Source organism: Heptranchias perlo, chromosome 39 (assembly GCF_035084215.1).
Source record: "Heptranchias perlo isolate sHepPer1 chromosome 39, sHepPer1.hap1, whole genome shotgun sequence".
Taxonomy (NCBI): Eukaryota; Metazoa; Chordata; class Chondrichthyes; order Hexanchiformes; family Hexanchidae; genus Heptranchias; species Heptranchias perlo.
This window is the reverse complement of record NC_090363.1, coordinates 10,169,499-10,240,490: the sequence shown is the minus strand read 5'-3', so window position 1 is coordinate 10,240,490 and position 70,992 is coordinate 10,169,499. Positions and strand designations below refer to the sequence as shown.

The 70,992-nt window shown below is 46.9% G+C and overlaps 2 protein-coding genes and 1 pseudogene across 4 annotated transcripts; 1 reads left to right on the top strand and 2 right to left on the bottom strand.

Annotated features, from left to right (window-relative positions):
* Positions 1-7,602: 7,602 nt before the first annotated feature.
* LOC137305226 (E3 ubiquitin-protein ligase TRIM39-like) lies at positions 7,603-21,638 on the top strand. The gene is made up of 6 exons (XM_067974070.1): positions 7,603-8,084; positions 11,096-11,191; positions 13,628-13,858; positions 15,263-15,285; positions 17,535-17,650; positions 19,676-21,638. Exons 1-6 carry the CDS (start codon positions 7,662-7,664, stop codon positions 20,200-20,202), a joined length of 1,416 nt encoding a protein of 471 aa, XP_067830171.1. The 5' UTR covers positions 7,603-7,661; the 3' UTR covers positions 20,203-21,638.
* A 4,781-nt stretch (positions 21,639-26,419) lies between these two features.
* Positions 26,420-39,817, bottom strand: LOC137305224 (zinc-binding protein A33-like). Of its 3 annotated transcripts, XR_010958686.1 has the most exons (8): positions 39,174-39,816; positions 38,988-39,083; positions 38,663-38,896; positions 36,742-36,764; positions 36,529-36,644; positions 35,127-35,314; positions 34,260-34,594; positions 26,420-29,889 (listed from the first exon to the last, which is right to left on the bottom strand). XR_010958686.1 is itself a non-coding variant. In XM_067974069.1 (7 exons), the coding sequence occupies exons 1-7, from the start codon at positions 39,573-39,575 to the stop codon at positions 34,376-34,378; spliced, it is 1,278 nt and encodes a 425-aa protein (XP_067830170.1). In that variant the 5' UTR covers positions 39,576-39,816; the 3' UTR covers positions 32,886-34,375. The 3 variants fall into 3 exon arrangements, 2 of the variants coding, with proteins under 2 accessions (XP_067830170.1, XP_067830169.1); XM_067974069.1 differs by lacking the exon at positions 26,420-29,889 and having other exon boundaries at positions 32,886-34,594; XM_067974068.1 differs by lacking the exon at positions 26,420-29,889 and having other exon boundaries at positions 34,502-35,314; positions 39,174-39,817.
* A 9,814-nt stretch (positions 39,818-49,631) lies between these two features.
* LOC137305225 (zinc-binding protein A33-like) lies at positions 49,632-56,890 on the bottom strand (annotated as a pseudogene).
* Positions 56,891-70,992: the final 14,102 nt, after the last annotated feature.

The window sequence follows — 70,992 nt, the reverse complement described above, 5'->3', positions numbered from 1 at the left end:
AAGGTTCCAGCACTGATCTTTGCAGGACCAAAGGTTCCAGCACTGATCTTTGCAGGACCAAAGGTTCCAGCACTGATCTTTGCAGCACCAAAGGTTCCAGCACTGATCTTTGCAGCACCAAAGGTTCCAGGACTGATCTTTGCAGGACCAAAGGATCCAGCACTGATCTTTGCAGCACCAAAGGTTCCAGGACTGATCTTTGCAGGACCAAAGGTTCCAGCACTGATCTTTGCAGGACCAAAGGTTCCAGCACTGATCTTTGCAGGACCAAAGGTTCCAGCACTGATCTTTGCAGGACCAAAGGTTCCAGCACTGATCTTTGCAGCACCAAAGGTTCCAGGACTGATCTTTGCAGTACCAAAGGTTCCAGCACTGATCTTTGCAGCACCAAAGGTTCCAGCACTGATCTTTGCAGCACCAAAGGTTCCAGCACTGATCTTTGCAGGACCAAAGGATCCAGCACTGATCTTTGCAGGACCAAAGGATCCAGCACTGATCTTTGCAGGACCAAAGGATCCAGCACTGATCTTTGCAGGACCAAAGGATCCAGCACTGATCTTTGCAGGACCAAAGGTTCCAGCACTGATCTTTGCAGCACCAAAGGTTCCAGCACTGATCTTTGCAGCACCAAAGGTTCCAGGACTGATCTTTGCAGGACCAAAGGTTCCAGCACTGATCTTTGCAGCACCAAAGGTTCCAGGACTGATCTTTGCAGGACCAAAGGATCCAGCACTGATCTTTGCAGGACCAAAGGATCCAGCACTGATCTTTGCAGCACCAAAGGTTCCAGGACTGATCTTTGCAGGACCAAAGGTTCCAGCACTGATCTTTGCAGGACCAAAGGTTCCAGCACTGATCTTTGCAGCACCAAAGGTTCCAGCACTGATCTTTGCAGCACCAAAGGTTCCAGCACTGATCTTTGCAGGACGAAAGGTTCCAGCACTGATCTTTGCAGCACCAAAGGTTCCAGCACTGATCTTTGCAGCACCAAAGGTTCCAGCACTGATCTTTGCAGCACCAAAGGTTCCAGGACTGATCTTTGCAGGACCAAAGGATCCAGCACTGATCTTTGCAGGACCAAAGGATCCAGCACTGATCTTTGCAGCACCAAAGGTTCCAGGACTGATCTTTGCAGGACCAAAGGTTCCAGCACTGATCTTTGCAGGACCAAAGGTTCCAGCACTGATCTTTGCAGTACCAAAGGTTCCAGCACTGATCTTTGCAGCACCAAAGGTTCCAGGACTGATCCTTGCAGGACCAAAGGATCCAGCACTGTTCTTTGCAGCACCAAAGGATCCAGCACTGATCTTTGCAGCACCAAAGGTTCCAGCACTGATCTTTGCAGGACCAAAGGTTCCAGCACTGATCTTTGCAGTACCAAAGGTTCCAGCACTGATCTTTGCAGGACCAAAGGATCCAGCACTGATCTTTGCAGCACCAAAGGATCCAGCACTGATCTTTGCAGGACCAAAGGTTCCAGCACTGATCTTTGCAGGACCAAAGGATCCAGCACTGATCTTTGCAGGACCAAAGGTTCCAGCACTGATCTTTGCAGCGCCAAAGGTTCCAGGACTGATCTTTGCAGGACCAAAGGATCCAGCACTGATCTTTGCAGGACCAAAGGTTCCAGCACTGATCTTTGCAGGACCAAAGGTTCCAGCACTGATCTTTGCAGGACCAAAGGTTCCAGCACTGATCTTTGCAGCGCCAAAGGTTCCAGGACTGATCTTTGCAGCACCAAAGGATCCAGCACTGATCTTTGCAGGACCAAAGGTTCCAGCACTGATCTTTGCAGGACCAAAGGTTCCAGGACTGATCTTTGCAGCGCCAAAGGTTCCAGCACTGATCTTTGCAGCACCAAAGGTTCCAGCACTGATCTTTGCAGGACCAAAGGTTCCAGCACTGATCTTTGCAGCACCAAAGGTTCCAGCACTGATCTTTGCAGCACCAAAGGTTCCAGCACTGATCTTTGCAGCACCAAAGGTTCCAGGACTGATCTTTGCAGGACCAAAGGTTCCAGCACTGATCTTTGCAGCACCAAAGGTTCCAGGACTGATCTTTGCAGGACCAAAGGATCCAGCACTGATCTTTGCAGGACCAAAGGATCCAGCACTGATCTTTGCAGCACCAAAGGTTCCAGGACTGATCTTTGCAGGACCAAAGGTTCCAGCACTGATCTTTGCAGGACCAAAGGTTCCAGCACTGATCTTTGCAGGACCAAAGGTTCCAGCACTGATCTTTGCAGCACCAAAGGTTCCAGCACTGATCTTTGCAGCACCAAAGGTTCCAGGACTGATCTTTGCAGGACCAAAGGATCCAGCACTGATCTTTGCAGCACCAAAGGTTCCAGGACTGATCTTTGCAGGACCAAAGGTTCCAGCACTGATCTTTGCAGGACCAAAGGTTCCAGCACTGATCTTTGCAGGACCAAAGGTTCCAGCACTGATCTTTGCAGGACCAAAGGTTCCAGCACTGATCTTTGCAGCACCAAAGGTTCCAGGACTGATCTTTGCAGTACCAAAGGTTCCAGCACTGATCTTTGCAGCACCAAAGGTTCCAGCACTGATCTTTGCAGCACCAAAGGTTCCAGCACTGATCTTTGCAGGACCAAAGGATCCAGCACTGATCTTTGCAGGACCAAAGGATCCAGCACTGATCTTTGCAGGACCAAAGGATCCAGCACTGATCTTTGCAGGACCAAAGGATCCAGCACTGATCTTTGCAGGACCAAAGGTTCCAGCACTGATCTTTGCAGCACCAAAGGTTCCAGCACTGATCTTTGCAGCACCAAAGGTTCCAGGACTGATCTTTGCAGGACCAAAGGTTCCAGCACTGATCTTTGCAGCACCAAAGGTTCCAGGACTGATCTTTGCAGGACCAAAGGATCCAGCACTGATCTTTGCAGGACCAAAGGATCCAGCACTGATCTTTGCAGCACCAAAGGTTCCAGGACTGATCTTTGCAGGACCAAAGGTTCCAGCACTGATCTTTGCAGGACCAAAGGTTCCAGCACTGATCTTTGCAGGACCAAAGGTTCCAGCACTGATCTTTGCAGCACCAAAGGTTCCAGCACTGATCTTTGCAGCACCAAAGGTTCCAGGACTGATCTTTGCAGGACCAAAGGATCCAGCACTGATCTTTGCAGCACCAAAGGTTCCAGGACTGATCTTTGCAGGACCAAAGGTTCCAGCACTGATCTTTGCAGGACCAAAGGTTCCAGCACTGATCTTTGCAGGACCAAAGGTTCCAGCACTGATCTTTGCAGGACCAAAGGTTCCAGCACTGATCTTTGCAGCACCAAAGGTTCCAGGACTGATCTTTGCAGCACCAAAGGTTCCAGCACTGATCTTTGCAGCACCAAAGGATCCAGCACTGATCTTTGCAGCACCAAAGGTTCCAGCACTGATCTTTGCAGTACCAAAGGTTCCAGCACTGATCTTTGCAGCACCAAAGGTTCCAGCACTGATCTTTGCAGCACCAAAGGATCCAGCACTGATCTTTGCAGCACCAAAGGATCCAGCACTGATCTTTGCAGTACCAAAGGTTCCAGCACTGATCTTTGCAGGACCAAAGGTTCCAGCACTGATCTTTGCAGCACCAAAGGATCCAGCACTGATCTTTGCAGGACCAAAGGTTCCAGCACTGATCTTTCCGTCATTCTCACAGAACTCCACCCACTACTTCCTTTGATGGAACCAGCGGCCAATTCATTCCGATAACTGTCCACCTACTTGGCGGTTACTGCCTTATTCACCAGTCTTCTAAGCGGCATTGTAGGCAGGAAACCTGGCTGAAAACGACACCTCCTCACAGAATTAGAACGAGTCTCTCAACCACCATCATCTCCACATGAAACCATGTTGACTTGCCCTGATTGGTTAGTCTGCTGCTCGGTGTTCCACCACACTCCTCTGAAGAATAAATAGCCTTTACCATTTTACTGGCGACGAACATTAGGTTTCCCAATGTTGGGACAATCTCAGTTCCAATACAATCCTTTTTTTTGCAGAAATGACCTTTGCGTTCTTTTCTCGCCAAAGATCCCTGCTAAAAGATGACCAATTTCTTTGGCCATTTCCTTAACTAACCTTCTGTGCAGGCCACCCAGGCACCAGTAATGACTCTGGTCCCTAAACTTACCGCCTATTTCCCGAGAAAATCGGTCAATCTCAGAAGAGTATTTCCCTACTGCACCAACGTGACTGATCGATTTACTTTGCTGGCCACAATGTTGATTTAGTGCAATGCATTTTCGGTTCTAACCGTTTTTTGTCCTGTTTTTCTTTTTTAAGAGTGGGGTGGTTAAGGTGTGTCTTATTTAAAACAAATCCAAAACCAAATAATAAGAGTCAAATAATAATTTTATTGCAACAATCCAGGATGCACTCCAGCCCCTGCGGTGCCCACTGGTCGCGGAAAGCCTCAAGCGCACCGGCAGACGCCTTCTCCAGGGCCACCTGGGTGCGGAGAATGCCACGGAAGAGAGGCAGACAGTCGGAGCCACCGCCCCCACGGGCCGCTTCTCGCCTGGACCTGTCGGTGGCCACCTTGGACAGGCCCAGGAGCAGACCCGCGAGGACGTCCTCCGACCTGCCTGCCCCTCCCCTCACCAGGTGGCCAAAGGTCAGGAGCGTGGTTTTGCCCTGTGGTGTATTATATTGCCAGGTGTGAGCTGCGATTACCCGAGGGAGTTGTGTAATACAGTTATAGTTTGTTTTATCATTTTATATATCGTTATAGTTTATTATATTTTGAACTTTTTACATGCACTGATACTTAAACTGTTGACATGCATCGTCATACCCACAATAATAAGGCTGGCAAGTAAACAGTCAGGATCTACTGTTAATCAGACTGTTGAAGATAGTTTGTAGCATGGATGCATATTAGAGAGAGTCTATTAGCTTTAGCTTAGGCGGGAGTGCTTGATGAAGTGTACCTCAACGATGTTTGTTTCTGAGCAATTAGAAAATGTGCAAACGAGTAATACCTGTCTTTCGGATGAGACGTTAAACCGAGGCCCCATCTGCCCTCTCAGGTGCAGGTAAAAGGTCTCACCGTTCTATTTCGAAGAGGAGCAGGGGAGTCCTGGCCAACATTTATCCCTAAACCAACATCACTAAAAAGGGTTTCTGCCTCTACCACCCTTTCAGGCAGTGAGTTCCAGACCCCACCCTCTGGGTGAAAAAATTTTTCCTCAGCTCCCCTCTAATCCTTCTACCAATTACTTTAAATCTATGTCTCCGGGTTATTGACCTTTAATGGCCTACTCCGGATGGCGGCTCTGCACACAAAGTGTTAAAATTGGGAAACATCCCAGCATTTCTTGGTTACCACAGCAACGGCCGGTAAAGTTACATGACCAGACCATCATCCATCAAAAGCAAAATACTGCGGATGCTGGAAACCTGAAATAAAAACAGAAAATGCTGGAAACACTCAGCAAGTCAGGCAGCGTCTGTGGAGAAAGAAACAGAGTTAACGTTTCAGGTCAATGATCTTTCCTCAGAACTGGAAGATGTCAAAGAGTAAATGGGGGATTTTAACCCCAAAGAACGGGTGGGTTGGGGGCGGGCGGGAGTTGAAAACAGTTGTTTTTTGGGTCGCGACCGCAACCCGGCTTTGTATCCGGGTTTAACGTTGGCGAGTAAAAGTCCAGGCTTCCCACTGGGAATGCAAAGTCCAAAAACTTTGCGGTTGCGACCCCAAAAAACAACTATTTTCTACTCCCAATGCACCCATTCTTGGGGTTTAAAATCACCCCCAAAGTTTTTAAGCCAGTACAGAGTCAGGGAAAGGGAGGGGGGTGTGGAGGGGAGGGGAGGAAAGAACAAAAGGGAAGATCTGTGATAGGGTAGAGGGCACCAGTGATTAAATGACAAAAGGGATGATGGTGCAAGGCAAGGAGGGATGTAATGGGACAGGTTAAGAAACATGTTAGGGGTCACAGTCTCAGGATACAGGGTAGGGCATTTAGGACTGAGATGAGGAGAAATTTCTTCACTCAGAGGGTGGGAATTCTCCACCATAGAAGGCTGTGGAGGCCAAGTCACTGAATATATTTAAGAAGGAGCTAGATAGATTTCTAGATGCAAAAGGCATCAAGGGGGATGGGGAGAGAGCGGGAATATGGTATTTTTTTTATTCGTTCATGGGATGTGGGCGTCGCTGGCAAGGCCGGCATTTATTGCCCATTCCTAATTGCCCTTGAGAAGATGGTGGTGAGCCGCCTTCTTGAACCGCTGCAGTCCGTGTGGTGAAGGTTCTCCCACAGTGCTGTTAGGTAGGGAGTTCCAGGATTTTGACCCAGCGACGATGAAGGAACGGCGATATATTTCCAAGTCGGGATGGTGCGTGACTTGGAGGGGAACATGCAGGTGGTGTTGTTCCCATGCGCCTGCAGCTCTTGTCCTTCTAGGTGGTAGAGGTCGCGGGTTTGGGAGGTGTTGTCGAAGAAGCCTTGGCGAGTTGCTGCAGTGCATCCTGTGGATGGTACACACTGCAGCCACAGTGCGCCGGTGGTGAAGGGAGTGAATGTTTAGGGTGGTGGATGGGGTGCCAATCAAGCGGGCTGCTTTGTCCTGGATGGTGTCGAGCTTCTTTAGTGTTGTTGGAGCTGCACTCATCCAGGCGAGTGGAGAGTATTTCATCACACTCCTGACTTGTGCCTTGTAGATGGTGGAAAGGCTTTAGGAAGTCAGGAAGTGAGCCACTCACTGCAGAATACCCAGCCTCTGACCTGCTCTTGTAGCCACAGTATTTATATGGCTGGTCCAGTTAAGTTTCTGGTCGATGGTGACCCCTAGGATGTTGATGGTGGGGGATTCGGCGATGGTAATGCCGTTGAATGTCAAGGGGAGGTGGTTAGACTCTCTCTTGTTGGAGATGGTCATTGCCTGGCACTTGTCTGGCGTGAATGTTACTTGCCATTTATGAGCCCTAGCCTGGATGTTGTCTTGAGATAGAGGACCAGCCATGATCCTATTGAATGGCGGAGCAGTGTCAAAAGGGCCGAATGGCCTACTCCTGCCCCTATTTTCTATGTTTCTAAAAGATCGGTCTGGACTAGCTGTAAATGGCAAGAGCAGAACCATTACCAGCACCTGCTGCCGGTAAAAATGGGAGCAGTGGTGATGATCCTCATCAATAGCCTGTGCTCCTGATCTTTGGCCGCCCGGTGAGGCGGTGAGGGGGGGCGCGGGCAGGACGGCAGACGTCTTCGCGGGCCTGTCCAAGGTGGCTATCCACAGGTCCAGGTTAGACGTGGCCCGTGGGGGGGGGGGGCGGTCGCTCCGACCGTCTGCCTCTCTTCCGCGGAATTCTCCGCGCCCGGGTGGCCGTGGAGAGGGAGCACGCGGTGTCTGCCGGTGCGCTCGAGGCTTTCCGCGACCGGTGGCCATCCTGGATGAGAATGATAAAATCTTAATTTGACACTGGTGTTGGTTTTCTTTGGGTTTTTGCACATAAACACATCCTAAGAAAAAAATAGCCAGTGGTACAAAAAATTGCATTTGTACCATTAGCCACCAGAAGGCGTTAACTTGTCCAACAAGCAAAAATCTCGAGTACTGCCCCCTCGTTCAGTAAACCCCACCCCATTGAGACTTCCTGGTTTAACGAAAGTAAAAGCAAGAGCCGGAATCCCAAAAGCTGCCGTGGAAATGGCTTCGTTAGACGTGTTGGAAAGTATGAAGCAGGAAGCGATCTGTCCAATCTGTTTGGAGTTTTACAAAGACCCGGTCACCATTGACTGTGGGCACAACTTCTGCCGAGCCTGTATCCTGCACTTCTGGGAACCAGTGAGAGGGAAGGTCTCTTGCCCGCAGTGTAGGAGCGAGTTCCTGCAGAAGAATGTTAGGCCGAATCGCTTTGTGTCCAACATCGTGGAGAATGTCATGAAACTGGGACTGGAGCAGACACCCAGGCAGACACCCAGGGTGGGTTTGCACTGCGAAGAGCACGACGAGAAGGTGAAGCTGTTTTGCAAGGACGAGCAGAAGCTGATCTGTGTGGTGTGTTCAATGTCCCGTAATCACAAGGACCATGTAGTCAGTCCGATAAAGGAAGCCGCTGAGCTCTACCAGGTACTGCCCTTGCTGGCATGTTTATCTCCTGCCTCTGAACTCGCTTAAAAAACTTTAACTCTTTTTTGACATCTTCCAGTCCTGAGGACAGCTCTTGGACCTGAAACCTTAATCCTTGTTTCTCTCTCCACAGAGGCTGCCTCACTTGCTGAGATTCTCCTGCATTTTCTGTTTTTATTTCAGATTTCCAGTATTTTGCTTTTGGTTCGCTATCGAATCTTAGGAACGTAGGAACAGGAGTAGGCCATTCAGCCCCTCGTGCCTGCTCCGCCATTTGATAAGATCATGGCTGATCTGTGATCTAACTCCACATACCTGCCTTTGGCCCATATCCCTTTAGTTGCCAAAAAGCTATCTATCTCAGATTTAAATTTAGCAATTGAGCTAGTATCAATTGCCGTTTGCGGAAGAGAGTTCCAAACTTCTACCACCCTTTGTGTGTAGAAATGTTTTCTAATCTCACTCCTGAAAGGTCTGGCTCTAATTTTTAGACTGTGCCCCCTACCCCTACTACATTTACCTGACGAAGGAGGAAGCCTCCGAAAGCTTGTGAATTTAAAATAAAATTGCTGGACTATAACTTGGTGTTGTAAAATTGTTTACAATACTCCTAGAATCCCCAACCAGCAGAAATAGTTTCTCTCTATCCACCCTATCCGTTCCCCTTAATATCTTATAAACTTCGATCAGATCACCCGTTAACCTTCGAAACTCCAAAGAACACAACCCCAATTTGTGTAATCTCTCCTCCTAACTTAACCCTTGAAGTCCGGGTATCATTCTAGTAAACCTACGCTGCACTCCCTCCAAGGCCAATATGTCCTTCCGAAGGTGCGGTGCCCAGAACTGCTCACAGTACTCCAGGTGCGGTCTAACCAGGGTTTTGTATAGCTTGCGTTGCCAAAGATAACGTAAAGAATTTGCATTTTATAGTGTCTAAAACAACCTCAACAAGAATTTGCATTTGCGTAGCGCCTTTAACTTAGTGTTTGACAGGAGCGATTATCAGACAAAATTTGACACTGAGCCACGTAAGGAGATATTAGGACAGGTAGGTTGTAGGGAGCATCTTAAAGGAGGAGAGAGAGGTTTAGGGAGGGAATTCCACAGTTTAGGGCCTAGGCAGCTGAAGGCACGGCCGCCAATGGTGGGGCGATTACAATCAGGGATGCTCGAGAGGCCAGAATTGGAGAAGCGCGGAGATCTCGGAGGGCGTTACAGAGATACCTCAGGATGTCCAAAAGAAATGATATCCGTACCATGCCCAGTGTAAGTCAAAAAGAGGAAGCTATCTGCTTTGTAGCAGATGTTAGCATGTTTAGCTAACTTGATTGAGTTTTTTGATGAGGTAACAGAGAGGGTTGATGAGGGCAATGCGATTGATGTGGTGTACATGGACTTTGGAAAGGCGTTTGATAAAGTGCCACACAATAGGCTTGTCAGCAAAATTGAAGCCCATGGAATAAAAGGGGCAGTGGCAGCAAGGATACATAGCATTGGCTAAGAGACAGGAAACTGAAAGTAGTGGTGAACGGTTGTTTTTCGGACTGGAGGGAGGTGCACAGTGGTGTTCCCCAGGGGTCAGTGCTGGGACCACTGCTTTTCTTGATATATATTAATGACTTGGACTTGGGTGTACAGGGCACAATTTCCAAATTTGCAGATGACACAAAACTTGGAAGTGTTGTGAACAGTGAGGAGGATAGTGATAGACTTCAAGAGGACATAGACAGGCTGGTGGAATAGGCAGACGCATGGCAGATGAAATTTATGCAGAGAAGTGTGAAGTGATACATTTTGGCAGGAAAAATGAGGAGAGGCAATATAAACTAAAGGGTACAATTCTAAAGGGGGTGCAGGAACAGTGAGACCTGGGGGTATGTGTGCACAAATCTTTGAAGGTGGCAGGACAAGTTGAGAAAGTGGTTAAAAAAGCATACGGGATCCTGGGTTTTATAAATAGAGGCATAGAGTACAAAAGCAAGGAAATTATGTTGAACCTTTATAAAACACTGGTTCGGCCACAACTGGAGTATTGTGTCCAATTCTGGGCACCGCACTTTCGGAAAGATGTGAAGGCCTTAGAGAGGGTGCAGAAAAGATTTACTTGAATGGTTCCAGAGATGAGGGACTTCAGTTACGTGGATAGCCTGGAGAAGCCGGGGCTGTTCTCCCTGGAACAGAGAAGGTTGAGAGGAGATTTGATAGAGGTGCTCAAAATCATGAGGGGTCTAGATGAAGTAAATAAAGAGAAACTGTTCCCATTGGCGGAAGGGTCGAGAACCAGAGGACACAGATTTAAGGTGATTGGCAAAAGAACCAAAGGTGACATGAGGAAAAACCTTTTTTTTCTGCAGCGAGTAGTTATGATCTGGAATGCACTGCCTGAAAGGGTGGTGGAAGCAGATTCAATCATGGCTTTCAAAAAGGAATTGGATAAATACTTGAAGGGAAAAAGTTTGCAGGGCTATGGGGAAAGAGCATCTGGGACTAGCTGGATTGCTGTTACAAAGAGCCGGCATAGGCTCAATGGGCCGAATGCCCTCCTTCCGTGCTGTAACCATTCTATAATCTAATATTTCATCACAACAGCGCTATTAGTATACATCATATTATCATACAGTGTGATTGCACTGGTCTCTCTTTATGGATATTTGCAGCACAGAAGGCTATTCGGCCTATGGTCTTTGTGCGCTGAACAATCCAAAACTAATCCCGAGGCCGTAATCTCTTCCCACAGATTTCTGAAGCAAAGGAAGATACAGGTCTATCAGTTTTCCTTGAAAAGATGCAATGGTCTATACCTCAACATTCCACTGTGGCAAAGTGTGCCAAGCTCTCTCAACTGTCTGTGTAATGGGATTTCTCCTACCTTCTCTCTTCACCCACTTTCCAATCATTTTATTTTCATGACCCCATGCCCGTGAATTTCCCAAACACGGGAAACAGACTATCCCTATTCAGTCTCTCAAAGCCCTTTGGTGATTTCCTGTAAAACGTCTCTGTTCCAGGAAATTCTGCAAAAATCGCTGGATTCTCTTCAGAAACAAATGGAGGAGATTTGCAAATGTCAGAGTGAAGAAGAAGCAGATGTAAGCAAGCTGAAGGTAAGCTTTGTCCAAATCACGCACTCAGACGATATCAAGCTGGGAGACACAACACGGGAAACGTGACAGTAAAATGTAGCACTACCATGAATGCCTCGGAATGTGGTAGTGGGGGCGATGTTATTGTCAGAATCACTTGCCTTTCAGCCTATTTTGGTTTTAAACAAACATTCAGCTAGTTTAGAATTAGTAATAATTTCCTGATACAGGCAGTGGAGAATTACATAGAATGTACAGCACAGAAACAGGCCATTCGGCCCAACTGATCAATGCCGGTGTTTATGACTCACACGAGCCTCCTCCCTCCCTACTTCGTCTAACCCAGGTATGAACTGGGTACTTGTAATGAGTTAGGGGTGGGTGACAGCAGCTTCCCCATCTCATTTAATCTCGACCTGGCAGCACTTGGAGAGCTATTTGAGGAATCTTTCGTGCTTATCGAACGATGTTTAGGTATTTTCCCCTCTGAATCCTGGAGGAATTAACGAGGATTTGTGCATTTTTTTTCTTGAGGTAGAGAAGGTGGAGAGATTTGTTTTAGGGTTGTTAGTTGGCCTGAAATAAATCTGTGTTAATTTATTTAAAATGCAACTCCGGTCAACTATTTAGTTTATGCAGTCCTATGTCCCCATTCACAATGGACGCTGCCTGTATAAAGTTGTCATGCTGTGAGTGTAATCCTCCCCCTCCCCCTCACCACCGTGGAGGCACTGGAGCATCACCATTGGCAGGAGGCTGTAATCACGGAGAGACCTGCTTACAAAAGCAGTTTTCATTATAAACAAAAGCAGAATATTGCGGACGCTGGAAATCTCAAATGAAAACAGAAAATTGTGGAAACTTTCAGCATCTGTGGAGAGAGAAACAGAGTTAACGTTTGAGGTCAATGATCTTTCAGCTTGGACAATTGACGCTGTCGCCTGAGATAGATAGATTTTTGTTGGGTAAGGGTGTCAAGGGACATGGCGTTTAAGTACAGATCAGCCATAATCTAATTGAGTGACGAAACATCTCGAGGGGCTCAGTAGTCTACTCCTGTTGCTATGGATGGATCCTGGCTATGATTGTGCCCTTGCTGGCTATATGCAATCTCCGGGGAGAGTCATGATCAGGAGTGGGGATTCTGGCTGACCTTTCACCTTCCAGTCCCAATTAAGCCAATTGCCGTTCCCCTTCTTCTACCTTGGTTGGGATCGGCCCACTAAGCAACAAGGAGGAGCGGTACCTATGGTCTACCTGATCTGCATGGTTCAACTACTCCCCGGATGTACCCAACAGCTAGCAGTGGCGTTCCCCCAGTACCGATTTTAACTAAAATAAACGCAAAATACTGCGGTTGCTCGGAATCGGGGAAAGAAACCGAAAATGCTGGAAACACTCAGGTCAGGCAGCGTCTGTGGAGAGAGACGCTGCCAACTCGAAGAAAGATCATCAACCTAATTTCTATCTCCACAGATGCTGCCTGACCTGCTACGTGTTTCCAGCACTTTCTGTTTTGATTACTGATTTAATTAACTTCAGTTGGCCATTGCAATCGGGAATGTGTACAGTTTACCTGAAATTATATTTATAAAGTCTCTTGCGAGAAGCGACCAGGGCTGATAGAATAGATGGAATTTCGTAGTATATATTTTTTTCTGAGGCGGAGAAACTGTCAAGATTGTTTTGAGATTTACTAATTAACTAATAATGAGATAATTTCCTATCTGATCCAGTGCAATAATTAGGAGAAGGGGAAAGGTGATTTGCAGGTGCATTTTTAAAACAGTCTTTCAGTCTTCCCAGTTATTTTAAATTGTACCATATAGCTCATCAAAAACATCATTGCACCATACCTGCTTCTGTTCTGTGTTTGCATAAGTTCAGCTATTCCAATGCTCTCCTGGCCGGCCTCCCACTGACCTCCCTCCATAAACTTGAGCTCATCTAAAACTCTGCTACCCATATCCTAACTTGTACCAAGTCCCGTTCACCCATCACCCCCTGTGCTCGCTGACCAAAAATTGGCTCCCGGTCCGGAAACAGCTCGATTATAAAATTCTCATCCTTGTGTTCAAATCCCTCCATGGCCTCTCCCCTCCCCATCGCTGTAACCTTCTCCAGCCCTACAACCCTCTGAGATCTCTGCGTTCCTCCAATTCTGGCCTCTTGTGCATCCCCGATTTTCTTCATTCCACCATTGGCGGCCGTGCCTTCAGCTGCCTAGGCCCTAAGCTCTGGAATTCCCTCCCTAAACCCCTCTACCTCTCTCTCGCCTCCTTTTAAGACGCTCCTTAAAAACCTATCTCTTTGACCAAGCTTTTGGTCACTTGTCCTAATATCTCCTTATGTGGCTCGGTGTCAAATTTTGTTTTCTAATGCTCCTGTGAAGTGCTTTGGGATGTTTTATTACATTAAAGGTGCTAAATAAATGCAAGATATTGTTTATTTCAACAGGAACAAGCCGACAGTCTGCAGAAGAACATTGCGTCCAAATTCAATCAATTGCACCAGTTTCTGTATCAGGAGGAGCAGGACCTGAAAACTAAACTGGAGCAAAAGGAAAAGACCATATTACAGCAAATGGAAGAAAATCTGAAGAAAATCGCTGAACAACGTGTCTCCATGGAACAAATAATAACAGACCTGCAGAGAAGACTGACTCTAGGGGAGATGGAATTGCTGCAGGTATTTAATTATTGCTACATGGTAAATGAGCCACTGTTTACAAACCAAACAGGTTCTAAAATCTGTGGCTCACCAAGCTGATGTATTATTGAATCATAGAAAGAATCATAGCAGATAGGTAGAATTATAGATAAAATTTTAGAATCATAGGAAGAATTGTAGCATCATGGAATCACAAAGTACCATAGAATCATAGAATCGTTGCATCATAGAATGATCAAAAGAATTATAGAATCATAGTATCATAGATAGAATCAGCAGAAGAATCATAGAATGAAAGAATCTTAGAATCAAAGATAGAATCAACATAGAATGATCATAGTATCATTATAGAATCGTAGAGCCATAGAATAATAGGAGGCTATTCGGCCCATCGTGCTTGTGCCGGCTCTTTGCGAGAACTATTCAGTTAGTCGCATTCCTGTGCTCTTTTTCCCATGGCCCTGCGCATTTTTCCTTTTCAAGTATTTATCCAACTCCCTTTTGAAAGTTACTGTTGAATCTGCTTCCACCTCCCTTGCAGGCAGTGCATTCCTACAACAACAACTTGCATTTATATAGCGCCTTTAACGTAGTAAAACGTCCCCAAGGCGCTTCATAGGAGCGATTATCAAAACAAAATTTGCCACCGAGCCACATAAGGAGATATTAGGACAGGTGACCAAAAGCTTAGTCAAAGAGGTAGGTTTTAAGGAGCATCTTAAAGGTGGAGAGAGAGGCGGAGAGGTTTAGGGAGGGAATTCCAGAGCTTAGGGCCGAGGCAGCTGAAGGCACGGCCGCCAATGGTGGAACGATGAAAATCGGGGATGCGCAAGAGGCAAGAATTCCAGATCATAACAGATCATGGCTGTGTTTTAAAAAAAAAAATCCCCATCTCCCCTATGATTCTTCCACCAATTATCTTAAACCTGTATCCTCCGCTTACTGACCCATCTATCAGGAGAAACAGAGCAAATTAGGAGAAACTATCAAAACCCCTCATAAGGAGACGTAATTATTATTTTATATCTGGCCAATAAGAAGGGAAAGGTCGATATAACAGTAAATGAATTAGTCCAGCACAGTGTTTAGTTCTAAAAAGTGTCGCATAAAAAAACCAAAGATCATATATGAGAATTGCGTGTTCGTTGAATTTATTAGATAGTATCCGGCTGTGCAGATGGGACTTGCATGAAAATTTGACATGACGCATACGGTGTAGGGACGGATTCTGTGCTCTATGAAACAAAGCCCTAGATACCATAATTTGAACTGACGCCAATAAAATTTTGATTTTTAATCAAGTCGAAAGATAAATCTCAGTGTAAGGACTCAGTAAGATAGAACTGATTGCTGAAGAAAGTTTTTCATTGTTTAAATATGTCTCCAGCTCCCTGTAATAAAATTCTCCTTTCTTTCTTCCAGGACATTAAATTCATTCTTGTCAGGTATGTGGTCTTTAAACATTTCTGATGACAGTTATATTTCCTGATGCACCCTGCTCAGTCTGTAGTCACACTTATATTAATATAGAACCATAGAAAAGATACAGCACGTAAGGGGGCCATTCGGCCCATCGTGTCCGTGCCGGCTCGAAGAACAACCAGGTGCCCATTCCAATCCCACCTTCCAGCACCCGGTCCGTAGCCTTGCAGCTTAGAGCACTTTAAGTGCAGGTCCAGGTACTTTTTAAAAGAGTTTAGGGTCCCTGCCTCTACCACCAATTCGGGCAGCGAATTCCATACACCCACCACCTTCTGGGTAAAAAAGTTTTTCCTCATGTCTCCTCTAATCCTTCCGCCAATCAGCTTAAATCTATGTCCTCAAGTTCTTGAACTTTCCGCTAGGGGAAACAGGTACTTCCTGTCGACTCTATCTGGGCCCCTCATAATTTTGTACACCTCAATCAAGTCACCCCTCAGCCTCCTCTGCTCCAAGGAAAACAACCCCAGCCTATCCAATCTCTCCTCGTAGCTGCAATTTTCAAGCCCTGGCAACATTCTTGTAAATCTTCTCCGCACTCTCTCTCCAGAGCAATTACGTCCTTCCTGTAAAGTGGTGACCAGAACTGCGCACAATAGTCCAGCTGCGGCCTTACCAGCGTTTTATACAGTTCCGTCATTACATCCCTGCTTTTGTATTCTATACCTCGGCTAATAATGGAGAGCATTCCGTATGCCTTCTTCACAACCTTATCTACCTGTACTGCCAACTTCAGGGACCTGTGCACATGCACTCCAAGATCTCTCACTTTCTCTACCCCTCTCAATATATTCCCGTTTACTGTGTACTCCCTTTTACTGTTTGCTCTCCCTAAGTGCATTACCTCACAATTCTCCGGGTTGAACTCCATTTGCCACTTTTCCGCCCGCTCCACCAACCCATTGATATTTTGTCGGAGTCTACAGCTATCCTCTTCACTGTCAACTACATGGCCAATATGCTTGCAGATGTACAATGCAATGGTTAGCCTGCTGTACTCGGTTCTGGCAGTCACAGGCAGGAGCATGAGCAAGTGCTGGAGACGGTGCACATGAGAACAACAAGGTCGATTCTTAGTGTAAAAGGGATGAGCTGTTAGAAATAATAGGAAATCTCAAGGTCGACTGATTAGAAAGAGGCCAGTTAAAGGGGGAGGTGGCTGATTAAGATATATAAATACTAAATGAAACGGATCAGCTAGACCACAGTTGTGCACATTTTTTTTTCTCTGGTTTAAATTTGGGTGCCTGCATTGATAATGTGAACTGCCAGTGATGCTCGTTGCATTGTAATTATACCTCCCTGCTAGTGGTGGCGCTATAGCTCATCTGTTTTGCATCTTCCAACTCTTCAGCTTGTAATATGAATGAACTGCTACACCCCAACCAACTCTACCTCTGTGCTTCCTAACTTACTGTCGGTTTGGCTATTTAATCATGAATCTGTCTGTTATTATTTCTTATGACTGCGTGTTACTTGACTTTCCTGTGCTATGTTTTTACTCACACTGTCTGTGTCAACTTTTTTCTTTTCATACTGTTCTACGTCAGCCGTGGCTCAGTGGGTAGCACTCTCGCCTCTGAGTCAGAAGGTTGCGGGTTCAAGTCCTACTCTAGGGACTTCAGTGCAAAATCTAGAGCAGTACTGAGGGAGCACTCCAATGTCAGAGGTGCCGTCTTTCAGATGAGGTGTTAAACCGAGCCCCTGTCTGCCCTCCTAGGTGGACATAACAGATTGCATGGCACCTGGTGAGTTCTTCCTGGTGTTCTGGCCAACATTTATCCCTCAACAAAAATCACTAAAACCACTGATCTGGTCATTATCACATTGCTGTTTGTGAGATCTTGCTGTGTGCAAATTACCTGCTGGGTTATTACAACAGTGACTACACTTCAAAAGTCTTTCATTGACTGTAAAGCGCTTTGGGACGTCCTGAGGTCGTGAAAGGCGCTATATAAATGCAAGTCTTTCGTTTCTGTCTACATTTAATAAAGTTTTCCCTTATGTAAACGTTTCACTCTTCTAAGCAGACTGTCTGACTGCCTGAGAGTTTAGTGCACAGTCTGTGAACACCCTTACCAAGCTTCAGAGAAAAAGAAATCCCAGTTTCAATGTCATTTTGCTTTATCTGCAGGTAATTTTTTGCTTCAAGTTTTACGTTTGGCATCTCCATTTTTTAGTCTCATTTATATTCTTCATTTCAAACTTTGCGCAGGTCTGCAATGCAATTTAAGAAGCCTGCAAAAGTTCCTGCTGATCTCAGTCTCGGCGATTTTAATGGGCCTCTGCAGTATACAGCTTGGAAACGGATGGTGAAACTGATTGACCCAGGTAAAGTTGTCTTTTTGGTGGAAGCGGCGAGGGATTGTGATCAAATACGCTTGAAATGTGCTTGTTTTGCCATAAAATAGTTTTTTTTTCCAACTGATGCAACACAATTTCAGAAAACTTTATGTTGATTGTGTTTACAGATATAAAGTTAAAGCAGCTTTTAAAAAGCAGGGGAGAGTTTGACCAGGGTGTGTTAAAGTCATTCAGTTCTCGTGTCAAAGTTAGACATCCTGTCCTTACTTTCAGAAATTTCCATTATAAACTCCTACATTTACACTTATCTACACTTATTGTAATTACCCACTTTCCCCAATGGTGGCGGTGCATCACCTCCACTGGGCAGCGAGGAGTAATTACAATGGGGGTGATTTTAACCCCCAAGAACGGGTGGGTTGGGGGCGGGTGGGAGTTGAAAATAGTTGTTTTTTGGGTCGCGATCGCAACCCGGCTTTATTTCCGGGTTTAACGTCAACGCGTGAAGGTACAGGCTTCCCACTGGGAATGCAAAGTTGGAAAACTTTGCAGTTGCGACCCCAAAAACCAATTATTTTCAACTCCCACCCACCAGTTTTTGGGGGTTAAAATCACCCCCAATGTGACAGGTTTACATAGGCAGTTTGCATTCAAAATATGGACATAGGAATTTATAATGGAGAAAGATGACAGGAAGCAAGTGTGGTAATTTATTAACATATTAATATTCAGTACCAGAATTACATAGAAGTTGCAACATGGAGCAGAGCTTTGCCCAGCCGGTCCATTTTGGTGTTTATCCTCCGCATGAATAATACTCCTAATCCCAAGTGCCCACTCTTTTCCCATGTCCCTTTATCCCCCTTTCCTTCAAGCTCTTATCTAACCTATTCTTAAATGTTAACATGGTCTCTTGATTCAGTCACTAACTCTGATAGTACAGCCCAGGGACTCATAGACCCTGTGTAAAAAAGACTTGCCTGTTTCTCTTAATTTAATTGTATACCTACATGGTATCATTCTGTACTCCTTAGTTACTGAAAGTAGTTTGTCACTATCTGGTCTGTCCCATACCGTCAAAATTTATACGCCTCTATCAAATCACCCTGTAATCTCAGATAAAAATGGAAAATGCTGGAAAAACTCAGCAGGTCAGGCAGCATCTGTGTAGAGAGGAACAGAGTTAATTTGGTGGTAAGACAGACTGAGGACTAGACTAGACAGACTAGATGCAGGGAGGATGTTCCTGTTGGCTGGGGAGTCCAGAACCAGGGGTCACAGTCTCAGGATACGGGGTATGCCATTTAGAACCAAGATGAGGAGAAATTTCTTCACTCAGAGGGTGGTGAACCTGTGGAATTCTCTACCACAGGAGGCAGTGGAGGCCAAGTCATTAGATGTATTCAAGAAGGAGATAGATATATTTCTTAATGCTAAAGGGATCAAGGGTATTTGGGAGGAAAAAGCGGGAACAGGGTACTGAGTTAGACGATCTGCCGTGATCATTTTGAATGGCGGAGCAGCCCTGAAGGGCCGAATGGTCTACTCCTGCTCCTATTTTCTATGTTCCAAGTAACTTTAAACCTAACCAGCCTGTCGGGAAACTGATGGGATTGGGGAAAATGCTGGTTTTACACCCCGCCCATTTTTATACTCCATTGAAGTCAGTGGAAAGTAATACTGGGCGAGGTGTAACACCAGTCTTCCACCCGATCCCATGGGTTTCCCTCCCAACGAGAGAGGTTAAAATTACCCCCGTTCAGGTGGATGACCTTTCATCGGAACTGGGAAGACGCCGGCGCGAACAGCTTTTAAGCAAGTACAGATCCAGGGAAAGAACAAAATGCAAAAGTCTGTGGAGGGCAGGAGTCGTTAAATGATAAAAGGGAATCACTCTTGTATTTGAAGATCAGCAATGTTCATGCGTTATCTGCAGCCATCGAGCCCGATTCTGTTCCCTACCCATGTCTGCAGAGAGAACATTAAACCTGCAGAGAATCAGTGCATCAAACAGTTTACTTCACGAGTATTCTAACGTTTTTCTTCCTTCAGTTCCAGCTCCGCTGACCCTGGATCCAAATACGGCACATCCCAGACTCACCCTGTCTGACAACCGGACCCGCGTGAGATTTGGTGAGAGCAAGCAGCAGGCCCCGGACAAACCAGAGAGATTCATGCATTGGCACAGCATCCTGGCGTGTCAGGGATTCACATCAGGGAGACATCACTGGGAAGTGGAGGTGGGGAAGAACACTACCTGGGGCGTGGGAGTGGCAAGAGGGTCCGTGCCGAGGAAGAAGGATTTCACACCAGAACCTAAGGCCGGGGTCTGGGTCTTGTGGCGGTTGGGGGAGGAGTACACCACTCTGACCACCCCTCGTACCGCCCTCCCCCTGAGAACCAAACCCCAGAAATTGGGAGTTTACCTGGACTATGAGGCAGGACAGGTGTCACTGTACAATGCTGAAGACATGTCCCATCTGTTCACTTTCATTGATACATTCACCGAGAAACTCTATCCTTTCCTCTTAACAGGCTGTAACATTGACTCATTGAAATTGGTCTCCTTACAGATATAGGATCATTTAATTATCAGTCTTTGGCAGTGCCTGTAGTGGGGAGTTGCTGAAACTGCTCTTCATACAGGGATAAGAAACATTTCATTATTACCAGACCCAAGCAGCACCTGTAATGGGGAGTCCCTGAAACTCCTTACAGGGATAAGGAACATTTAATTATGCCTCAGCTACCTAGGCCCTAAGCTCTGAAATTTCCTGCCTAAATCTCTCCGCCTCGCTACCTCCTTTTAAGTCGCTTCTTAAAACCTATCTGTCCAATAATTCCTTATGTGGCTCGATGTCAAATAATGTCTGATAAACCTCCCGTGAAGTGCCTTGGGTCGTTTTACTATGTTAAAGGCGCTATATAAATGCAAGTTGATGTTCTTGCTGTTAACTATTATCAGACTCCCACAGTGTATATAATGGGGAGACAATAGGGGATGATTTTAACACCCAAGAACGGGTGGGTTGGGGGCGGGTGGGAGTTGAAAATATTTTTTTTTTGGGTCGCGACCGCAACTCGGCTTTGTTTCCGGGTTTAACTTGGGCACATAAAAGTACAGGCTTCCCACTGGGAAGCAAAGTCCGAAAATTTTGCAGTTGCGACCCAAAAAACAACTATTTTCAACTCCCACCCGCCCCCAACCCACCCGTTCTTGGGTGTTAAAATCGCCCCCAATGAATCTGCTCCTCCAACGGGGATAAGGAACATTTAATGGCCTATGGGTCTTGACTTTCTTCTAATTTTCTCAACCTAAATAGTGTACCAAATTCAGGAATGCAATTCTCATTATTACATATTGTCCGAATTAAAGGTTTCACTTACGTAAAAGTATCCCACATCCAATGCAGAGTGTGGTTAAAATTAGAATGTGGTAATACATTTACCAACGCATCTTCAGTATAAAAATAAATTGCACGTCTTTTGATACTCTGATTTGAACAAACAGTTTGCTTATCTGAGAACTCAAAGTTCAATTAATGCAGTTGCTCCTTTTATGTCTCAATTCGCAGCTCACAATATGGGTTTGAAAAATAACCTTGTCAAAATATTTTTACTTGACAATCAAAATATTTGTGCATTATTTACGACGAGAACAACATTGGAAAATTGTCTTGATGGAATACAAGTAGGAGCAATGCATAGAAATAGTTAGATTGTACCCGGGGGCAGATTTATCAATATTCTGTTATTGTATAATGTCAAGTTTGACTTCGATAAATTAATTTCTTTTAATTTTGAGAATTCACATTTTTAAATACAACCAATTTAATTTGAAATAACTTCTTTGTACGACGCTATATGCTTCATGTAATATTTTTCTATAATTGTTCTTGTAGCTTTGCAACTCGCTGTTACTAATTTAGTTATCAATATAAATCACACTTTAACATGTTTGCTTGTGATTAACTGCTTGTTTCATAGGTGTTATCCATAAATAAAAGTAGAATCAGATTTTTGTTCCATGTGCGTTATTCATCAACCAAAGTAGAGTCAGACAGTCTGCTACAACCGACAGGCTTTTAAAATCCACTGCAGAAATTTATTTAGTATATGTGTATACTGTTTGTTCAGTGTTAATAATTCCCCTCTCTTTCCTTAATTGCTACTCAAATATTACAATATTTACTTGCATTGGAGTTCAAGTCAATGGTGCAAATCTGGACCTTTTTATGGCCCTCCAATTCTGGCTGACGTTGATGGCGCTATATAAATGCAAATTGTTGTTGTTGCTGGTTGCACACTAGGATTAGCAACCAATTAATTCCGTTATTTAGCAGCTGTAAGGGGTAAGCAGTGGCGGGAGAGCCCTCGCCTAAGGGGTCAATCTTTAATCTATAGAAGTATCACAATCCAATGGGGGTGAAATTCAACTTTGCCCAGAGTGAAAAAGGGGTGTTAGCGGTTCGACGAGAAGGAAAAATCGGGTTGGGAGGAGGGGGTGTTGTATAACGGGTAGCCGACCATTGGACACCCACCAAAGTTGCATTTTACCCCCTGTTTGCAGCAGGGTTTGATCAATGGTGGTCAGGATAGGAACCATAGCCGATATTCCTCTAATGCAGGGGCCCCCGTGGCAAAATGCAGCAGCCAACTAGCTCAGCATAGTCTAGGGACAGAACAAGTATACTTTAGCCCCGATTTTAACCCAGCCTGTCCAGAGGGAAAGGGTTGGGTGCCTATTTTAGGGGAATAGGATATAAAAGTAGAGATGTTTTGCTACAGTTGTACAGGGCATTGGTGAGACCACATCTACAATACTGTGTGCAGTTTTGGTCTCCTTATTTAAGAAAAGGACATAATTGCTTTAGAGGCGGTTCAGAGAAGGTTCACTCGACTGATTCCTGGGATGAGGGGGTTATCTTATGAGGAAAGGTTGGACAAGTTGGGCCTGTATACATTGGAGTTTAGAAGAATGAGAGGTGATCTTATTGAAACATATAAGATCCTGAGGGGACTTGAAGGGGTGGATGCTGAGAGGATGTTTCCCCTTGTGGGAGAGACTAGAACTGGTTGGGGAGTCAGTGACAAAGGTTATGAATTTAAAATTGTCACTAAGAGATGAGGATGGAGGTTGGTCAGAAAATCTTTACACAGAGTTTTGATACAGCAGATAATCTATTTCCGTGGTGCTGGTTGAGGATTGAATGTTGGCCAGGGCCTGCTCTTCGAATAGTGCCATGGGACCTTTTGCTTCACCTGCATCAGCAAGAAGGGCGCAAACTTAACCCAAAACCGGACCTCCGACAATGCAGCATATCCTTAACACTACATTACCGTGTCAGTCTCGATTATCTACTCAAATTCTGGAGTGGGGCTTTGGATGCACATCCTTTTACTCAGAGGGAAGAGGGATACAAACTGAGCCAAGCTGAAACTTACCTACAAAACTATAAAAGGTACTATGAATACATTATTGATTTAACTTGTCAGCTGAACTGAGCTGATTGATTCTTAGTAATAAAATTGATACAATAGACTCCCTCATAGTAGATAATTAAATCAAAACAAACATCTCACACACTGATACATCAGGGGTCTGATATTAGGAGGGAGGCAGGTTGGCAGCAGGGGGTCGACTGGTCGCATGGGTAACCCGCCCAGTGAAATCGGGGTGCTTCGCACGCGATCACAGCCTAATTGAAGGCACTTACCTTGGCTTCCGGGTTTCCCGTTGCAGACCTGCGCAGCGGGCGCACTGCGTACCCGCTTCGCAGGCTGTCAGCAGGAGGAGCCCTATTTAAAGGGGCAGTCCTCCAATGCTCCTCCTGCAGCAAAGAACCAAGTTGGCAGTATGGAGTAGCCCTGAGGCCAGGCTGCTCTGAGGTTCTCAGACTCCTTACTCCAGGTGCTGCTCAATGGGGTCAGGAGGAGGCGGGAAACGTTTTTCCCAGTGGACGGGAGGACGTGGCCTGCCTCTGCCACCAAGAAGGTCTAGCTCGAGGTGGCAGAGGAGGTCAGCAGCAGCGGCAATGTGTGCCAAAGCTGGGTCCAGTGCAAGAATCGCTTCACTGACCTAGCCAGGTCAGCCAAAGTGAGTACACTTACTCATTCTCCTACACTCCGTCTTCCACATCACCTCCTCCACCACACAACTCCTTCTGCACTGCCAACACAATGCTCTCGCATCACTCCTCACACCCACTCAACCATCATCCTCACCTTGCCTGCACTTACTCACTGCCCCAATTCCCATTCGAACGCTACCACACAACCCAATCCTCATACAATCTCATGGCTATGTCTCACACGCACCCTCCCATGCATCTCCCTCACAGTCACCCCCACCCACATTAGTACATGCAGCGGGTCACTATGCAACCATCACTCAATCACATCTCTCTGTGTTTTTCCTTGATAGGAGAAGAGATGCCAGAATGCCGGGAGAGAGCAAGGACCAGAGGGGGCCCGCCACACCAGGTGGTCCTAACGGACGCGGAGCAGCAGGCAATGGAAATAAGCCACACGCTGGAGTGCCTGTCCGTGACGGACGCTGAGACTGGGAGCGCATAAGCGGCTGGTGACAGAAATCTAACACTCAGCGCTCATGATAGTGAATGATCTTAACATCACTTGGTATCTGCAGCACCTCAACATCTGTCCACATGCTTAATATTGCTTTCTGTTCTCTTGCAGGGCCATCTGCGACCGCCGTGACTGCGGAGGGCGATTCCTCAGAGGACCTGCCAACCTCTGAGGGGGCATCATCACATCTGAGCCAGCCATCCACCAGTGCAGATACACACACGTCGTTGTCTCCCTGTCCTCAGTTAGTTGGGATTGCACGTGGTGAATCACCACGCACATTTGTTGAAAGTCCGCGTCGGTGGGAGCACTCTTCTCTAGGCTCTGCTCAGCTGGACCCAGGTGCTGAACCCTGGGGGCCAGCCATGAAAAGGAGAGTCATTGAGAGGCAGCAGCACATTGCCGAGGTATTGGAACAGTTGCCATGCGCACTCTCCACAATCGCGCAGAGGATGGAGGAGTCCAACTCCTGCATGAGTGGAATACTGTCACAAGAACATGAAAGCATCTCTGAGTTAGTGTCGCGGATAAGTGTGGGAACGTCTGCGATGGAGGGAAGGTTAGCCTCCATTGAGCTTCAAGCACGGCCCAACAATAAGTCCTGACAACGGCCGATCGGATTCAGGGTGAGCAACATTCTGCCACCTTAAATAGGCTGACAGATATGTTACACCTAGCCTTCCAAGGCTTTACACAAGTCCTCCAAACTGTCGTCCAGCAGGGTTGAAGGAGTGATGTCGGCCTGGCCCAGGAGAGGGATGATGGCGAAAGGGGACATGGAAGGGGACGCCATTCAAAGTGCTCCCATGTCTCACCCGTTGCCCCCCTTTCAACCAGTACCTGCAATGCTGCCTCCTCTCCAGGTGGTTGAGTCTGCCCCTGCACAGATACAGGTGGAGCAGTCCTTGAGGGGCCCTCACGGGCACCGAAACCCAGAGGGCGTCCGCACAAAGCATCTCATCAGTCAGGGCATGACAAGAGCAACCAGCCACTACTTCTGCTGAAGCCACAGGGGTAGCACCACATAGGGGTTCCCGTAAACGTAAGGCCAAGGTTTTGTGAGCACAAAGGGAGTGTACAAGGGTGTAAGGCAGAATGTCATGTTTTTCATTTAGATTTGTTTCTTTTGCCACTCACATTAAATGTTGTTATCACCGCTACTGCCACGTCTTTGCAAATCTTATCTGGCTTGTGCAATAATTCCCTTTCCTGAGGATTACCATGAAGACCCACATCTGATGCCACCCTTTGGGTCACTGCAGAGTGGGTGTAGGGCTCTTTTGTGCAGACGATTGAGAGATGCCGGCGATGTCCCCGGTGGCACCCTGGAATGATCCGGAGGAGAAGAAGTTGAGGGCAGTGGTGACTTTTGACAGCGACAGGTAAGAAGATGGTGCTCAGGCCAGCCGGGAGCAGCTCGGCATCAAGGAGGCTGCAGATGTCGAGTGACTCTGAGCCTCCGTGTGCACTGCTCCTCAGAGAGGTCCAGGAAGCTGAGCCTCGGCCTGTAGACCCTGTGGCGATGGTAGTGCCTTCTGCGACGCATCTCTCTCTGCGGTTGCCCTCCCTCTTGCTGTGCAGGTGGATGTGTCACAGCACTGTGTTGTGGAGCTCCACATGTCAGAGGCGGACGGCGTGGCCGGCGAGGCTGGTGATGCTGTTCGTCCTCCAATGAGGTCATGACTGCAGCTATGGCGGCCCCCATCCGGAAGATGTATGTTTGAGGGGTTCCGCAAAGTAGGTAAATGTATCTGCACACCGGGGTTGAGGTTCCAAGTTGGTGAATTTTAGTGTTAGGAGGAGGGTGGTGAAGGCCAAACTTTGTCCAAAGTGACAAAGTGGCCTCCTGCAATGAGTGAGGGTCTCCCCCCACACCTGTCAAATGGACCTTTGCAGCTCCCACTGGCTGGTGACTGCAACACGTCTGTTTCAACTGGGAGTGTTTTCCCCAGCACGGGAAACACGCTCTGTTGAGATGAAAATCCCACCCCTCCTAAAATATCATGTCAATCAGGTCTGCAAACGACCTGAACTATCTAAATAATTGCTTTAAGTGGGATCCCGCCGGCTTTAATTTAATACAATTGGCTGAGTGGCTGGCTAGGCCACTTCAGAGGGCATGAAAGCCATGTTGGTGTGGGACTAGAGTCACCTTTTTTAAAATTTCAAAACATACTTTCATCAAATTTAAGGATACACACAGTTAAATGTAGATGTCACAATTATAATTCAAAAACAATCTAATACAGATCATACACAATACGATTGCATTATTACAATTTAAAACACAGTACATATCTTCCAATACATGCTGTACAATACAAGGTGAAATGGCCTAACATGGCGGCCTTTCCCCAGAGAGCCTTTGCGTAGGCCGCACCTCGTTTCAGTGCGTCCCGCAGCTCGTACTCCTGGACCTTGGAGTTTGCCAGTCGGCAGCACTCGGACATGGACAGCTCCTTCAGCTGGAAGACCAGCAAGTTTCGGATGGACCAAAGGGCCTCCTTCACTGAGTTGATGGTCTTCCAGCAGCAGTTGATGTCTGTTTCGGTTTGTGTCTGCTTTGTCGAGTTGTTGGGGATGAACTGGGACAGATACCAACGCATCTCTCTCCACACCCTCTGCGCGAGAGGGAAGTCCACCAGCGTTTTGTACTGGGCACTGATTAATATTCACGAGCTTGCCTTGGTTCCTCCCTCTATGTAAATTGAGCAATTGTATGGCAGCTTTGACCCAATTGTCCATGGGTTTTCTCCCAATCCTTCCTGTCCGTCTGCACCCCGTTCCGTTCCCTTGTCTGAGAGGGTGAGTGATCAAAGGTGGGGATTTGCTCCTGGTCGCCATAGTTACTGTGTATAAAATGACTGGGAAATACGGGAGAGAGAGAGGAAAATTTTAATCTAACTGGCCGGGCGGCAATCCCACGGGATCGGGTGGAATGCCAGTTTTACACCCTGCCCAATATTGACTGCAACGGAGCGTAAAATCGTGGCGGGGTGTAAAACCAGCATCACCCCCAATCCCGTCAGGTTCCCACCGGGCGGGTTAGGGTCAAAATAACCTCCTCCCAATCATTCAAACGTTCTCCTCCCTCCGACATCAATAGGAAACACATAATTAGCAGAGTCAGAGGGTTGAAAACCAGTTTAAAGCGGAAGGCAGTTTGTACCTCTGTTTGTTTCAGACTGTGGGGTGTTTATACCGCATCGGCATTCGAATGAGTTTCTGCAGACTGTTCTGTTGTTTAAACCGGTCTCGACTAATAATCCGGAGACATGAGTTCAAATCCCGCCATGGCAGTTGGGGAATTTAAATTCAGTTAATTAAATAAAATCTGGAATCGAAATCTAGTATTAGTAATGGTGACCATGAAACTACCGGATTGTCGTAAAAACCCATCTGGTTCACTAATGTCCTTTAGGGAAGGAAACCTGATGTCCTTACCTGGTCTGGCCTATTTGTGACTCCAGACACACGGCAAGGTGGTTGATTCTGAACTGCCCTCTGAAATGGCCTAGCAAGCCACTCAATTGTACAATCCCGCTACAAAATGTCATAATAAGAATAAAACTGGATGGACCCCCTGGCATCGGACCACTAGGCACTGGACTCAACAATGGCAAAGTCCTCCTCACTAACATCTGGGGACCTGTGGCAAAATTGGGAAAGCTGTCCCACAGATTAGTCAAGCAACAGCCTGACATAGCCATACTCACAGAATCATACCTTTCAGCCAATGTCCCAGCCTCCTCCATCACCATCCCAGGGTATGTCCTGTCCCACCGGCAGGACAGATCCACCAGAGTTGGCAGCACAGTGGTATACAGTCAGGAGGGAGTGGCCCTGGGAGTCCTCAACATTGACTCTGGACCCGATGAAGTCTCCTGACATCAGGTCAAACATGGGCAAGGAAACCTCCTGCTGATTACCACCTACAGCCCTCCCTCAGCTGATGGATCAGTCCTCCTCCATGTTGAGCACCACTTGGAGGAAGCACTGAGAGTAGCAAGAGCACAGAATGTACTCTGGGTGGGGGACTTCAATGCCCATCACCAAGACTGGCTTGGTGGCACCACTACTGACCGAGCTGGCTGAGTCCTGAAGGACCTGCGGCAGGTGGTGAGCGAACCAACACAAGGGAAAAACCTACTTGACCTCATCCTCACCAATCTACCTGTTGCAGATGCATCTGTCCATGACAGTATTGGTAGGAGTGACCACCGCACAGTCCTTGTAGAGACGAAGTCCCGTCTTCACACTGAGGATATCGTCCATCGTGTTGTGTGGCATTACCATCGTGCTAAATGGGATAGATTCAGAACAGATCTAGCAGCTCAAAACTGGACATCCATGAGGCACTGTGGGCCATCAGCAGCAGCAGATTTGTATTCCACCACAATCAGTAACCTCATGGCCCGGCATAATCCTCACTCCATCTTCCTTTGTGCTAGGTATGACTCCAGCCACTGGAGAGTTTCTCACCTGATCCCCATTGACTTCAATTTTACTAAGGTTCCTTGATGCCACACTCGGTCAAATGCTGCCTTGATGTCAAGGGCAGTCACTTTGACCTCACCTCTGGAATTCAGCTCTTTTGTCCATGTTTGGTCCAAGGCTGTAATGAGGTCTGGAGCCGAGTGGGCCTGGCGGAACCCAAACTGAGCATCGGCGAGCAGGTTATTGGTGAGTAAATGCCGCTTGATAGCACTGTCGACGACACCTTCCATCACTTTGCTGATGTTTGAGAGGAGACTGATGGGGCGATAATTGGCCGGATTGGATTTGTCCTGCTTTTTGTGGACAGGACCAATAACCTGCTCGCCAATGCTAGCACAAAAGAAGATGGTAGTGGTTGTTGGAGGCCAATCATCTAAGCCCCAGGACATCGCTGCAGGAGTTCCTCAGGGCAGTGTTCTAGTCCCAACTATCTTCAGCTGCTTCATCAATGATCTTCTCTCCAGAAGTGTGGATGTTTGCTGATGATTCCTCAGTGTTCAGTTCCAGTCGCAACCCCTCAGATAATGAAGCAGTCCGTGCCTGCATGCAGCAAGACCTGGACAACATCCAAGCTTGGGCTGATAAGTGGCAAGTAACTTCTTCGACTGCACCTCCCAAACCCGCGACCTCTACCACCTAGAAGGACAAGGGCAGCAGGCGCATGGGAACAACACCACCTGCACGTTCCCTTCCAAGTCACACACCATTCTGACTTGGAAATATTTCGCCGTTCCTTCATCGTCGCTGGGTCAAAATCCTGGAACTCCCTACCTAACAGCACTGTGGGAGAACCTTCACCACACGGACTGCAGCGATTCAAGAAGGGGCTCACCACCACCTTCTCAGGGGCAATTAGGGATGGGCAATAAATGCTGGCCATGCCAGCGATGCCACATTCCATGAACGAATAAAAAAAATTATATTTCCTTTCATTCTCTGACGAGAAATAAGATGAAGTTCTGTGGAAAGGTGCAGTGTGTGCACAAAACTGTGTTTCCTGGGAGTCTATGGCCTTGTAAAGTGTACAAAATTAATACTGTAAATCTCAGGTCCTGTTGGAGAATAAAAATGTTATTTTGAAGAATATTTTGATCCTGTGCTGCCTCTTCTTTTCAAGGCTTTGTTTAAAATTTCCAGTGTCAGCAGAAATAGAACAGATACACGTAAAGCACGAACTGATACTGAAATAGAACAGATACATGTACACCAGTCACTGATACTGTATCTTTAAATTCCATGAAATAAAGTATATTTTGAAGTTAATAAAAAGCCTTTTACTAAAGATCCGCGTCCGCAGGAACACCGTGTACAAGCCCACAGACAAAGGGGGAAGGGCGTCCCCAATGCTGCTCTGATCCTGATGGCCACTTTTATGTGTGGCTGCCTCAGGATGTGTGTAGAGCACCGGTACGCAAACACCAAGTGTCACTACATCCTGAGTTTCTACCTGTCCACCACAGTGAGAAGGTTGGGTCTGGCCACGCTGTCCGAGCAGACGCAGGACATCCCGAACAGCTGGATCGTACACCACCACCTGTCCCAGGTGGAGAAGTTCCTGAGGAGGAACTCTTTCGACCACAAGGTCGTCAGGCAGTGGTCAATATGGAACGTTCTGGGGGTCCTGCAGGGAAAGGAGAGGGGGGTCCGTTCGGGCAGTTCCACAACCAGATGGTCGATGCCATTTGGCAGAATGTCTCATCGCCGGAACTGACCAATAGGCACCAGGATGTAGCTTGGATACTTTTGAGAAGGGCCCTCCCAGTGCGGTCTTTCCTGCACACACAGAATCTGAACGCCACCCCGAGTTGCCTTCGAGGGTGCAGCAGGGACGAGACCATCATCCATCTCCTAGTAGACTACCCCTTTGCGCAGAGAGTGTGGAGAGAGATGCGTTGGTATCTGTCCCGGTTCATCCCCAACAGCTTGTTCAAAAAAGGGTGTAAGAATAAACCCAGCAACTACAGGCCAGTCAGTTTAATCTTGGTGGTGGGGAAGCTTTTAGAAATAATAATTCCGGACAAAAATTAACAGACACTTGAGCAAGTGTGGATTAATTATGGAAAGCCAGCATGTATTTGTTAAAGGCAAATTGTGTTTAACTAACCTGATTGAGTTTTTTGATGAGGTAACAGAGAGGGCTGATAAGTGCAATGCGGTTGATGTGTGTATGGACTATCAAAAGGCGTTTGGTAAAGTGCCACATAAAAGGCTTGTCAGGGAATAAAAGGGGCAGTGGCAGCATGGATCTGAAATTGACTGAGTGACAGGAAACAGAGAGCAGTGGTGAACGGTTGTTTTTCAGGCTGGAGGGATGTATACAGTGGTGTTCCCCAGGGGTCGGTACTAGGATCAGTGCTTTTCTTGACATATAACTTGGACTTGGGTGAACAGGGCACAATTTCAAAATCTGCAGATGACACAAAACGTGGAAGTGTAGTGAACAGTGAGGAGGATAGTGATAGACTTCAAGAGGACATAGACAGGCTGGTGGAATGGGCGGACATGTGGCCGATAAAATTTAACATAGAGAAGTGCGAAGTGATACATTTTGGTAGGAAGAACGAGAAGAGGCAATACAAACTAAAGGGTACAATTCTAAAGGGGGTGCAGGAACAGAGAAACCTGGGGGTATATGTGCACAGGTCGTTGAAGGTGGCAGGGCAGGTTGAGAAAGCAGTTATAAAAGCATATGGGATCCTGAGCTTTATAATTCGAGGTATAGAGCACAAAAGCAAGGAGGTTATGATGAACCTTTGTAAAACACTGGTTCGGCCACAACTGGAGTATTGTATCCAGTTCTGGGCACCGCACTTTAGGAAGGATGTGAAGGCCTTGGAGAGGGTACAGAAAAGATTTACTAGAATGGTTCCATGGGGTGAGGGACTTCAGTTACATGGATAGACTGGAGAAGCTGGGGTTGTTCTCCTTAGAGCAGAGAAGGTTGAGAGGAAATTTGATAGAGGTATTCAAAATTATGAGGGGTCCAAACAGAGTAGACAGAGAGAAACAGTTCCCATTGGCAGAAGGGTCGAGAACCAGAGGACACCGATTTAAGGTGATGAGCAAAAGAACCCAAAGCGACGAGGAAAATCTTTTTACGCAGCGAATGGTTATGATCTGGAATCTGAAAGGGTGTTAGAGGCAGATTCATTTGTGGCTTTTGAAAGGGAATTGGGTGAGTACTTGAAAGAAAATTTTTTCGGGCTACGGGGAAAGGGTGGGGGAGTGGGACTAGCTGGATTGCTCTTGCAGGGAGCTGGAACGGTCTTGACAGGCCAAATGGCCTCCTTCTGTGCTGTATCCATTCTATGTTTCTCCCCAAAGGCTCTGTGGGGAAAGGCCACCGTGTAAGGCCATTCCGTCTTATATTGTACACCATGCGTTATAAGAAATGTACTGTGCTTGAATTGCAATATTGGGTTCGTATTGTGTACGATTTGTATTGTATTGATTTGAATTGTATTGGTTTGGAATTGTGATATTTACATTAAACTGTGTGTATCTTTAAATTCTATGAAATAAAGTATATTTTGAAATTTTAAAAAAGTGTGTGTCTGTCTCACTGCACAGGTATTTAAAGCGTATTGTAGGATGGTGTGTGTTTGACGAGGTTCTGTGAGGCAATATGGGAGCATCACCTATGTGTGGGGTGAGTATTGCACTCTTTATTTTCTCTCTCCCCTCTTTCTTTCTCTCCTCTCCTTCCTTTCACTCTTTTTATTCCTTATTTCTTTCTGCCTCCAGCTCCTCTGTCTGTAAACTGTTTTACGACCTTTCATTCCTCCATCCTACTTCCCACACCTTGCCCCTCTCTCTCTTTCCTTTTACATTTTTCTCTTTACACTTTCTCTTCTTTCTTTCCTCTTTTTCTCTTTTCTTTCCTCTTTCTCTCTCTTTATCTCTCCTCTCATTTTACTCTCTTTACACTTTTTCACTCTCTCCTTTCTCTCTATCTCTCTCCTTTTCCTCTCTTTCTTTTCTCCTCTTTTTTCAGGGAGAAGAGATAATGGAGAGGGCCACTCTGGTCTAAGAATTCCAAACCCCCCTCCCCCTGGGGCAAATCTCCCCACCTGCCCTTTGAACCTCCGCCCATTGTAATTCCACCAACCCCCTACTCCCTGCCCCTCCCTCCCTGCTATTGCCCCTGCAGGGCACTGGACATTATAATATACAGGACGTTAAAGCAGTACAACATACAGGACTTTGCAATGTACCAGATGTTACTTCACTGGTGGTGATCAGGCAGCTTCAATAAGCCAAACTGCTGGCCCTTGTGCAGAAATGTAGATATATTTTTGAATATTTGGGATTTAAAGTTTTATTTCCCAAGCTCTCACAAGGGCAGACTATTGACAACACATAGTCATGGCCACTAACTTTATTAATATGACATAGTTGGTATAATAAAATGGGAAAATAAACATTTTGGTAAATTATTGAATTACAGAAAACTTATGCAAAGAGCAGGCATTACTTCCTGTTCTGATCAGCTGCCTTCTAATCAGTAGCAAGATCAGTCATATCAAAGTGATTGTAAAAGTATCAATTCCTCGATATTTTCGCTGGGACAATAATAGAAATGAAATACATCTGGAAAGTTACATTTCTGTGTAGTTATGGACAACGACATGAAATTAGTCCTACTGACACTTGGAAACACACACGGGAACCAAAACAAGAATCCAAGATAATTACAGATGAGGAAGGCCATTCCGCCCATCTTGATCTATCCAGAGAGATCTTAATATCCTCCCATTGTAGCATCAAATTGTTTCTTAAATGATTCCAGGGTTTTTGTCTCCGTCGCTCCATCTGGAACCTCACTCCACATGATGATGACACTTTGGGGTTAATTTTCAGGCCTCCCGCTGGCAGAAACAAGGTGGTAGTGCCCCAAAAAATGTTGGGCAGTGACATACCTCCTCGTTGCTGTGGGATCGGCAATATTTCCCCGGACCAACCGCTGGGTGGGCGGTGCTGTCCCAAGTCAGGTGGTAGGCCCATTTAAAATACAAATCAGGCACATATAGAATCATATAATCATACAGCGCAGGAGGCCATTTAGTCCAACGTGCCTGTGCCGGCTCTTTGAAAGAGATATCCAATTGGTCCCACTTCCCTATTCTTTCCCGATAGCCCTGCAAATTTTTCCCCTGCAAGTATTTATCCAATTCCCTTTCAGGCAGTACATCCAGGTCATAACAACTCGCTGCGTAAAAAAAATTCTTGAACACCTTTGAATTCTTTGAACACCTCTATCAAATCTCCCCTTAAACTTCTTTACTCTAAGGAGAACAACCCCAGTTTCTCTAGATGCACGCACGACCCCGATTAACATTTTTTCACTGAACTGCGCAGAGCGTGTACCAGGCACACTCCAAGCACTATCAGCTGGCAGCCAGGCCAAAGGGGGATCCCAAAGGAAAGTTCCCCTTCATTACTGTGGGACCGGGAGCAGCAGGAGCGCTCCTCCAGACTTCCCAAAAGCAGCCTTTGCTACAGCCGCTCTAGTTGCCCCCTCTAGATATCGGGTAGTTCAACATCCCATTACCTTGTTGATTGCTGCTCTGCATTGATTGGCCAGAATTAACATTGCGTTTACGCTCCTCGGTCTCTTTCAGCTTTCTCCTCAGCGATTTCAGCACCATTCACGGAGTGTGCCTTGACTCACTGACAGCCTTCACTCAGTGGGAACACTCTTGCCTCTCTTCCACGCCACAGACTTGAGCACATCATCCAGGCTGACACTTCAGAGCAATACTGAGGGAGCACTGCCCATGTTTTAATTCTCCTCTGTCTCTGCGCCCTGATGATTCTCGATGTTCTTGAGGTTATTTTATTTAATTTTACAGGAGTGTCTGGAGCAGTTGCCACGAGTTTGTTCCACTGCACCGATTAAACAAACAAATATAACCAATAAGACAATGTCACTCGGTTGTACCCACCCTGACCTCAGGTGACATTTGGACCATCCGCACCACCTGTGACTGAGACCGACGCCCAGCAGTTTGCAGCTGGCAGGTGGGTGGAGAGGAATTATGGGATGGACCTGTTAGTGACCTTTAACCCTGCAGATTGTCAGTGGCGCTGAGTTTTTCCCACCGTCATAACTCCATCCAGGATTGAAGATCGGAAAGAGTCTCTCAGTGAAAGTGTGGGTGAAAGTGTAGAGATGGGACATGTTGTCCGCATTGTAAAATGACACCTGTCCACCCTCATAGTCCAAGTACACCCCGAGCATCCGGGGCTCCACACTTGGGATGAGGGAGGTCCGTGAGGGGGAGGTGTTAGCAATATAGACACTTCCAGGATCCAGACACACAGTCCAGTATCCGGACTCAGGTCTCAGGTCGAGGATCCCTTTCCTGTTGATAGACACCCCGGCCACTCCCACACCCCACCAAGTCTTGTTCCCCACCTCCACCTCCCAGTAGTGTCTCCCTGATGTGAATCCCTCCGATCCCAGCACACAGGCCACACGATCAAACCTCTGCGGGGTATCAGGGAGCGGCTGCCGTTTATCTCCGAATCTCACACTGGTCCGGTCCTCAGACACGATGAGCCAGGGATACGCTGTGTTTGGATCCAGAGTCAGAGAGGCTGGAGCTGAAGGAAAGTTATAATAACACAGTCAATGATTTAGTTTCTTGGTCCTGAGGCTGCTCTGACTTCCCAACCCGGTAAGAGCTGAGCGGGGACCAGGCGCACATTGTGTTTTATTTGTGTCTTTCTTCAGCCCCTGGCATCCTGCTTCGACACCAACCCGCTACAAGGAACACTGCAGCCGCCCCCCACCCAGTCCACTGCGGTGCTCAGCCCCTGCAGTGACCCACGGGCCTGTAGAAATACACAAGGAACCGGCACCAAGAGGCTCCGACGTGACTTGGAGGCACAATCTCGGCCCGGAGACGTTACCCCTGATAACCCCACATCACCAATCAGCGTGATAGATGAGGAGAGATACAGACACCAGAGGGAAAGAAAGAAGGGATGAAAAAGAGTGAAAGAAAAGAAAAAGTAAGGAGGTGAACTGCTGCAGAAGGGAAGAGAGAACGGAGAGAGAGCGGAGGGAAACTAAGCTCAACAGAGGGCATGGGAACAAGGACAGATCCCGCAGAGGGAGAGAGGGAAAGAGCTAACGCGGGGCAAACAGTAAGGAAGGAAGAGGATAAAGAATTCAAGGGGAAAAGTAGAAAAGCAAGGGGATAAAGAAGCTGTGGCCCACAACTTGATTAGTCTACAGTGAGTGGACTGTTTCCTCAAAACAAATGAGAGAATAAGTCTTGGTGACACTTTCGGGAATTGGATTGCTTGCTCTCCACGTCCACAATGATCACCAGCTGACTACATAACCCTCGCTCCTCCTCCTTCCTCAATGGGCAGACAAAGCCTTGTTCCCAAGCTTCCTCAGGCTTTCTGTCCCGACCATGTTCATGGACATGAGTGTGGCACAAAAGGTGGCGATACATTAGGAGGGTGCCATATTGTAGAGGAGGAAGTGATCTGCTGGGAGGGGCTATGGGTTGCCTCTTGCTGAATTCTACAAAGTATTGCAGGTTTCTGGAGGCAGTGGTTCATCTGAGGGTCCCTGTATTGGTCATTTTGGGAGAGCTGAAATTTTCAGCCGACTAGTTGAAGGCGATGCTTTTTAGAAGGTGGATTTGGTGTATGGTAAACACTTTAATTCCACTCAGGGTTGCTTTTAACCGTGATCCTTTGCAACTACTTAGTGCTTAAAGAAACTCTCTTTGATATAATCTGAATCATTATACAAAGAAATGAGTTATAAATCAGGACAAAGGAACCTATATGCGTTTTACCAGGGTTAATGCCTTCAATCATTTCTCTCCACGCTGTGTACTGTAAAGGACCGTTGAATTTTTCGATAGACAGGGCAGCATCTGTTAATAACAGTGAATGAGAGTCGTTGCCAATCCTGCAAATATTAAACAATTGCTTATGAATTCACCATTAACTTTTTTCTGAGTTATTTTCCCAAACTGTGCAGAGTTTCAGTAAAGAACATGTCCTACCTCCTCTTCTGATACGTTTTCTCCTGAAATAAATAAAACACAAATCTGAGTTGACAGAGACTGACCGTCTATATCTGGACAGCAGAAATGACACCCAAATTGTTATAAGCTGCTGATAATTCAGAATTCTCACTGCTGCCAACACACAGATAGAAAGATGATATTACAAAAAGGATATAGAAGCACTAGAGAAAGTGCTAAAAAGATTTACATTTAATATCAAACTATGAAAGGGTTCGATAGGGTAGACATATAGAAGATGTTTCCACTTGTGGGGGAGTCCAAAGCTAGGTGCCATAAATATAAGATAGTCACTAATAAATCCAATAGGGAATTCAGGAGAAACTTCTTTACTCAGAGAGTGGTTAGAATGGAGAACTCGCTGCCACATGGAGCAGTTGAGGCAAATAGCATAGATGCATTTAAGGGGAAGCGCAATAATTACATGAGGGAGAAAGGAACAGAAGAATATGTTGATAGGTGAGGTGCAATAAGGTGGGAGGAGGCTCATGTGGAGCATAAACACTGGCATAGATCTGTAGGGCCAAATGGCCTGTCTCTGTGCTGTAAAAATCTATGTAATTCTACCTATAATATACTTGAAAACCAGACAGCAGAAATTACACCAAAATTATTAAATGCATCTGATAGAAACAGGATATAGTTGAAAAATCTGATTTGTGTCTCAGGTACTGGAAATCAACATGAGTCCCACTCACAGACATGATTTAGAATTCGAGTCAGGAAGGGAGCGGGAGGAAGATTTTCGGGTCCGAAACTTGGAAGGTAAGTTGGCGGGTCACGATAATGAGGTCAACAATTTTCACTTACTGGCTTAGCGCCCGGCAGCCAGCCTCATTGACAGGTGGGTGGCCGTCGGGCGGAAAAAGGCCTGCACTAGCAGAGGAGAGTGGGGGGGGCGGGGGGGCCGGGGAGGGATCATGGGCCGGGGAGATCGGGGGGCCGGGGAGAAGATCAAGGGGGCACAGGAAGGAGATCAGGGGACCGGGGAGGTGGAGATGGGAGGGCAGGGAGGTGGAGATCGGAGGGCCGGGAGGTGGAGATCGGAGGGCCGAGAGGTGGAGAGCGGAGGTTGTTGGAGGTCGGAGGTAGGTGGGGGCCGCCATTGTGGGGAAGGGATCGGCCAATCACAGGGGTCCTATCGGCCAGCTGAGTTTGTTGGGCCTGGATGAAGCACTCCTACCCCTCCGGGCCTACAAGCAGTGCAATAAAGGCTCTCACCTCATGGATCTGACCACATGCTTTCACCTGACGTGAATCGAAAGCGATGGGAAACCCAAACAGGTACGGTTAAATTAATTAAAGTTTTCCAATGCACAAAGGATTAAGAACCTCAAGTATCTCAATGAGGTACACAGCCCCTTTAAGTAGCGGCCCGCCGGCTTTAAGTGGGGGCGGTACTTCCTGGTGCCTGTTGTGCACACGCACACAAACCTGCCTGGGTTAAATCCGGAAGTGGGCCAGTTGGAGCAAGGATGCAGTCCCGCTCCAAAAAGCTGTTATTTTAACCTCCCACCTGCCCCAACCCTCTTGGGGGTAAAAATTACCCCCAGTGACTTTCACACCCACACAGTCACAAAATGTAACTGTAACTGGATTGCAAAGTGAGTTTCAGTAGAATATTAAACTCTTGGGCAATATGGAAATAAATACAAGCTAAGTATCAAGATCACAGCAACTCATTCCCGGGGTGGTTGCTGGTATTCCCGGGATTCTGTAGACATTGTGTGAGGCCGATTAGTTCGGTGAAAATAGCAGATCCGCCTCGGAATAGACAAAAAATCGATCGATTTCAATCAGTTCCGAATTATTGGGGAAATGCTGCATTTATTTCAAAATTCTTGCCCATCATTTTGTGACTGTGAACATTCACTGAACTAAACTGAAATATAACCCTCACCTTCAGAAATGTCAGTTCGTCTTTTTCTTCCATCTCTTTTGCCAACTTTGCAAGCTTCTCCTGAATAGATATTAAATTCTCTTGATTTACTCGAAGATTTTCCTCCATTGTTTCGAGAATCCTCTCCTCTTGTTCCCTGAGATCTCCGATTAAAAGCTGCTCTTTCTCAGTGAGAATCTGGTGCATTTTAGCGAACTCGGATGTGATGCGGGTCTGCAGACTGCTCGACTGTTCCTACAAAATGAAATGTGAAAAATAATAATGTACCGCGATAAAGGAACAAAACTAACCGAGATCGCAGAGAATCAGCACAGGGAGAACTCACCCTAACTTTGGAAATCTGCTGCTTCTGTTTCAGTTCCGTTTCTAGAACCGCCGTTTTCTTCTCTGTGAGAGAATCTAAGGAAGATTTCAGCTGATCCTGGGATTGGGAGAAAAAATCACAGAATGAAAGTGTTCGACCATGAAAATGTGATCAAATAATCAGGTGATCAAATCTGTTCCCTTTTACCTTGTACATTTCAACAGCTTCTTTAATCGGCATGAAGCGGTGGTCTCTGTGTTCCCGCGCATCTCGACAAATCATACAGATCAGTTTCTTGTCAGTTTCACAAAACAGCTTCACTTCTTCCTGATGTTCCTCACAGTGAAGTTTACTTTCCTTCTCTTCCGGATTCAGCTTTAATTTTCGAGCTTTCTCGGCCAGATTTGCTAAGGCCCGATTGGCCCTGAAGTTTCTTTCTGGAAACTCCTCTCTACATTCCGGGCAAGAGTTTGTCTCCTTCTGCTGTGTGATACAGGAGCGGCAGAAGTTGTGCCCACACTCCAGTATAACCGGATCGGTGAAGAAATCCATACAGATGGGACAAATTGCCTCCTCGGTCAAAATCTCTACCTGCCGTCTGGAAGCCATGTTCACACTCAGCACTTGCTGATTCAAACTGCTTTTACCTTCGATGTTACTGGGCTCCAAAACACCTTCAGACTACAAACCCTCTGGTGAAAGACGGTGTAAGATATAGATCCATAAACTGAACTGTGCTAATGATTGTAGCCGCTCACCCTAAAAGACAAAGTGCCACAAATGTCAAGCAGCTGCCTGGAAGCTGTGATCAGTTTCAGTCCTTCCTGATTCAAACTGCTGATGTCATGTTTCTGTGGGTGGATCCAGCCCCGGTTCCCAGTCTGAGATCACTCCAGAGTCCCTGGAAGTGCTGTTCACATCTCGGTGAAATTGTATCACATTTACAAAGAGAAAAGACATTCAATGAAGTTTGGGTGTGCACCCATCATCAGACTGAGAGACAAACGGGTATTTTACTCAGGCTGGGAAACGGAGAAGGAAAAAGGAGGAGGGGAGAGGAGAGATCAACGCTGATTTGAAAGAAATTGTTCCGTTGCATAGATTGTGTTTGCAAAATGTTCCATTTCTGTCATCATGTCCAACATTGGGTAGATTTTTGTCATTACCATCCGGCATTAGGCATCACCTGGGCGGGGAGCAGAAAGGAAAATCTGGTCGGGCAGATCACAAGATGAATTTCTATTAAATTGAATGGAAGGGAAATCAGGCAGGTTCTGTTATCAGCAAACAATCCTCTGCCTCACATTTTCCTTTCAGTGTTCTGCCCAAATAGCATTTAACACCCAGGCGATAAAGACTAAAATCCACTTCATTGTATTCTGGAACACACTTTCACCAATTGTATATACTGATGGCGAGTGTTGGAGAACATCTGGGAAACATGTGGGCCTAGAAATTCGATGCTGCCGCGCCTGTCAAGCAGATGTAGAGCGGGCGCTCATTACACGTTGAAAATGTGCTGCCCGCCATATTGGTAAAGGCAGTAAAAGTGGTGTCCAGGACCCAGGCCTGAAACAGGCATTAGACCCTTTGCATATGGAAATAGGGGGCCTAAAGGCCTGTTTTTAGGCCCCTTTGTAAAACTGGACTGCCCTGAACACAGCTGGCACCGGGGACAGCTGAGTTCAACCTGGTCTGTAAGTGGCTTAACCAGGGGTCCTAAAAATAACTACCTGAATGTACAGCCGGGTTGTGCAGGAGTGATCCGCCCAACTCCGCTGCAGAGACCGTGTCAGCCTCACTCACCCTCCTCCTGATCACCACTCCCTTTCCCATTACTGCACCCTCCCTCTCCCCATCACTGCTTCCTCCCTCTCCCCATCACTGCTCCCTCCCTCTCCCCATCACTGCTCCCTCCTTCTCCCCATCACTGCCCCCCCTCTCCCCATCAATGCCCCTCCCGCACCCAAAACTGCACCTCCCCCTCCCCAACACTGCCACCTTCCTCTCACAATCACTGCCCCCTCCCTCTCCCCATAAATGCCCCCTCCCTCTCCCCATCACTGGCCCCTCCCTCACCCATTACTGCCCCCTCCGTCACCCCATTACTTCCCCCTCCCTCTTCCCATAACTGACCCCTCCGCCTCCCCAAAGCAGCCCCTTCCAAATCCCCATTACTGCCCTCTCTCTCCCCCCATCACTGCCCCCTCCCTCTCCCCATCACTGCCCCCTCCCTCTCCCCATCACTGCCCCCTCTCTCTCCCCATCACTGACCCCTCCCTCTCCCCATCACTGCCCCTCCGTCTACCGCTTTCTACCCCTCCCTCTCCCGATTGCTGCCCCCCTCTTAAATCCTATTCTACTAGGGAAGTCATCACAGCTGAACACAATCCAGTTTTCACCCAATGCCCACACAAGTGCATTTTCCAGCAGGCATTGCTGGGTAGTGATCAAGGAAAGAATCCACGGCTAGTTTCTTTACACCCTTCCTACCCCAGGGATGCTGACTCCGGCCAGTCATTATGCTGAGATTCAGCGCAGGCCGGAGATTTTCTTTAAAGGGGGAACCTGTAGCCAGTTTCAAAAAGGCAGGGGCAAGTCTGCACATTACTCTGTATCACTGTAAGGGAAAGGATGATTCTTTTCTGATTTGTCTCAGTGGAGGGGTGTCATTTTTCTATGGTCCGATATACTGGCACTTGGCGTGGGCCACATTCAGCAAAAGTTATTGAAATAGAAATAAATGAAGACAAACTATATTGGTACTTACTTACATTTAGATTTTAATTACTGCTACTGTTGCTCCCTGATACCTGGCACCTCTTAAGTTGAACCATTGCATCAACATTTGGAGCAAATGGCTGGGCAACTGGCTGCCTCAGTGATCATTAGTTCTAAGCCACAAGCACATAACGCTCTCTGCTACACACACCTTGCAAGCAGTATCTCTGGGTCCTCCAAAGTGGGGTGGGAGGAAAACTGCAAGAGGAGGGGTAAAGAGAAGCCCTTCCTTCCCATGGCAATCTGCACGCTTTATTCTGTAACCTTTACTGTTCAGATAAAATAGCTCCCTTCGGGCTTTTTCCAGGGTTTCTTTGCATGACCTTTTTTCCCGCTCGGATTGACTATTGACAATGTGGCCGACCTGCATCATTGGTGACATCGCAATGACTACTGACACCACAACACGGCCCTGCATTGCGCTATTGAGGCCGCACAATTTAGAACTAGTGGTTATTGGTTAAGTGTTGGGGCTAGTGGTTAGGGTGTTAGGGATGGAATCCACTATTGACATCGCCGTCACCCGACCCATCCACTTTCACATAATGTCTTTAGCTGACACAGACAAGTCACAGAACACACTCATATATTGGTCTGATCCGACACCAATCTTTTCCAGATCTCTACATTTCTCACAGAAAACGACATCAGGCATAGTAGACTTTTGGATTTTGCCACAAGAACTGGCGGGTCCAGGCATTGCGCTGGTTACATCCAATCATCGGGCCGCCTGCAAACGGCTTTTGACAATAATCTGTCATCACGTTCCACCAGTCGCCATCTGATTCCACGGTGATACCTTCATCCATCACCCACCTCTTGCCTTCACTAGAGCTGGTTTCACCACCGTGACCATTCCCCATACTGAGGCACTCTGATTCCCATTTTAAAGTCTTGGTGTAAGTGGTCCCTGGATTTGCTCTCGGTGTAAGTAGTCCCTGGATTTGGTCACTTGGTGTAAGTGGTCCCTGGATTTGCTCTCTTGGTGTAAGTGGTCCCTGGATTTGGTCTCTCGGTGTAAGTGGTCCCTGGATTTGGTCACTTGGTGTAAGTGGTCCCTGGATTTGGTCTCTCGGTGTAAGTGGTCCCTGGATTTGGTCTCTCGGTGTAAGTGGTCCCTGGATTTGGTCACTTGGTGTAAGTGGTCCCTGGATTTGGTCTCTTGGTGTAAGTGGTCCCTGGATTTGGTCTCTCGGTGTAAGTGGTCCCTGGATTTGGTCACTTGGTGTAAGTGGTCCCTGGATTTGGTCTCTTGGTGTAAGTGGTCCCTGGATTTGGTCTCTTGGTGTAAGTGGTCCCTGGATTTGGTCACTTGGTGTAAGTGGTCCCTGGATTTGGTCTCGGTGTAAGTAGTCCCTGGATTTGGTCACTTGGTGTAAGTGGTCCCTGGATTTGGTCACTTGGTGTAAGTGGTCCCTGGATTTGGTCACTTGGTGTAAGTGGTCCCTGGATTTGGTCTCTCGGTGTAAGTAGTCCCTGGATTTGGTCACTTGGTGTAAGTGGTCCCTGGATTTGCTCTCTCGGTGTAAGTGGTCCTTGGATTTGGTCTCTCGGTGTAAGTGGTCCCTGGATTTGGTCACTTGGTGTAAGTGGTCCCTGGATTTGGTCTCTCTTGGTGTAAGTAGTCCCTGGATTTGGTCACTTGGTGTAAGTGGTCCCTGGATTTGCTCTCTCGGTGTAAGTGGTCCTTGGATTTGGTCTCTCGGTGTAAGTGGTCCCTGGATTTGGTCACTTGGTGTAAGTGGTCCCTGGATTTGGTCTCTTGGTGTAAGTGGTCCTTGGATTTGGTCTCTCGGTGTAAGTGGTCCCTGGATTTGGTCACTTGGTGTAAGTGGTCCCTGGATTTGGTCTCTTGGTGTAAGTGGTCCTTGGATTTGGTCTCTCGGTGTAAGTGGTCCCTGGATTTGGTCACTTGGTGTAAGTGGTCCCTGGATTTGGTCACTTGGTGTAAGTGGTCCTTGGATTTGGTCTCTCGGTGTAAGTGGTCCCTGGATTTGGTCTCTTGGTGTAAGTAGTCCCTGGATTTGGTCACTTGGTGTAATTGGTCCCTGGATTTGGTCTCTTGGTGTAAGTGGTCCCTGGATTTGGTCACTTGGTGTAAGTGGTCCCTGGATTTGGTCACTTGGTGTAAGTGGTCCCTGGATTTGGTCTCTTGGTGTAAGTGGTCCCTGGATTTGGTCTCTTGGTGTAAGTGGTCCCTGGATTTGGTCACTTGGTGTAAGTGGTCCCTGGATTTGCTCTCTTGGTGTAAGTGGTCCCTGGATTTGGTCTCTTGGTGTAAGTGGTCCCTGGATTTGGTCACTTGGTGTAAGTGGTCCCTGGATTTGCTCTCTTGGTGTAAGTGGTCCCTGGATTTGGTCTCTCGGTGTAAGTGGTCCCTGGATTTGGTCACTTGGTGTAAGTGGTCCCTGGATTTGGTCTCGGTGTAAGTGGTCCCTGGATTTGGTCTCTTGGTGTAAGTGGTCCTTGGATTTGGTCTCTCGGTGTAAGTGGTCCCTGGATTTGGTCACTTGGTGTAAGTAGTCCCTGGATTTGGTCTCTTGGTGTAAGTGGTCCCTGGATTTGGTCACTTGGTGTAAGTAGTCCCTGGATTTGGTCACTTGGTGTAAGTGGTCCTTGGATTTGGTCTCTCGGTGTAAGTGGTCCCTGGATTTGGTCTCTTGGTGTAAGTAGTCTCTGGATTTGGTCACTTGGTGTAATTGGTCCCTGGATTTGGTCTCTTGGTGTAAGTGGTCCCTGGATTTGGTCACTTGGTGTAAGTGGTCCCTGGATTTGGTCTCTTGGTGTAAGTGGTCCCTGGATTTGGTCTCTTGGTGTAAGTGGTCCCTGGATTTGGTCACTTGGTGTAAGTGGTCCCTGGATTTGCTCTCTTGGTGTAAGTGGTCCCTGGATTTGGTCTCTTGGTGTAAGTGGTCCCTGGATTTGGTCACTTGGTGTAAGTGGTCCCTGGATTTGCTCTCTTGGTGTAAGTGGTCCCTGGATTTGGTCTCTCGGTGTAAGTGGTCCCTGGATTTGGTCTCTTGGTGTAAGTGGTCCCTGGATTTGGTCTCTCGGTGTAAGTGGTCCCTGGATTTGGTCACTTGGTGTAAGTGGTCCCTGGATTTGGTCTCTCGGTGTAAGTGGTCCCTGGATTTGGTCTCTTGGTGTAAGTGGTTCCTGGATTTGCTCTCTTGGTGTAAATGGTTCCTGGATTTGGTCTCTCGGTGTAAGTGGTCCCTGGATTTGGTCACTTGGTGTAAGTGGTCCCTGGATTTGGTCACTTGGTGTAAGTGGTCCCTGGATTTGGTCTCTTGGTGTATGTGGTCCCTGGATTTGCTCTCTTGGTGTAAGTGGTCCCTGGATTTGGTCTCTCAGTGTAAGTGGTCCCTGGATTTGGTCTCTCGGTGTAAGTGGTCCCTGGATTTGGTCACTTGGTGTAAGTGGTCCCTGGATTTGGTCTCTCGGTGTAAGTGGTCCCTGGATTTGGTCACTTGGTGTAAGTGGTCCCTGGATTTGGTCTCTTGGTGTAAGTGGTCCCTGGATTTGGTCACTTGGTGTAAGTGGTCCCTGGATTTGGTCTCTCGGTGTAAGTGGTCCCTGGATTTGGTCTCTTGGTGTAAGTGGTCCCTGGATTTGGTCTCTCGGTGTAAGTGGTCCCTGGATTTGGTCTCTTGGTGTAAGTGGTCCCTGGATTTGCTCTCTCGGTGTAAGTGGTCCCTGGATTTGGTCACTTGGTGTAAGTGGTCCCTGGATTTGGTCACTTGGTGTAAGTGGTCCCTGGATTTGCTCTCTCAGCGTAAGTGGTCCCTGGATTTGGTCTCTCGATGTAAGTGGTCCCTGGATTTGGTCACTTGGTGTAAGTGGTCCCTGGATTTTCTCTCTTGGTGTAAGTGGTCCCTGGATTTGATCTCTCGGTGTAAGTGGTCCCTGGATTTGGTCACTTGGTGTAAGTGGTCCCTGGATTTGGTCTCTCGGTGTAAGTGGTCCCTGGATTTGGTCACTTGGTGTAAGTGGTCCCTGGATTTTCTCTCTTGGTGTAAGTGGTCCCTGGATTTGGTCTCTTGGTGTAAGTGGTCCCTGGATTTGGTCTCTCGGTGTAAGTGGTCCCTGGATTTGATCTCTCAGTGTAAGCGGTCCCTGGATTTTCTCTCTTGGTGTAAGTGGTCCCTGGATTTGGTCACTTGGTGTAAGTGGTCCCTGGATTTGGTCTCTTGGTGTAAGTGGTCCCTGGATTTGGTCTCTTGGTGTAAGTGGTCCCTGGATTTGGTCTCTCGGTGTAAGTGGTCCCTGGATTTGGTCACTTGGTGTAAGTGGTCCCTGGATTTGGTCTCTCGGTGTGAGTGGTCCCTGGATTTGGTCTCTCAGCATAAGTGGTCCCTGGATTTGGTCTCTTGGTGTAAGTGGTCCCTGGATTTGGTCTCTTGGTGTAAGTGGTCCCTGGATTTGGTCTCTCGGTGTAAGTGGTCCCTGGATTTGGTCACTTGGTGTAAGTGGTCCCTGGATTTGGTCTCTCGGTGTGAGTGGTCCCTGGATTTGGTCTCTCAGCATAAGTGGTCCCTGGATTTGGTCTCTTGGTGTAAGTGGTCCCTGGATTTGGTCACTTGGTGTAAGTGGTCCCTGGATTTGGTCTCTCGGTGTGAGTGGTCCCTGGATTTGGTCTCTCAGCATAAGTGGTCCCTGGATTTGGTCTCTTGGTGTAAGTGATCCCTGGATTTGCTCTCTTGGTGTAAGTGGTCCTTGGATTTGATCTCTCGGTGTAAGTGGTCCCTGGATTTGATCTCTCGGTGTAAGTGGTCCATGGATTTGCTCTCTTGGTGTAAGTGGTCCCTGGATTTGCTCTCGGTGTAAGTGGTCCCTGGATTTGGTCTCTCCGTGTAAGTGGTCCCTGGATTTGATCTCTCGAGGTAAGTGGTCCCTGGATTTGGTCTCACGGTGTGAGAGTTCCCTGGATTTGATCCCTTGGTGTACGTGCTCCATGGATTTGGTCTCAGACAGGAAGCTCACTGTCATCACCTCCTCATCCCAGAACGCTTGCAGTCAACCAGCTTTTTTCTCAGCTCTTTCTTTTTCCCCCGCCTTCGTGTTTTTGCTCCTTTTAACGTGGGGCGAAGCTGAACCTCTCCCCGTCGAACCCCCTCTGCTTTTGCAATTCCCTGCTCCATCTTCTACGATCAGATATGTCTCATTATAGACGGTATTTAACTGCAGAGCGGAGGAGCGCGACGCCCCGCTGCAGAGAGAGTGAGTGAGTGAAGGCGGCGGATGGACGGGCGCGAGCGGGGAATCAAAACCGCAACGGTCACAGCGCGAGTGGCCGGAGAGAGAGCGGGAAAAGGTGAGGCTGTGATTGGAGGATCGGCGAGCACGAGGGGGGGAGGGGCCGAGCGTTCAAAGCCCAACCGACACAGCGCGAGCGGCCGGAGAGGGCGGGATGAAAGGTCAGGCTGTGATTGGAGGATCGGCGAGCACGAGGGGGGGAGGGGCCGAGCGTTCAAAGCCCAACCGACACAGCGCGAGCGGCCGGAGAGGGCGGGATGAAAGGTCAGGCTGTGATTGGAGGATCGGCGAGCACGAGGGGGGGGGAGGGGCCGAGCGTTCAAAGCCCAACCGACACAGCGCGAGCGGCCGGAGAGGGCGGGATGAAAGGTCAGGCTGTGATTGGAGGATCGGCGAGCACGTGGTGCGTGTGGAGACCCGCCCCCGAGCCGCGGGGTAAGAGCGGCTTTAGAAAGTTCCAGGGCTCCGGGTTGATCGGGCGAGGGTCCGGGGGAGCACTCGGGTAAATTTCCCCACAGTCAGTCCGCCTCTGAGGGAGAGTCGGAGGGCTGGATGGAACTGTTCCAGGGGCGGGGATCGGGCCCTCTGATCTAAGGGTGATTGAAGGTGGCGGCCCATTGGGGAAGTCTGGGGAATGGTCATGGTGGAGAAACCAGGTCCAGTGAAGAGGAAAGGCGGGTAATGGGTGAAGGGGGAGTGCTCATTGTGGAGAAACCAGGTCTAGTGAAAGAGAAAGGCGGGTAATGGGTGAAGGGGGAGTGGTCATTGTGAAGAAACCAGCTCCAGTGAAAGAGAAAGGTGGGTAATGGGTGAAGGGGGAGTGCTCATTGTGGAGAAACCAGGTCTAGTGAAAGAGAAAGGCGGGTAATGGGTGAAGGGGGAGTGGTCATTGTGGAGAAACCAGGTCTAGTGAAAGAGAAAGGTGGGTAATGGGTGAAGGGGGAATGGTCATTGTGGAGAAACCAGCTCCAGTGAAAGAGAAAGGTGGGTAATGGGTGAAGGGGGAGTGCTCATTGTGGAGAAACCAGCTCCAGTGAAGGGGAAAGGTGGGTAATGGGTGAAGGGGGAGTGCTCATTGTGGAGAAACCAGCTCCAGTGAAGGGGAAAGGTGGGTAATGGGTGAAGGGGGAGTGCTCATTGTGGAGAAACCAGGTCCAGTGAAGGGGAAAGGTGGGTAATGGGTGAAGGGGGAATGGTCATTGTGGAGAAACCAGCTCCAGTGAAAGAGAAAGGTGGGTAATGGGTGAAGGGGGAGTGGTCATTGTGGAGAAACCAGCTCCAGTGAAGGGGAAAGGCGGATATTGGGTGAAGGGGGAGTGGTCATGGTGGAGAAACCAGGTCTAGAGAAGGGGAAAGGCGGGTAATGGGTGAAGGGGGAATGGTCTGGGTGGAGAAACTAGGTCTAGTGAAGGAGAAAGCCGGGTAATGGGTGAAGGGGGAATGGTCTGGGTGGTGAAACCAGGTCTAGTGAAGGGGAAAGGTGGGTAATGGGTGAAGGGGGAATGGTCATGGTGGAGAAACCAGGTCTAGTGAAGGGGAAAGGTGGGTAATGGGTGAAGGGGGAATGGTCTGGGTGGTGAAACCAGGTCTAGTGAAGGGGAAAGGTGACTAATGGGTGAAGGGGGAATGGTCATGGTGGAGAAACCAGCTCCAGTGAAGGGGAAAGGTGGATAATGGGTGAACGTATGATGGTGGAATCAGATGCTGATGAAACCGTGTGTTGGACACCCCCTGGTCTAAGAGCTGCTGAAACTCACGGTCCTCGACACGTGGAAGTGAAGTCCCGGACGGCTGGAATCCATCTCAAACCCGGCGATGCAGGGCTGAATTCCACCCGTGGAGCAACATTACAGCCAAGAAGGTAGCCAGGTTCCTGCACTTTACAGCTCTGTCTACCCAGTAACTTCCTCTCTACAATTCAGCATCTACTTTTTTTTTAACATCAATTTACATGGAAATTTTGCACAGAAGCAGGCCATTCGGCCCATCTATGCTCGTGTTTATGCTCCACACGAGCCTCAAGTCACACCCTAATTCATCTAACCCTATCTGCACATCCTTCTCAACGTCTACCCTATCAAACCCCTTCATAATTTCAAAGACAAGTCATCTCTCAGCCTCTTTTCCAGAGAAAAGATCCCCAGTCTGTTCAATCTTTCCTGCTACGTTTTACCTCTCAGTTCTCCAAGTGTGGTCTAACCAAGATTCTATACAAATTTATCATAACTTCCCTGCTTTTTAATTCTGTTCCTCCAGAAGTGAACCCCAGTGCTTGTTTGCACTTTTTATGGCCTTGTCAACTTGGGTTGCTATTTTTAATGATTTTGAATCTGTACCCCGTGATCCCTTTGCTTCTCTACCCATTTGGACTCTTATTTTCCAAGGAGTAAGTGGCCTCCTTATTCCTCCTACCATTTGTTTCTTCTCTCCCCCTCCTTTTCTCCCAGTCCTACAGAGGCCTTTGCTGATCTTTCAGTTCCCAGTTCCGATGTAGGGTGTATACCCAAAATGTTAACCTGTTTTCTCCTTCCACAGGTGATGAACGACCTGTGTACCACCAGGCAGCTTCAATCAGCCAAATTCGTGGCCCTTGTGGAGAAATGGAGTCATATTTTTCAATATTTGGGATTTAAAGTTTTATTTCCCAAGCAACATATAATCATGGCACCTAACTTTGTTAATATGCCATATTTGGCATAATAAAATTGGAAAATAAAAATGTGGTTAAATTACTGAGTTACATAAAACTTACAAAAAGAACACCCATTACCTCCAGTTCTGATCAGTTGCCTTCTAATCTAATAAACCACAGACATTCACACTATTTCCGCGGACCGACCGCTGCTTGGACGGTGCAACTCGGAGTCAGGTGGTAGGGCCATTTAAAATGCAAATCAGCGTCCCATAGAATCATACAGCACAGGAGGCCATTCGGCCCATCATGCAGTGCTGGTTATTTGAAAGAGCTATCCAATTAGTCCCGCTTCCCTGCACACTCCCCATAGCCCTGCAAATGTTTCCCCTTTGGGTATTTATCCAATTTCCTTTCAGGCAGAGAATTCCTGATCATAACAACTTGCTACGTTAAAAAAATTCTCCCCGTTTTACCTCTGGATCTTTTGCCAATTACCTTATATCTGTGTCCTCTGGTTACCAACCCTCCTGTCACTGGAAACGGTTTCTCCTTATTTACTCTATCAAAACCCTTCATGATTTTGAACACCTCCCCTTAACTTTCTCGACTCTTAGGAGAACAACCGAAGCTTCTCTAGATATACACACAACCCAGTTAACATTTTTTGACTGAACTGCGCAGAGTGTGTACCGTGCACACTCCAAGCACTATCATCTGGTAGCCAGGCCAAAGGGTATCCCAAAGAAAAGTTCCCCATCATTACTGTGGGACCGGGAGCAGCAGGAGCGCTCCTCCAGACTTCCCAAAAGCAGCCTTTGCTACAGCCGCTCTGGTTGCCCCCTCAAGATATCGGGTAGTTCAACATCCCATTACCTTGTTGATTGCTGCTCTGCATTGATTGGCCAGAATTAACATTGCGTTTACTCTCCTCGGTCTCTTTCAGCTTTCTCCTCAGCTATTTCAGCACCATTCACGGAGTGTGCCTTGACTCACTGACAGCCTTCACTCAGTGGGAACACTCTTGCCTCTCTTCCACTCCACAGACTTGAGCACATAATCCAGGCTGACATTTCAGTGCAGTACTGAGGGAGCACTGCCCATGTTTTAATTCTCCTCTGTCTCTGCGCCCCGATGATTCTCGATGTTCTTGAGGTTATTTTATTTAATTTTACAGGAGTGTCTGGAGCAGTTGCCATGAGTTTGTTCCACTGCACCGATTAAACAAACAAATATCACCAACAAGACATTGTCACTCGGTTGTACCCGCCCTGACCTCAGGAGACATTTGGGCCATCCACACCACCTGTGACTGAGACCGACGCCCAGCAGTTTGCAGCTGGCAGGAGGCAGGTGGGTGGAGAGGAATTATGGGATGGACCTGTTAGTGACCTTTAACCCTGCAGATTATCAGTGGCGCTGAGTTTTTCCTGCCAACATAACTCCATCCAGGATGGAAGATCGGAAAAATTCTCTCAGTGAAAGTGTGGGTGAAAGTGTGGAGATGGGACATGTTATCTGCATTGTAAAATGACACCTGTCCACCCTCATAGTCCAGGTACACCCCGAGCATCCGGGGCTTCACACTCGGGGTGAGGGGGGTGTCATAGGGGGAGGTGGCGGCAACAAAGCCACTTCCACGATCCAGCCGCACAATCCAGTATCCGGACTCAGGTCTTGGGTTAATCTCCCCTTTCCTGTTAACAGACTCTCGGGCCACTCCCACACTCCACCAAGTCTTGTTCTCCACCTCCCAGTAGTGTCTCCCTGATGTGAATCCCTCCGATCCCAGCACACAGGCCCAGCCATCAAACCTCTCCGGGGTGTCAGGGAGCGGCTGCCGTTTGTTTCCGACTCTCACGCTGGTCCGGTCCTCAGACACAATGAGCCATGGATTCGCTGTGTTCGGATCCAGAGTCAGAGAGGCTGGAGCTGGGGGAAGGTTAAAATAACAGTCAGTGAGTTTGTTTCTTGCTGTGATTTATTCAAACACTTTCCTGTTTAAAGTGCCCACTCGGGGGACTCCCAGTACCTCTGGTGATTTTAAAGGACTCCAGGTTCTGTTATTGGAATCTGTTCCCACCTGGGGGTTTATGTTCCTGGGGTTGCTCTGACTTCCAAACCAGTAAGAGCTGAGCGGGGACATGGAGCACATTTCTTCAGCCCCTGGTGCTCTGCTTCAACACCGACCCACTACAAGGCACCCTGCGGCCCTCCCCCATCCCAGTCCCCTGCAGTTCTCAGCCCCTGCAGAGTGACCCCAGTCCTATAGAAATACACAGGGATCCGGTACCAAGAGGCTCCGATATGGCCTGGAGGCACAATCTCGGCCCGGAGATGTTACCCCTGATACCCCCACGTCACCAATCAGCGCGATCGATGAGGGAAGAGTGGGGGAAACACAGACACCAGAGGGAAAGAAAGAATGGAAGAAAAAGAATAAAAAGAGAGGAAAGGTACGTAGGGGAACTGCTGCAGAAGGGAAGAGAGACGAGAACAGAGAGAATGGGACAAGAACAGATCCCGCAGAGGGAGGGAGGGAAAGAGCTAAGGCGGGGCAAACAGTAAAGAAGGGAGCGAATAAAGAGTTCAAGGGGAAAAGCAGAAAAGCAATGTGATAAAGAAGCTGCGGCCCACAACTCAATGTGTCCAAAAGCCTGACCCGGAACTCGAGATAAACTGGAACAACCGGGCAGCCCCCAGATTCAGAAAAACTCGCCCCCTAACAGAAAAAACACCCTGGACATAACAAACGGACGTCAGCCCGAATACAGCCCATCAACAAAATTATATCCAGGAAACTCAACAGACTCCAACATATGATCAGGCAAAACAAAACGGATCTACATAAAAGGAGAGGTGGAAGTGGCATTTCTACAAGAGACCCTCCTCTCCACCCTCAGAACACAACGCACCAGGTTTATGAGTGAGTGGGTGGGACAAATGCTGGTCGCCTTCTACTCAGCCAAGAGCAGAGGGTAGTCACACTAATCAACAGGAACCTCCCCATTACTCTGGAGATACACATTCCTGGAGATGGAGGCCGCTCCATCCTAATGAAATTCGAGTAACAGGAGAACCCAAAGTGATGCTTCAGTTCTGTGTCCCGAATGAGGAGTCCCCGCATTCCCCACATCAACATTCCTCACACTCGCCCTACGTATGGACAGCACAGTAAACATGAGTGGAGACCTGAACTGTGCTCTTGACTCCCAATGGGAATAGCTCCCAGTGGACACAGGGCATGAGGACAAGCAGCCGGAGTAATTTGGGGACAAAGTAGTGACCTGGCCCCACACCAACTAATAGCTCCCCAAGCGAGTTTTACAAGGACCTAATCGTGGAGTTTACTCTCCTCCTACTGAAACACCTACACCGTGTGCTTGAGACAAGGACAAAGACACACTTGACTGAGTCACAATCATGTTAATCCATTTGAACAGAAAGATCGTCTCCCAGTGCTCATTGTAGAAAACTAAATCCCTCCTCAATGTTGACTGGAAAATATCGGCCAAGATCTTAACCGCCAGACATCTCCGGCCAGGTCCATGCAAACAAATAGGCTTCACACTGGGCCGCATGTGGAGGTATAACACCAGCGGCTATTCAGTGTGATGCCCCACTGTCATATCTCTACCCTGATACTCTCCCTGGATGCATAAAAGGCATTTGTCTAGGGCGAGTGGAATATTTCCTCAAGAGAAATGAATACGGTTTGGTGATACTTTCAGGCAGTGGATTGCAATCCAGTGCTTGCTCCCCATGTTCACAGTGATCACCAGCTGACTCCATGCTCCTCAACCCTCCTCCTCCCTCAGCCGGCAGACAAAGCCTCGTTCCCAGGCTTCCTCAAGCTTCCTCTCCCAAACTTGGTCATGGACATGAGTGTGGCACACAAGGTGGAGATACATCAGGAGGATGCCGTATTGTAGAGGAGGAAAGTTTTAGTTGGGAGGGGGGAGGGGTTAGTGGTTGCCTCTTGCTGAATTCTGCAAAGTATTGCAGGCTTCTGGAGGCAGTGGTTCATCTGAGGCTTCCTGTATTGGTCATGTTGGGAGAACTGAAATTTTCAGCTGACTAGTTGAAGGCGATGCATTTAGAAGGTGGATGTGGTGCATGAAAACACTTTAATTCCACTCGGCCGGTTTTAATTGCGATGCTTTGGAATTACTTAGTGCTTAAAGATACTCTCTTTGATATAATCTATACAAAAAAATGAGTTATAAATCAGGACAAAGGAACCTATATGAATTTTACCGGGGTTAATGGCATCAATCATTTCTCTCCACGCTGTGTACTGTAAAGGGCCATTGAATTTTTCAATAGACAGGGCGGCATCTGCTAAAGACAGTAAATGACCATCCTGGCTAATCCTGCAAATATCAAACAGTTGGTTATAAATTGACCAAAAACACTTTTCTGAGTTATTTTCCCAAACTGTGCAGAGTTTCAGTAAAGAGCATATCCTACCTCCTCTTCAGACAACTTTCCTCCTGAAATAAATAAAATACAAATCTGAGTTGACAGAGACTGACCGTCAATATCCAGACAGCAGAAATTGCACCCAAATTGTCACAAGCTGCTGATAATACTGAATTCTCACTGCTGCCGACACACGGATAAAAAGATGATATTACAAAAAGGATATAGAAGCACTGGAGAAAGTGCAAAAAGGATTTACATGGATGATCCCAGAACTGAGAGGTTATACCTATCAGGAAAGACTGAACAGGCTGGGGCTCTTTTCTCTAGAAAAATGTCTGAGAGGTGACCTGTAAGAGGTCTTTAAAATTATGAAAGGGTTTGATAGGGTAGACATAGAGAAGATGTTTCCACTTGTGGGGGAGTCCAAAACTGGTGACCATAAATGTAAGATAGTCACTAATAAATCCAATAAGGAATTCAGGAGAAACTTCTCTACCCAGAGAGTGGTTAGAATATGGAACTCGCTACCACAGGGAATAGTTGAGGTGAATAGAACAGATACTTCTAAGGGGAAGCTAGATAAGTACATATTATCACAGTAGGTACAGCACAGGAGGAGGCCAATTGGCCCATCGTGCTTCTGCCGGCTCTTTGAAAGAGCTATCCGATTAGTCCTATTCCCCTGCTCTTTCCCCATAGTCCTGTAAATTTGTTCCCTTCAAGTGTTTGTCCAATTCCCTTTTGAAAGATACTATTGAATCTGCTTCCACCACCCTTTCAGGCAGTGCATTCCAGATCATTACAACTCGCTGCATAAAAAAATGTTTCCTCATGTCGCCTCTGGCTCTTTTGTCAATCACCTTAAATCTGTGTCCCCAGTTACCAACACTTCTGCCACTGGAAACAGTTTCTTCTTATTTACTCTATCAAAACCCTTCATGATTCATGACAACCCCAGCTTCTCCAGTCTCTCCACATAACTGAAGTCTCTCATCCTTGGTACTATTCTCTTCCACACCCTCTCTAAGGCCTAGACATCCTTCCTAAAGTGTGGTGCCCAGAATTGAACACAATACTCCAGCTGAGGGCTAACCAGTGTTTTATAAAAGTTTAGCATAACTTCCTTGCTTTTGTACTCGATGCCTCTATTAATCAAGCCTAGGAATCAATATGCTTTTTTAACAGCCTTCTCAACTTATCCTGCCACCTTCAAAGATTTGTGTTTGTGCACCCCCAGGTCTCTCTGTTCCCGCATCCACTTGAAAATTGTACCATTTTGTTTATATTGCCTCTCCTCATTCTTCCTACTTAAATGCATTACTTCACACTTCTCTGTGTTAAATTTGATCTGCCATGTGTCTGTCCATTTCACCAGTCTGTCTATGTGAGTTTCAGGGGAATATTAAACTCTTGGATAACATAGAAATAATTACAAGCTAAGTGACAAGATCACAGCAAAGCGTTCCCAGGGTGGCTGCAGGTATTCCCGGGATTCTGTAGATATTGTGCAAGGCCGATTACAGTAGCAGATTCGCCTTGGAATAGACAAAAAATAATTGATCGATTTCATTCAGTTCTGAATTATTGGGGAAATGCTGCATTTATTTCAAAATTTGCAATGGTCATTTTCTGACTGTGCACTTCCACTAAACTAAACTGAAATATAATCCTCATCGTCAGAAATATCTGTCCGTCTTTTTCCTCCATCTGTTTTTGCAACTTTGAGAGCTTTTCCTAAATAGAATTTAAATTCTCTTGAATTTCTTGAAGATTTTCCTCCATTGTTTCTAGAATCCTCTCCTCTTGTTCCCTGAGACCTCTGATTAAACTCTGCTCTTTCTCAGTGAGAATCTCGTGCATTTTAGTGAACTCGGATGTGATGCGGGTCTGCAGACTGCTCGACTGTTCCTACAAAATGAAATGTGAAAAATAACGTACCGCAATAAAGGAACAAAACTAACCGAGATCGCAGAGAATCAGCACAGGGAGAACTCACCCTAACTTTGGAAATCTGCTGCTTCTGTTTCAGTTTAGTTTTCAGAACCGCTGTTTTCTTCTCTGTGAGAGAATCTAAGGAAGGTTTCAGCTGATCCTGGGATTGGGAGAAAAAATCACAGAATGAAAGTGTTCGACCATGAAAATGTGATAAAACAATCAGGTGATCAAATCTGTTCCCTTTTACCTTGTACATTTCAACAGCTTCTTTAATCGGCATGAAGCGGTGGTCTCTGTGTTCCCGCGCATCTCTACAAGTGTAACAGATCAGTTTCTCATCAGTTTCACAAAACAGCTTCACTTCTTCCTGATGTTCCTCACAGTGAAGTTTACTTTCCTTCTCTTTCGGATTCAACTTTAATTTTCGAGCTTTCTCGGCCAGATTCGCTAAGGCCCGATTGACCCTGAAATTTCTTTCCGGAAACTCCTCTCTACATTCCGGGCAGGAGTTTGTTACCTTCGGTTCCCAACACTGTGCGATACAGGAGCGGCAGAAGTTGTGCCCACACTCCAGTATAACCGGATCAGTGAAGAAACCGAGACAGATGGGACAAATTGCCTCCTCGGTCCAACTCTCTGCCTGCCGTCTGGAAGCCATGTTCACACTCAGCACTTCCTGATTCAAACTGTAAACAATTTTACAACACCAAGTTATAGTCCAGCAATTTTATTTTAAATTCACAAGCTTTCGGAGGCTTCCTCCTTCCTCAGGTGAACGAAATGAAATCCTCGAAATGAAATCGCATTTATAATTCACAGAACAATGCTTGGTGATTGCAGACAGTTTTTTCAACTGCCCGTTGCCAAGGTGCTTTTACCTTCGATGTTACTGGGCTCCCGAACACCTTCAGACTACAAACCGTCTGATGAATCACGGTGTAAGATATAGATCCATAAACTGAATTGTGTTAATGATTGTAGCCGCTCACCCTAAAAGACAAAGTGCCACAAATGTCAAGGAGCTGTCTGGAAGCTGTGATCAGTTTCAGTCCTTCCTGATTCAAACTGCTGGTGTCATGTTTCTGTGGGTGGATCCAGCCCCGGTTCCCAGTCTGAGATCACTCCAGAGTCCCTGGAAGTGCTGTTCACATCTGGATGAAAGTGTATCACGTTTACAAAGAAAAAACATTTGATGAAGTTTGGGTGTGCACCCATCATCAGACTGAGAGACAAACGGGTATTTTACTCAGTCTGGGAAATGAAGATGGAAAAAGGAGGAGGGGAGAGGAGAGATCAATGCTGATTTGAAAGAAATTGTCTGTTTCATAGATTGTGTATGCAATGCAATCATGCAAAATGTTCCATTTCTATCATGATGTCCAACATTACGTACTGTACGTGGGTAAAAGGGAAAGATCCACTCCCTCCTGGTACTGTACCACCGGTGTGTAACGATAGTTAATGGGACGGAGAAGGTAAATCCAAATATTACCTTAAAGTAAAATTACAGAGTAAATAGAAAAGAAAGACTTGCATTTATATAGAGCCTTTCAGGTCTTCAGGACGTCCCAATGCACTTTACAGCCAATAAAATACTTTTTTTGAAGTGGGGTCACTGTAGTAATGTAGAAAACGCTGCAACCAACTTGTGCACAGCAAGATCCCACAAACATAAATGTGACCAGATAATCTGTTTTTTAGTGATGTTGGTTGAGGGATAAATATTGGCCCAGGACACTGGGGAGAACTCCTTGTTCTTCTCTGAAATAGTACAATGCGATTTTTTATGTCTACCTGAGAGGGCAGACGGGGCCTCGGTTTAACGTCTCATTTGAAAAACGGCACCTCCAAAAGTGCAGTTCTCCCTCAGTACTGCACTGGGAGTGTCAGCCTATATTGTGTAGCATAGGGCTGCAGCTTCAAGCTATTAAAATGCAAATTTAGCACTAGTATCAGTAAATTGGACTTCAGTTAATGACTGATTAATACAAGGAATGGTCTCCCCAATGCACCACACGGACTGCAGCGGTTTAAGAAGGCGGCTCACCACCACCTTCTCAAGGGCAATTAGGGATGGGCAATAAATGCTGGCCTTGCCAGCGACACCCACATCCCATGAATGAATAAAAAGAATGGAGCAGTGGAGGCAAAAACCGTTGAATCATTTTCGAAACCATTCGATGAAGAATCATATTCAAAATCAAAATGGGAAATGCTGCGCTGGGTTGATCAACTAAATTATTTTTAAAGAAAAGAAAGGAGTTGTATTTATATAGCGCCTTTCACCATTTCAGGATGCCTCAAAGTGTTTTACAGCCAATGTTTAAAGTGTAGGAAACACGGCAGACAATTTGCACTCAGCAAGATCCCACAAACAGCAATGTGATAACGACCAGATAATCTGTTTTTTAGTGATGTTGGTTGAGGGATAAATGTTGGCCAGGACACCAGGGAGAACGCCCCCTGCTCTTTTACATCCAATTGAGAGGGCAGACTGGGGCTTGGTTTAACGTCTCATCTGAAAGACAGCACTGACTCTGGTGCACTCCCTCAGTCCTACACTGAAGTGTCAGCCTGGATTTTGTGCCCAAGTCCCTGATGTGAGACTTGAACCCACAACCTTCTGATTCAGAGGTGAGAGTACTACACATTGAACCACAACTTTTGGGATCCAAGCACATAAAACATTAAAAAAAACAAGGCTCACCAGTGCAAAAAAAGCGATCAAGAAGTTATTCCTCATCGGAAATATGAGAATGTTTTATGTTCAAGGTGTGATGTGAAAAATTCAAGGAAATGGAGCAGATTTTATTCGAACATCCAGACTCCACATGAATCATTGCAAATAAAGCACAAGGCAGATACAGAGTAAAGCTCTCTCTATACTGGAACAAGAAGATTCCTCGGCTGCAAGCGGAGAAGACCAGCAACTACTGAACTGCTATAAGTTTTCTTTATCTTTCCCCAAACAGCCTGAGTGAGATTGACAGGAAGTTGGCAATTTGCAGAGTGTCGCTCACCATTAATTACTGGATGGACAGAGCTCATCATCATTTCACATTCCACCCGAGTACATCCCGCGATGTTCTTTCTACGGGATAGAATTCGCCGATTGCCCTTGATGACAGAAGCTTGGAGACTTCTATAGATCATACTGCTTCATGACAAGGAGCCATAAAGCTCCCTAACATGAATATATCTTGAAACGAGACGTTGAGGATGGAACTTGGAGAGGTGGGGAGTGGGTGCGGGGGGTTGGGGAGCGGAGTCACGCTGTCTAACAATTTCCGGGCCCCAGGAATCCAATTATGTCGGTTTCCAGTTGTGTTGCAAATACTGTCGTCGTCCACTTGAGAATCTCTGAGCGTGGTGTGTTTGGGAAGGATTTATCCTATCGTTACAATCTTAGGGAGCACATCTGTAGTGAAACTTCTCATCTCATTTCACATCGCCTCCAGATTTCCCCTGATCCTTTTCTTGGTTCCTCAGAGATATTAGCTGTAGACAAGGGTTCGGTTTCCATCTGTTTGTTGACACCACTCAGATTCACCCCTCTACCAGCACCCCCTTGATTCTCAAAGCACTTCTGTTTAATCAGACTGCCTATCAGATATTATATGACAGATGGGCCTCAAATTTGTCCAATTGAATACTGACAAACACAGTCATCCTACTTAACTCTCATGAAAACTGTATACATATCGCCAACATCATCCCCTCCCTAACTATTTGCTCAGACTCAATCCCAAACCATTTACATTGTCCCTTGTAATATTGTGTATTCTGGAGTTGCTGTGTTCATGTCCCAGGGGTTTATTCGGTGGGCTTTAATCAGTATTTATCTATGTTGCTGCACGTTAATGTGGATTCATTTTTCTATCAGGCTGGTTTTATTGTCCATTTATTTTACACAGAATGGTCCCAATGTCTTTATCTTGCTGCATTGTGTCACCTCATTGCAGTGGGTGTCATCGTAAGCACTACCTTTATTAAACTTTTCTCTTTCTGTGTCTAAATGTGTTCTAATGAACACCTTTTTCTACCTCCCTCTGCAGGTGTCTCTCTGTATCACTTATTGTCCTCAGTCACTTATCTGTCACCCTCTATTAGTATTTTAAAATTCATTCTCAGGATATGTGCATCGTTGGCATGGCTGGCTTCATAACCCATCCATAGTTGCCCTTGAGAAGGTGGTGATGGGCCTTCTTCTTAACCCGGAGCAGACCATGCCATGAAGGTCCTCCCACAGTGCTGTTAGGTGGGGAGTTCCAAAATTTTCACCCATCAACGATGAAGAAACGGCGACACATATTCATGTCAGAACGGTATGTAACTTGGATGTGATGGCATCCCCATGTTCCTGCCCTTCTAGGTGCTGCCGAAGAAGCCTTGACGACTTGCTGCAGTGCATACTGTAGGCAGTACACATTACAGCCATGGTACACCGGTGGTGGAAGGAGTGGATGTTCAAGCAGACTGATTCATCCTGGGTGGTGTCGAGCTTCTTGAGTGTTTATGGAACTTCACCAATCGCGGTAACTGGAGAGTATTCCATCCCAATCCTTACTTGTGCTTTGTGGGTGGTGGCTTAGGGGAGTCAGGAGGTGAGCCCTTGCCACAGGTACCCAGCCTCTGACCTGCTCTAGTAGCAATGGCATTTATGTGGCTGGTCCAGTTGAGTTTCTGATCAATGGTGATCCCCAGGATATTTATAGTGGAGGATTTGGCAATGGAAATGCCATTGATGTCAAGGGGAGGCGCTTAGGCTGTCTCTTATTGGAGATGGTCATTGCCTGGCATTTGTTTGGCACACATGTTACTTGCCACTTATCAGCCCAAGCCTAGACGTTGCCCAGGTCTTGCTGCATGTGGGCATTGATTGCTTCATTATCTGGGGAGTTGCGAATGAAGCTGAACACTGCAATTATCAGTGACCAGCCCACTTCTGACCTTACGAGGGTGGGAAGATTATTGATGAAGCATATAAAGATAGTTGGGCCAAGACATAACACTGAGGAACTCCTGCAACACCAACTGCACTCAGTCAACCGTTTATGGATCACCCACTTTTGGTGTCTGTATCATTCATTCAGTCACACCTTCATCTCTCTCTCTCTCTCTGCGCTAGTATCTCTCTGTATCACTCACTGTACTCAGTCTCACCTGTAATCTATCTCTCTGCTGGTCTGTCTCTGTATCACTCACTGTACTCAGTCTTACCTGTAATCTATCTCTCTCTGCTGGTCTGTCTCTGTATCACTCACTGTACTCAGTCTCACCTATAATCTATCTCTCTCTTCTGGTCTGTCTCTGTGTCACTCACTGTACTCAGTCTCATCTATAATCTATCTCTCTCTGCTGGTCTGTCTCTGTACAGGGTTGTTTCTCAAACTGGAGGCCTGTGACCAGCGGTGTGCCTCAGGGATCGGTGCTGGGTCCGCTGTTATTTGTTATTTATATTAATGATTTGGATGAGAATTTAGGAGGCATGGTTAGTAAGTTTGCAGATGACACCAAGATTGGTGGCATTGTGGACAGTGAAGAAGGTTATCTAGGATTGCAACGGGATCTTGATAAATTGGGCCAGTGGGCCGACGAATGGCAGATGGAGTTTAATTTAGATAAATGTGAGGTGATGCATTTTGGTAGATCGAATCGGGCCAGGACGTACTCCGTTAATGGTAGGGCGTTGGGGAGAGTTATAGAACAAAGAGATCTAGGAGTACAGGTTCATAGCTCCTTGAAAGTGGAGTCACAGGTGGGTAGGGTGGTGAAGAAGGCATTCGGCATGCTTGGTTTCATTGGTCAGAACATTGAATGCAGGAGTTGGGATGTCTTGTTGAAGTTGTACAGGGCATTGGTGAGGCCACACTTGGAGTACTGTGTACAGTTCTGGTCACCCTATTATAGAAAGGATATTATTAAACTAGAAAGAGTGCAGAAAAGATTTACTAGGATGCTACCGGGACTTGATGGTTTGACTTATAGGGAGAGGTTGGATAGACTGAAACTTTTTTCCCTGGAGAGTAGGAGGTTTAGGGGTGATCTTATAGAAGTCTATAAAATAATGAGGGGCATAGATAAGGTAGATAGTCAAAATCTTTTCCCAAAGGTAGGGGAGTCTATAACGAGGGGGCATAGATTTAAGGTGAGAGGGGAGAGATACAAAAGGGTTCAGAGGGGCAATTTTTTCACTCAAAGGGTGGTGAGTGTCTGGAACGAGCTGCCAGAGGCAGTAGTAGAGGCGGGTACAATTTTGTCTTTTAAAAAGCATTTGGACAGTTACATGGGTAAGATGGGTATAGAGGGATATGGGCCAAGTGCAGGCAATTGGGACTAGCTTAGTGGTATAAACTGGGCGACATGGACATGTTGGGCCGAAGGGCCTGTTTCCATGTTGTAAACTTCTATGATTCTATTCTAATCCAATTTTGTATTCAATTGGCTACCTCACCTTGGATCCCATGAGATTTAACCTTATGTAACAACCTACCATGCGGTACCTTGTCAAAGGCTTTGCTAAAGTCCATGTAGACCACGTCTACTGCACATCTATCTTCATCTATCTTCTTGGTTACCCCTTCAAAAAACTCAATCAAATTCGTGAGACATGATTTTCCTCTCACAAAACCATGCTGACTGTACCTAATCAGTCCCTGCCTCTCCAAATGCCTGTAGATCCTGTCTCTCAGAATACCCTCCAACAACTTACCCACTACAGATGTCAGGCTCACCGGTCTGTAGTTCCCAGGCTTTTCCCTGCCGCCCTTCTTAAACAAAGGCACAACATTTGCTACCCTCCAATCTTCAGGCACCTCACCTGTAGTTGTCGATGATTCAAATATCTCTGCTAGGGGACCCGCAATTTCCTCCCTAACCTCCCATAACGTCCTGGGATACATTTCATCAGGTCCCGGAGATTTATCTCCCTTGATGCGCGTTAAGACTTCCAGCACCTCCCTCTCTGTAATATGTACACTCCTCAGGACATCACTATTTATTTCCCCAAGTTCCCTAACATCCATGCCTTTCTCAACCGTAAATACCGATGTGAAATATTCATTCAGGATCTCACCCATCTCTTGTGGTTCCGCACATAGATGACCTTGTTGATCCTTAAGAGGCCCTACTCTCTCCCTAGTTACTCTTTTGCCCTTTATGTATTTGTAGAAGCTCTTTGGATTCTCCTTTGCCTTATCTGCCAAAGCAATCTCATGTCCCCTTTTTGCCCTGCTGATTTCTCTCTTAACTCTATACTCTTCAAGGGATCCACTTGATCCCAGCTGTCTATGCTTGTCATATGCCTCCTTCTTCTTTTTGACTAGGGCCTCTATCTCCCGAGTCATCCAAGGTTCCCTACTTCTACCAGCCTTGCCCTTCACTTTATAAGGAATGTGCTTACCCTGAACCCTGGTTCACACACTTTTGAAAGCCTCCCACTTACCAGACGTCCCTTTGCCTGCCAACAGACTCTCCCAATCAACTTCTGAAAGTTCCTGTCTAATACCATCAAAATTGGCCTTTCCCCAATTTAGAATTTTAACTTTTGGGCCAGACCTATCATTCTCCATAGCTACCTTAAAACTAATGGAATTAGTTGATGATATCAGACGCACAGCGGATAGGTACGTCTTATCGCTCTAGGTGAGAACTTCAGGCAGACGGAAAGAAGGGCCCCTCGCCTTTCTGTATGTAAAGACCGGGGACAGAAAGCGGGAAGATTTCCTGTAGTCTCTTCATGTTAGGATATCAGACATACAGAGCGATTTCCTCTGGGCACTGGGGTCGAATTATCGCATTTATCACCGGGCGGAAAACGGGTGATAGCCAATCGGCCGCCCGTTTCGCACCCCTCACGATTTTCTTTACCATTCAATTGAAAAGACAGCTAGGAGAGGTGTGAAACGGACAGCCGATTGCCAGCAATATAAATTAATGGTAGAGAGGCCCATTACAGCAACCTCACATTTGCATTCTAATTGACTGTTAGGGGTAATTTTAACTTTGGGTGATAGTGTAAAACAGGCAATGTTAGATTGGCCGCTCGTTTTAACTTTTGGCACCAGTGCTAAATTGGGCGAGATCAGCACGGCCCCTAGATTAAATTTGATATATAGCTTGTCGGTTTCCTGCGGCATTGCACGCTGAAGGGGTAATTAAAATCAATGGAGATGAAATCCTGGCAAGTTCTATAATGGGTGGGGAGTCCATCAGTTGACTATCCAAGCAGGGAAGGTGAAAATTAGCCCCGAGAGTCAAGACCTAGTGGGTCAATTTCACTTTCGGCGCAATTGGTAAATTGAGGATTGGCAGCCCGTTATACACCCCGTTTAATGTTCCATTCCATTAACATCAACTGTGATATTCCCACTACAGCGCAGCCTACAGGTGTAACCAGTACTACAAGCAATATAGTGGGATTGCCCAAAAACATCGGAACATAGGAATTGCTAGACCAGTTCGCCTTCTACCAACCTGGTAATCACCTGATACAATGATAATGGAGTTGTTGACTAATCATAGCAATCAATCTCTATCAATTAGTCTACAACAGACCCAGACATGAGGCAAGGAAAACCCCCAGTGTTGGAGAACTTTTGGAACCATTAATCCAAAGTCACCTGTTCCTCCCAAACATGCTCCACTAGACTATGGGCCCGATTTTACCAGGGGTGCGGGTTCTCAGCGGGTGGGCAAGCGGGCGCGTGGGTAACGCGCCCGGTGAAATTAGTGGGTTTCCCGCGCGATCGTAGCAGGCAACCCACAAATTGGAGCCACTTACCTGCTCCTCTGGGTTTCCCGCTGCTGGTCTGTGCGTCAGGCGGGCTGCGCATGCGCAGTAAGATCTGTCAGCTGGAGGCGCTCTATTTAAAGGGGCAGTCCTCCACTGACAGATGCTGCAACAAATAGCAAAGATGACTGCATGGAGCAGCCCAGGGGGAAGGCTGCTCCCAGTTTAATGATGTCTCACCCCAGGTATCAATACATGGGGTGAGGAGGAGGGGGAGGACAGAGATCTTCCACCCGGCGGGTGGGAGGAAGCGGCCTGCCTCTGCCACCAGGAAGGCCTAGCTCGAGGTGGCAGAGGAGGTCACCAGCGCCACCAACATATCGCCCACCCGCACACAGTGCAGGAGGCGGTCCAATGACCTCAGTAGGTCAGCCACAGTGAGTACACGTAGTCTTTCCCCTACACTCCGTCTGCCACATCACTGCCCCCACCCCACATCTCCTTCTGCACTGCCAACACTACTCTGTCACATCACCCCTCATACCTACTCAAACCCCATCCTCATCTTACCTGCACCTACTCACCTCGCCAGTACTCACCCCGCCACTACCACGCAACCCATTGCTCATACAATCTCATGGCTCTATCCCATACTCACCCTCTCGAGCATCTCTCTCACGGCCAGCCTCACTCAACCTGCCACCACCTGTGCTGCAGCCACAGGGCATGCATCACATATGTGCAGTAGGTAGCGTAAGGCAAACGTGTCGTGAGCATGAAGGGGATGCACAAGGGTGTTTGAGGGTTTGTCATGGTTGTTACTTCTATTGAATTTCAGAACAACTCACATCACACATTATATTGGCACCACTACTGCCATGTCTTCGCGCATCCTGTCCGGTTTGTGCAATAATGCCCGCTCCTGGGTATCACTATGAGGACCCACCACTGATGCCACACATTGTGTCACTGCAGAGTGGGTGTAGGTGTATTTGCAGGGCTCTTCTGCGCAGACAACTGAGAGACATCTGCGATGTCCCCGGTTGCACCCTGGAAGGCTGCGGAGGAGAAGTTCGGGAGGGCAGTGGTGACTTTGACAGCGACAGGTAGGAAGATGGTGCACGGGCCAGCCAGGAGCAGCTCGGCATGAAAGAGGCTGCAGATGTCCACGGCTACATGTCGAGTGACTCTGAGCCTCCGTGTGTACTGCTGCTCAGAGAGGTCCAGGAGGCTGAGCCTTGGTCTGTGGAACCTGTGGCGAGGGTAGTGCCCTCTGCGACGCATCTCTCTCTGCGGTAGCCCTCCCTCCTGCTGTACAGGTGGATGTGTCACAGCAATCTGTTGTGGAGCTCCACGTGTCAGAGGTGGACGGCGTGGATGGTGAGGCTGGTGATGCTGTTCACCCTCCGAGGAGGTCATGACTGCAGCTACGGCGGCCCCCATCCGCAAGATGTACATCTGAGGGGGTCCGCAAGGTAGGTACATGTCTCCGGACCCCGGGGTAAGTGTGCAGGTTGGTGACTTTGACCGTCAGGAGGAGGGTGGTGGAGGCCAAACTTTGTCCCAAGTGACAGAGTGGCCTCCTGCAATGGGTGAGGGTCTCCCCCCCCCTGTCAAATGGACCTTTGCAGCTGCCACAGGCTGACAGCTGCAACACGTCCATTCGATCTGGGAGTGTTTCCCCCAGTGTGGGAAACAGTCCCATGTTGATCCAAAATCACACACAGTCCCTTAATCAGGTCAGTTAATGACCTGAAATAGCTACATAAATACTCTCAAGTGGCATCCCGCTGGCTTTAATTGCCTGCGGGATTCCCACCAGCGGGGGCTGCGTGCGCACGCCGGCGCGTCAGCGGGGAACCCGGAAGTGGGCGGGATCCGGTCGGGATCCTGGATTTTACGATTTTCGAGGCCCCCCCGCCGAGAACGCACCCGATAGCGGGTGCTAAAATCGGGCCCTATGTGTCATGTCTCAATTTACTCATATAAAAGAAGGTGACCATGAAAATTTTATATGAAAGGTGTGCCCCCCACCCCCCATGTACAAAATGTAATATATAATTGATAAATATACAACAATGGGGGAACTGCATGATATGTGGGCGGACTGGGAGCTGGCCCTAAAGACCCTGATAAATTAAGAGAAAATCAGAACATTACTTAAACTCAAGAAAACAAGTAAGGGACTTAGAGAAAGACAGTACTAACAGCTAACTGACAACCCACAATTATTTACACAGTTCATGGGCATCACCGTAATGGGTTTCAAAGGCCTATTTAATCGGATTAAAACTGGGTAAACACGTGGGCCCTGAATTAACAAGGGGGTTCTCTCAGTTTCCTGGCGTAACTTTGGCACCAGACTCTCGGAACCCCAAAAAACAGCGTGAACAGCTGAAAACAAAAAAAACCCATCATTGTAAAAAAGAAACAGGCAATGTACATTGGACGACCAATGTAGAAAATTACATCCATGATTTTTTTCTGTGAAAGGCGTCATCTTGTCCAAAAATATGCTTGACTTCAAAGAATCTGAAGAGATGCAGAGTCACATTTGGTGATTAGAACAAAAGACTTGCATTTATGTGGCGCCTTTCACGACCTCAGGATGTCCCTAAGGGCTTTACAGCCAATGAAGTATTTTTTCAAGTGTAGTCAAGGTAGATGGTTGGTGGTGAGTAGCTCTTGTATTTTCTTCTTTCTTAGGACTGTGGGCTAAGTAACTTATAGCAGAAAACTAAATTTAAAAAAAAACTAAACTTAATTTAATAAATTAAACAAGGCCAGTACTTGGTTCAACCTAAAAATAATTTGATTGGCATTGTAGTAATCAATTAAATAAATAAAATAGTTATGACAGGGCAGGAGATGTGTTGCAGCTGCAATATGTGGGAGCTACTGGACAGTTTTGTCCAGGGTGACTACATCTGCGGTAAGTGTCTGCAGCTCGAGGAACTTCGGCTCCGAGTTGAGGAGCTGGAGTCTGAGCTGCAGACATTGCGATGCATCAGGGAGGGAGAAAGTTACCTGGACACTTTGATCCAGGAGGCAGTCACACCCCTTAGACTAAATACTGTAGAATTGGCACATGGTCAGAGACAGGAGGGTGTGACTGCGAGTGAGGCAGGTACGGGGGATCCAGGAGGTAGCATTGCAGGAGCCTCAGCCTCTGCACTTGTCCAATAGATACGAGGTTCTTGCAGCCCTTATGGACGAGTGCAGGGACCACAGGGAGGATGAGCAAACTGGCCATGGCACTGTGGTTCAGGTGGGCCATTCAAGTGTGGGGAGTAAAAAGGAATGTGGTTGTAGTAGGCGACAGTATAGTTAGAGGGATAGACACTGTTCTCTGCAGCCAAGACCGAGAGTCCTGAAGGCTGTGTTGCCTACCCGGTGCCAGGGTTAAGGACATCTCCTCAGGGCTGGAGAGAAACTTAGAGTAGGAGGGGGAGGATCCAGTTGTTGTGGTCCACGTAGGTACCATCGACATTGGTAGGACGAAGAAAGAGATTCTGCTGAGGGAGTTTGAGCAGCTAGGGACTAAATTAAAAAGCAGAACCACAAAAGTGATAATCTCCCGATTATTACCTGATCCACGAGCAAATTGGCACAGGGTAAATCAGATCAGAGAGATGAATGCATGGCTCAAAGATTGGTGTGGGAGAAGTGGGTTTCGATTCATGGGGCACTGGGACCAGTACTGGGGAAAGAGGGAGCTGTTCCGTTGGCACGGGCTTTACCTGAACCATGCTGGGACCAGTGTTCTGGCAAACCAAATAACTAGGGCGGTAGAGAAGGTTTTAAACTAAATAGAGGGGGGGGGGGGGGCTCAGGTGGGGCAAAGTTTGGATTGATAAAGAGAAAAGATAAGGAGGTAGTACAGGAAAGTGATGAGAGTAATGATAAACAGAGTGTGTCAGGAAGGGACAGAGCATACAAATATAAGAGTGCACTAGCAAATGGGGCCGGGGTAGGAAAGAATGGTAAAAAGACAAAATTAAAGGTTCTTTATCTGAATGCGCGCAGCATTCGTAATAAGAAAGATGAATTGACGGCACAAATAGAAACAAATGGGTATGATCTCGTGGCTATTACAGAGACATGGTTGCAAGGTGACCAAGGTTGGGAGCTAAATATTCAGAGTTTTTTAACATTTCAGAAGGATAGGAAAAAAAGGTAAAGGTGGTGGGGTAGCTCTGTTAATAAAGGATGAAATTGGTATAATAGTGAGAAATGATCTTGGATCAGAAGATCAAGATGTTGAATCAATTTGGGGGGAGGTAAGAAATAGCAAGGGAAAGAAATCACTGGTGGGAATAATATATAGGCCCCCTAACAGTAGGTACACTGTAGGGCAAAATATAATCAGGAAATAAGGGGGGCTTGTAAAAAAAGGTAATGCAATGATCATGGGCGATTTTAACTTTCACATAGATTGGACAAATCAAATAGGCAAAAATAGCCCTGAGGAGGAGTTCATAGAGTGTATTAGGGACTGTTTCTTAGACCAATACATTGGGGAACCAACCAGGGAACAGGCCTTTTTGGATCCTGTAATGGGTAATGGAACAGGATTAATTAATGATCTCAAAGTAAAGGATCCCTTGGGAAGCAGTGATCATAACATGATAGAATTTCACATCCAGTTTGAGAGCGAGGATCTTGGGTCTGAAACTACTGTATTAAACTTAAATAAGGGCAATTATAAAGGAATGAGGGCGGAATTGGCTAAAGTGGACTGGGTAATCAGATTAGATGGTATGATGGTGGATAAGCAGTGGCAAACATTTAAAAAGATATTTTATGACTCACAACAAAAATATATCCCTGTGACGAGGAAAGACTCCACAAAAAGGGTGAACCAACCATGGCTAACTAAGGAAGTCAAGGATGGTATCAGGTTAAAAGAAAAAGTATACAACATGGCAAAGATTACTGGTAAGCCCGAAGATTGGGAAAACTTTAAAAACCAGCAAAGGATGACTAAAAGAATAATAAAGAGGGAGAAAATAAATTATGAGAGTAAACTAGCAAGAAATATAAAAACTGACAGTAAAAGCTTCTTCAAGTATATAAAAAGGAAGAGGGTAGCTAAAGTAAACATTGGTCCCTTAGAAGATGAGACTGGGGAAATAATAATGGAAAACAAGGAAATGGCAGAGGAATTGAACAGATATTTTGTATCTGTCTTCACAGTAGAAGACATTAATAACATGCCAATAATAGTAGAAAATCAAGGGGCAAACAGGAGGGAGGAATTAAAAACAATCACTATCACTCGAGAAAAAGTATTAGGTAAACTAATGGGTCCAAAGGCTGACAAGTCCCCTGGACATGATGGCTTGCATCTGAGGGTCTTAAAGGAAGCGGCTACAGAGATAGTGGATGCATTGGTTGTAATCTTCCAGAATTCACTAGATTCTGGAAAGGTCCCAGCGGATTGGAAAACCGCAAACGTAACACCCCTATTCAAGAAGGGAGTGAGACAGAAAGCAGGTAACTATAGACCAGTTAGCCTAACATCTGTCATTGGGAAAATGCTAGAATCCATTATTAAGGAAGTAGTAGCAGGACATTTGGAGACTCAATCAAGGAGAGTCAACATGGTTTTATGAAGGCGAAATCATGTCTGACAAATTCATTAGAGTCCTTTGAGGAGGTAACGGGCAGGGTGGATAAAGGGGAACCAATGGATGCAGTATATTTGAATTTCCAAAAGGCATTCGATAAGGTGCCACATAAAAGATTACTGCACAAGATAAGAGCTCATGGCGTTGGGGGTAATATACTGGCATGGATAGAGGATTGGCTAACTAACAGAAAACAAAGAGTCGGGATAAAAGGGTCATTTTCAAAATTGCAATCTGTAACTAGTGGGGTGCCGCAGGGATCAGTGCTGGGGCCTCAACTATTTACAATATATATTAATGACTTGGATGAAGGAACAGAGTGTCTTGTAGCCAAATTTGCTGATGATACAAAGATAGGTGGAAAAGCAAGTTGCGATGAGGACACAAAGGGCTCGATTTTACCGTCGGGTTTCCTGTGGGTTTCCAGCGGGGGGGCCCTGATAATCCCGATATCCAGTCACGTGACCGGATCGCGCCACGATCCCTCCCACGGGTTCCCCGATGACGTGCGGGGGTGCGTGCGTAGCCCCCGCTGGTGGGAATCCCGCAGGCAATTAAAGCCAGTGGGATGCCACTTGAGGTTATTTATTTTGCTTGTTCAGGTCATTAACTGACCTGATTAAGGGACTTTGTGTG

Excerpts from the sequence above, each read along its gene's own strand:
- LOC137305226 (XM_067974070.1), top strand. The coding sequence starts at position 7,662 with ATGGCTTCGTTAGACGTGTTGGAAAGTATGAAGCAGGAAGCGATCTGT. Across the intron at positions 11,192-13,627 it reads CAGATGTAAGCAAGCTGAAG|GAACAAGCCGACAGTCTGCA; the intron begins GTAAGCTTTGTC and ends TTATTTCAACAG. Across the intron at positions 13,859-15,262 it reads GGGAGATGGAATTGCTGCAG|GACATTAAATTCATTCTTGT; the intron begins GTATTTAATTAT and ends TCTTTCTTCCAG.
- LOC137305224 (XM_067974068.1), bottom strand. The coding sequence starts at position 39,575 with ATGGCTTCCAGACGGCAGGTAGAGATTTTGACCGAGGAGGCAATTTGT. Across the intron at positions 39,084-39,173 it reads AAGCTGTTGAAATGTACAAG|GATCAGCTGAAATCTTCCTT; the intron begins GTAAAAGGGAAC and ends TCCCAATCCCAG. Across the intron at positions 36,645-36,741 it reads AAAACGTATCAGAAGAGGAG|GATTGGCAACGACTCTCATT; the intron begins GTAGGACATGTT and ends TAATATTTGCAG.